General features: G+C 37.3%; 4 protein-coding genes, 3 long non-coding RNA genes and 1 pseudogene across 10 annotated transcripts; 2 read left to right on the plus strand and 6 right to left on the minus strand.

The window, feature by feature from the left end:
- Positions 1-8,604: 8,604 nt before the first annotated feature.
- Positions 8,605-12,006, minus strand: LOC110769323 (uncharacterized). Its single transcript, XM_088248401.1, has 2 exons — positions 9,225-12,006; positions 8,605-9,096 (listed from the first exon to the last, which is right to left on the minus strand). The coding sequence occupies exons 1-2, from the start codon at positions 11,902-11,904 to the stop codon at positions 8,699-8,701; spliced, it is 3,078 nt and encodes a 1,025-aa protein (XP_088104527.1). The 5' UTR covers positions 11,905-12,006; the 3' UTR covers positions 8,605-8,698.
- Positions 12,007-19,516: 7,510 nt separating this feature from the next.
- On the plus strand, positions 19,517-20,878 carry LOC110766163 (uncharacterized). The gene is made up of 3 exons (XR_015834125.1): positions 19,517-19,602; positions 19,743-19,893; positions 20,702-20,878. It is a non-coding gene; the product is annotated as an uncharacterized LOC110766163 (long non-coding RNA).
- A 461-nt stretch (positions 20,879-21,339) lies between these two features.
- Positions 21,340-24,865, minus strand: LOC110770660 (uncharacterized). 2 transcript variants are annotated; one of them, XM_088248072.1, is made up of 3 exons: positions 24,248-24,863; positions 21,989-24,163; positions 21,340-21,872 (listed from the first exon to the last, which is right to left on the minus strand). In XM_088248072.1, exons 1-3 carry the CDS (start codon positions 24,663-24,665, stop codon positions 21,481-21,483), a joined length of 2,985 nt encoding a protein of 994 aa, XP_088104198.1. In that variant the 5' UTR covers positions 24,666-24,863; the 3' UTR covers positions 21,340-21,480. The 2 variants fall into 2 exon arrangements, with proteins under 2 accessions (XP_088104198.1, XP_021830548.2); XM_021974856.2 differs by having other exon boundaries at positions 21,989-24,865.
- A 2,566-nt stretch (positions 24,866-27,431) lies between these two features.
- Positions 27,432-30,888, minus strand: LOC148296796 (uncharacterized). Of its 2 annotated transcripts, XM_088247744.1 has the most exons (3): positions 30,356-30,887; positions 28,118-30,091; positions 27,432-27,986 (listed from the first exon to the last, which is right to left on the minus strand). In XM_088247744.1, the coding sequence occupies exons 1-3, from the start codon at positions 30,795-30,797 to the stop codon at positions 27,595-27,597; spliced, it is 2,808 nt and encodes a 935-aa protein (XP_088103870.1). In that variant the 5' UTR covers positions 30,798-30,887; the 3' UTR covers positions 27,432-27,594. The 2 variants fall into 2 exon arrangements, with proteins under 2 accessions (XP_088103870.1, XP_088103869.1); XM_088247743.1 differs by having other exon boundaries at positions 28,118-30,888.
- Positions 30,889-41,777: 10,889 nt separating this feature from the next.
- LOC148296797 (uncharacterized) lies at positions 41,778-42,403 on the minus strand. Its single transcript, XR_015833773.1, has 2 exons — positions 42,257-42,403; positions 41,778-42,109 (listed from the first exon to the last, which is right to left on the minus strand). It is a non-coding gene; the product is annotated as an uncharacterized LOC148296797 (long non-coding RNA).
- A 354-nt stretch (positions 42,404-42,757) lies between these two features.
- Positions 42,758-46,077, minus strand: LOC110770664 (LRR receptor-like serine/threonine-protein kinase EFR; annotated as a pseudogene). Its single transcript, XR_015833772.1, has 2 exons — positions 43,367-46,077; positions 42,758-43,229 (listed from the first exon to the last, which is right to left on the minus strand). The product of XR_015833772.1 is annotated as an LRR receptor-like serine/threonine-protein kinase EFR (transcript).
- Positions 46,078-49,918: 3,841 nt separating this feature from the next.
- On the plus strand, positions 49,919-52,148 carry LOC148296798 (uncharacterized). Its single transcript, XR_015833403.1, has 2 exons — positions 49,919-50,288; positions 51,257-52,148. It is a non-coding gene; the product is annotated as an uncharacterized LOC148296798 (long non-coding RNA).
- Positions 52,149-56,750: 4,602 nt separating this feature from the next.
- LOC110770653 (uncharacterized) lies at positions 56,751-60,089 on the minus strand. Its single transcript, XM_021974850.2, has 2 exons — positions 57,401-60,089; positions 56,751-57,256 (listed from the first exon to the last, which is right to left on the minus strand). The coding sequence occupies exons 1-2, from the start codon at positions 60,087-60,089 to the stop codon at positions 56,853-56,855; spliced, it is 3,093 nt and encodes a 1,030-aa protein (XP_021830542.1). The 3' UTR covers positions 56,751-56,852.
- Positions 60,090-71,859: the final 11,770 nt, after the last annotated feature.

The raw sequence follows: 71,859 nt of genomic DNA on the forward strand, positions 1-71,859 counted from the left end.
ACTGTTTGTGGAAAACACAAATCAATAATTTGTGTGTGGTGGTTTTTTTGTTTGAATTTCGAACACAGACGGCCAATTGCTGGATGGATTTCATGGTTGAAGCTGTTGTTTCCAAGCAGAGCCAGGATTTTGCATTAGAGGGGACCCTTCACAAATTTTTATAAAATAATTCGAATAGGAGCACTCAAGCGCTAACCGGTTAATAAGTTAAGTTAAGACGGTACTAACTACTCTCCTTAGCCACTTCATAATATCATTTCATATTGATTAATAATTCATCCGCTCATTACAATCATAATTGTCCTTAATTTCATATTATAAAATAGTTGAATATTAATCTTGTTTGTACCATATCTGACCCTCCACTCCTTCAGTGACACGTGGATTAGTGAAACTCCCCAAGTGCCCAAGGCTCCGAACAATCGGTATCGGCTACCGATGATATTGCTTCAAAGCAGCGAACGGTCGATACCGCCTAGCAGGGTCCACAATCTGTACCCCCTACCGATTCTGTAGAATCAACCTCGAAGGGCCCGCCCGAAATATCTAAAGACTCGTGTCAACCTCATAGGGCCTTCTCACGAGTCCCACATCAAAATTGAGCACTAAGAGCATACCAAATGCCCTCTATAAAAAGGCCCCTTCACTACAATACAAGGGTAAGACTTTCCAGCTTGACTTTTATGCTAAATATATTGTCGGCAGCAAAAGCTCTTAGAAACAAACTTACTTTGGCATTGAAGGGTCTTAGGCTGGTTCCACACCGGTTCCATAGACCTTACGAATCTCGGCTTCTTTCCATTCGGGATCAGCATCCGAGGACAGGAAGAATCTGCGTCTAACACTCAATCGATCTCTAGATCGTCCACATCACTTGTAAGTTGCACTCATCTCTATCTGTTCAGTTTTAGTGCCAACAGATTGGCGCCGTCTGTGGGAATCGCTTATCGATTAACCCATATCTCAAAACTCTGAGACCAAAAAATGGATCCATCTTCGTTCCTCCTTGCCGATGACCCCATCCTCGGCATCGGCGGCGAGCCAGGTCCTGCTCCCCTGCTTCACACACCGCGGACAGAAACGCCTGCTCGGCCAAACACTCTGGAGGCTCGCGTGGAAACCCTGCAAAGGGAAATGGCGAGAATGCAAGAACACAACAACATCCTCTCCTCCAAACTTGATGACACCCAGAGGCAACTGCATGATCAGCAAACGCATTCAACCCAGCTGCCGAACGGCATCACTTACTTTGTCTTTTTTCTTCTTCATCTTCCTCCTTTACTCTTCGGTCGTGTTCCGCCTTGCCGATCAAGCCCGCCTTGTACAGATTCTGGAAGCCTAGCAGAGTCTTAAAAAAGCGATCTTCTTCAGAGATCTTCACTCGGACACGCTCGATCGCTTCCACTTCTCTGATCGGCGCAGCAGGTCGTTTCAAAGACACTGAAACAGATCCGCCAAAGGTCAGCCCAAAAAAAAAAAAAAAAAAAAACACACACACACACACACTCCTGCCGAACGACAGGTTTTAACCTACCGACTGTTTGAAAGGTCGTAGGGATCGGCCTCTCTACGATCACTCCTAGTGCCGATTCCCAAGCACCAGACACAATCACCCGACGCTTGCGCTAGGTCTTTTGGGAGCTCGGCACCCCCACTACAAAATGCCCACGCTGCCCTGCCGAAAGACAGTTGGACTGAACCCACCCCCCCTGGTCAGCACTCTTCGCCCTTGTCACAATATATAGTTGGGTGAACTACTCATATCTCGGCTCTCCCTCATCAGCTATGCCGAACGCAGCGATCGTCCCGAGCAATGTAATCCAAAAGTTCGGATTATATTGCCCCGGCGCATATCCAAGCGCCGCCAGGATCTTCTGCACTGAATGCCTCAATGGCAGCCGAAGCCCATGTTTGAAGGCATCGGTGAAGAAGACCACCCTTTTATCATTGTCACTCAGGGACTCCAACGGCCCTGGAATTCGCATGACTACCGAATCCAGAATGTGATACTCGACTGTTTGAAAGGTCGTAGGGATCGGCCTCTCTACGATCACTCCTAGTGCCGATTCCCAAGCACCAGACATAATCACCCGATGCTTGCGCTAGGTCTTTTGGGAGCTCGGCACCCCCACTACAAAATGCCCACGCTGCCCTGCCGAAAGACAGTTGGACTGAACCCACCCCCCCTGGTCAGCACTCTTCGCCCTTGTCACAATATATAGTTGGGTGAACTACTCATAGCTCGGCTCTCCCTCATCAGCTATGCCGAATGCAGCGATCGTCCCAAGCAATGTAATCCAAAAGTTTGGATTATATTGCCCCGGCGCATATCCAAGCGACGCCAGGATCTTCTGCATCGAATGCCTCAACGACAGCCGAAGCCCATGTTTGAAGGCATCGGTGAAGAAGACCACCCCTTTATCATTGTCACTCAGGGACTCCAACGGCCTTGGAATTCGCATGACTACCGAATCCAGAATGTGATACTCGGCCCGAATCTTGGCCAACTCAGCCTCGGTCAAGACGTTCGGCTCTATCAACCTCGAAGGGCCCGCCCGAAATATCTAAAGACTCGTGTCAATCTCATAGGGCCCTCTCACGAGTCCCACATCAAAATTGAGCACTAAGAGCATACCAAATGCCCTCTATAAAAAGGCACCTTCACTACAATACAAGGGTAAGACTTTCCAGCTTGACTTTTATGCTAAATATATTGTCGGCAGCAAAAGCTCTTAGAAACAAACTTACTTTGGCGTCGAAGGGTCTTAGGCTGGTTCCACACCGGTTCCATAGACCTTACGAATCTCAGCTTCTTTCCATTCAGGATCAGTATCCGAGGACAGGAAGAATCTGCATCTAACACTCAATCGATCTCTAGATCGTCCACATCACTTGTAAGTTGCACTCATCTCTATCTGTTCAGTTTTAGTGCCAACAAATCTTATCATCTACATTATTAAGGACTCATAAGTTAATATTTTATATTCCAACAGAGAAAAGAAATACAAAAAAGGCAAAATTGTAGTAATAGTCCCTCAATTAAGACTCAACTTTACTTTTCGTCCCTCACGTCGCAAAATTGTTACGTTGGTGTTACAATTAGATCTCGCATTGCACCACTAGTCCTTTCTGTCAATTCTTTTTGTTTTTCGGTCAAATTTGATCACATGTTAGGCACATTATAGATATTTTAGGGGTAAATAAGACTTTTACCTGGCTACCACCTCCGTCTACCATCCTTTCTCCCTATTTCTTTGTCTTTCCCGTCTCTGTTCAAATGAACCAGGCACACCCCAACCACCACTCTGACAAATAAAACCTAAGCAACCCCAAACCCATCATTCCCACCACCCCATACCTTGCTCCTTCTCCCTCGTTGCACACACCACCCCATCCCTAAAAATTCTCAGCACACCCAACCTCTTCTTTTCCTCTGCAAATACAACAATTTTTTCCAATCCAAGACAAATTCAACAATATTTTCCCAAATCCAACACAGTTCAAGGTCAAGGAGGAAGGACCCATCTAACAAACTGAGGATTGATCCAGTTTTTTGTAGTAATAAATTGGATTTCTTTTTTCTTCTTCTTTTCCATGGAAAGGTAGTTCAAGGCTGAAGATAAGAGGCTACTGGTTGAGAATCACTAGATCTTTCCTGCTCTCTCACCTCTGAACTTGGAGGGGCTAAGATCGAATTGGATTAATAGGAAAAGAGATAACCCTTTCCATTTTGTTGCCTTTGCTGGCATTTTCTTTTTGCCTTGAGATCAACAAAAATGATGGAATCTCAGGAAGTGGAATTTGGTCTGTCTCCTAGTGGTTTTTGGCGTTATGTTTTTTCTTCTCTCTTTTTTCTATTTTGAGAACTCTTTTTCTCTGCTTCTTCTTTTTCTACTTTGGCCAAGTTCTGTAGGAAGAATCAATTGAAGAAGAATCCCCTGAAAATGATGATGTTTGTTGGGTTAGCTTAATTAGGAATTTACAACTAACTTATTTTGGATTTTTGGGTTTAGGGTGTTAAATTTCAGAGAGATGGGTCAGCGGCCCACTACTTACAACACCGATATTGTCCCCAACTTAATTACCTACAAAGCCCAGTAGGTATGGGGTTTTATCACAAAAGGCCTTGGTGATATTAGTAGTGGAATATATTGTATTTTATTTAGTCAAGTTTCCGATGTGGGACTTATATTCTTCAACATGCCCCCTCACGTGGGATCACCACATATTGGGCCACACGTGGAGCCAAGTCCATATCGGAGTCAATCATTTAAGCCCAACACGTATTGGGTAAGGGGTAGGGGTAAAAATTCAAGCCCAATATATGAACACCACATATTAGGTAAGGGTATAGGCCCAATTCAGGCCCAGTCAATCAACCTGCTCTGATACCATGTTAAATTTCAGAGAGACGGGCCAGTGGCCCACTACTTACAACACCGATATTGTCCCCAACTTAACTACCTACAAAGCCCAGTAGGTATGGGGTTTTATCACAAAAGGCCACGGTGATATTAGTAGTGGAATATATTGTATTTTATTTAGTCAAGTTTCCGATGTGGGACTCATATTCTTCAACATAGGGATTTCTTCTCCTTCCTCTTTCTGGGTTTTGGGTTTAGGAATTTACAAACCATGGCTTGATGGTTGGCGACAACACCAGCTTGGTTATATGAATTTCCCAACTTGCCCTTAATTTTGACAGAAAATTTAACTCAATTGACGAAAAGACCAATGATGCAATATGAGATCTAATTGAAACACACTGTAACAATTTTGCGACATGAGGGACAAAAAGTAAAGTTGTTTCTTATTTGAGGGACCATTGCTACAATTTTGCCTACAAAAAAATTTCACAAATCCCAATATTAAAGCACCCTACTCAGACATGTAAAAAGGGAGAGAAAAAAAAACACAAAGCTTAAGCTTAAGTAAACAAAAGAGGAAGAGAAAGAGAAGGAAAAAAATTAGGAGTTTTTAGTGCAAATATCATAACATAACCTAGTAGACATAATTGAAAGTAGAAGAGTGATTATGAGCCAGTTTGGCATTGCTGTGGTGTGAAAATAATCGCTATCAGAGAAAGCAATTTGGCGTTTGGTAAAATTTTTGTTCAAAGTGCTGTTGGTATTGATTCCCGCATAATCAAAAAATGATTGCCACATAATCATTAAACACAGCGCATCTTCGAAATTGATTCCTGCATAATCAAAAAATCAAAAAATGAAAGCACCTCAGTAGTTGTTTTCCCTTATAACTTTATTTCTCAGAAACTTTTTACAATAAGTGATTTTCTCATAGTTTACCAAACGGGCTGGCTTCCTAAATTTTTTTTAAAATCACTTATCACCCCAAATAAGCAATGTCAAACAATCACTAAGAAGTTTAATGGTTAATTTGTAGACAAAAATAATATAATATATTGTTTATTTTACAATAAATTTCCCAAATATAATATAATATATTATAATATTTATATCATATATGATTTTAAGGCCAAAAGTCACTTTTAGTCCATGTAGTTTGCCTCTTTTTCACTTTTGGTCACTATAGTTTCAATTCGGTCACTTTTACCATTGTAGTTTCTTGATTGTAGCAATTTAAAGACAATTAAAGAATTCCGTCAATTTTATTCACGCCGTCAGGAGTATTTATGTCCAATTCTACCATTTCAACTATTTTATTCAAGTTGAAACTTCGGAAATGCTAGCAAAAACAATCACTTGGTGCATTTGCTCCTAAAGCCACATAACTATTGGCTATTATAGAAGGATTGCAGTTTGCTCTTGACGTGGGCTTCATGTCCCTTTTTGTTGCACTAATGTTCAGGTAGTGGTTAATCATCTTGCTAAGCTGGTAGTCATTTTGGTGCAGATGGGGTTCGTTTTCATGATTTGCAAGTTTTGGCACTCTGTTTTCATTCTATAATTTCTTTTAGGGTTATTGATCCCAATGGTCCCCCAACTATTGCTCCAATATCATTTTGGTCCACCAACTAAATTTTTCATTTCAATGGTCCTTCAACTCTTCATTTGGTATCAAAATGGTCCTACCGTCAAAGTCTGTCAAATATTCCGTTAAATTGAGGGGCAAAAAAGTAAAGGGTTAATTACTCAAATGGTCTCCAAACTTGTACGCGATTTACATTTTGGGGCCTCAATTAAATTATTCGTTCAAATGGTCCATCAACTCTATATTATTCGCTCCAATGGTCCTACCATTACATTCTGTCAATATTTTCGTTAAATATAAGGGCAAATTGGTCATTATTTACCCTAAAATTTGGTTAAATCTAATAGAAAATTAGACGGTAGGACTAATGGAGCGATTAATATAGAGTTGATGGACCATTTGAACGAATAATTTAATTGAGGCCCCAAAATGTAAATCGCGTACAAGTTTGGGGACCATTAGAGTAATTTACCCAAAAAGTAAAATATTATTTAGAAAAGGGTTAATGACTGAAATGGTCCCTCAACTATTGCTCCAGTATCATTTTGGTCCACCAATTAAAATTTTCATTTGAACCGACTTTCAACTCTTTTTTTTGTATCAAGATGGTCCTACCGTCAAAGTCTGTCGATTTTATTGTTATTTATTTTTGTATTTATCTAATTTTAAATTTTTTTAATTAATTTAAACAATAGAGAAAAAAATTATTACTTTTTAAGTCCATGTCAGCAAAAAAAGCCATGTTGGTGGTGAGATTCAATTTTTTCAATTTTAAAATTAGGTACATTTTCCTATAATAGTTTCCTTTAATTTTTTTAATTATTGTTTTCTCTTTTAAAAAAATTGTTATTTTATTTTTATATTTATGTGATTTTAATTTTTTTAATTAATTTAAACAATAGAGAATTTTTTTATATTAATTGTTAGGTCAATCTCACGAGAAAAAAAAGCCATGTCGTTGGTGAGATTCAATTTTTAAAAAAATTCTAAGTTTTATAATAGTTTCCTTTTAATTGGTGAATCAAAATGATATTAGAGCAATAGTTGAGGGACCATTTCAGTCATTAACTCTTTCTTTTAAGTTTGTCTCTAGATGGCGTAATAAAGTAGCTTACTCCCTGGCAACATATGCCATCCAATTCCAACTTACAAAAAATCGGAAAACTATAGTGCTTGACCAATGCAAAGTGTACTGGGTAAGTATATACTTTTCCAACTTTGTGAGTTGGAATTTGATACAAAACTAGTATTTTCCAAGACTAGCTGGCCATGACCTTTCGTCCCAAAAAAAAAAAAAAGCTGGCCATGACCAATATCGAAAGCTATCAGCGTGTATTTGGCATTTGCCGACACCAAAGAAAAGTTCTCTCCCATAGAGATAGTACAGTTATTTTCAACACTAAGATGCAAATAATCACCCTAGTCTAGTGGTATGTAATTCTTCAAGGACTTCACATTTTCAAAGATGAACATTATTTTCATCGTTGAAAATAGGATTCTTTTCTTTTTGGCTTAAATGTTAAAATGGTCCCTGTGTTTTATCTCATAGGCCAATTTAGTCCATGTGTTATCAATTTGGCCAATTTGATCCTTGTGTTTTTATATGTTAGTCAATGTGGTCCATTCCTTTAAAAATATAAAATATAAAATATTTAAAATTAATTAAAAAAACTGTAATTGATTATAAAATTTTAAATTCAATCTGAAAATGGAATATATTTTTTAAAAATTTCACCTTTCCCCAATTTCACACACGCATCTCAACCACCTCTCCCAAACCCAGCCACTCTCACCACCACCACTCCAACCCCAAACCCATAGCCACCCTCACCACCACTCCAACCCCACCTAAACCACAACAACTCCTCTCTCTCTCTCTCTCTCTCTCTCTCTCTCTCTCTCTCTCTCTGTGACAAATCACGAAGATCTTCATAGCAGGTCACCGTAACCTTAATGGCTCTACCGCCAATTGATCATCCTCACTGCAGCAAAAGTCGACGACATTCAGGCCAATGGATTGGAGATGAGAGAGAGATGAAGGGTAGAGTATGAGAAAATCTAAAACATAAGAGAGAAGAAAAATTGCAGCAAGAAAAGAGTAGGCATCAATTCGACTAAGAACCTTTTTTTTTTCCCTACAGGAATCGAGACCCTTTGAGGTTGAGGTTGTGTGGGTTTTAATCATTTTAGCATTATTATTATTTGAGTTTAAATCTTTATAATTAATTACAGATTTTTAAATTAATTTTAAATGTCCTTTTTTTTAGGTTTTAACATAATTTTGACTGAAAGGATCAAATTTATTAACAGATACAAACATATGGACTAAATTGGCCAAATTAATAGCACGGGGACTAAATTGGCCGATAAGGTAAAACACAGGGACCATTTCGACATTTAAGCCTTTCTTTTTTGTCCATAGTTGAGATATAGTTACCTCCACTAAATGTAGGGTCCATCGATTAAGATTAAAGTAGGAATGTAATTGGTCCAAAATATATCCAGACTATCTAAAGTGGCGTGTGAGTGACTCAGTGAGTGCGTATACCATATGTAATAAGATAATTGTGTCATGTGAATGACTAAGACGATAATGCATTTATAATTCAAGCCCAGGTCATTACAAACACCAATACCAATGGGGCCGGCGGCTGAGGGAAATTCTAGATGGAAAATAAATATGAGTAAGGAAACAATAACACTTTCGTCCAAAAAAAAAAAGGAGACAGTAACACTATATTACATGCTAATGCTGCACAGTGTGCTTCTTTCTGATCTGACTCATCTGTGCCACAACATCACTAATGTCCAACCTTTCTACAGGCAATTCTGCAGAGCAAGCAAGACCAATTTCTAAAATTGAAATCAAGCATTCTTCGGTTTTCATGCGAAGCCTTGCGTTATCCTCATTATGATGATGATGATTGATAGTGCTCATCTCCGCTTGCACCATTTCCTGAACAAGAACGGGATCCACAATCTCTACCAATTGCTCAGGCACAGCGGCCTCGACAAAGTTATGAAGGGTTAAAGTTCCTTGAAACAGATTTTCGGTCGGTTTTTTTCCTGTAAACATCTCGAGCAGCAGAATGCCATAACTGTACACATCTCCTTGCATCCACACGTTGTGTCCCATACCATACTCTGCGTTTGCTCAATTTAAAACCCCCCCAAAAAAAAAATCTAATTAAGTGTTCTCAGATTTAATGTTTCAAATATTAACATAAATACTGAAAAAATGTTAAGGAAATGAAACAGGAAAGATTATGTACCTGGAGGAGTATAACCAATTGTTCCTTTTATTCCGAGCGAGCTTGATTGATTACCAGAACTGGTTTGAGAAGTTATGGGGAGGAATTTTGCCAACCCAAAGTCACCTACATGTCCAATCATATCATCGTCCAGAAGCACGTTGCTGGGTTTAAGGTCACAGTGAACAATTGGCGTCTCACAATGATGATGGAGATACTCTAACGCCATAGCAACGTCAATCGCTATGTTCAATCTTTGACAAAAATTTAAGCTCCTTTGCCCATCATTTATCTCTCCATTTGTTCCAGCAGGATGCAACCATTCCTCTAAACTTCCATTAACCATGAACTCATAAATTAAGGCCTTGAAATCATTACCGCTATAGTCAGAACCTGAACACACTGAGAGTACTTTCACAAGATTACGGTGTCTTATATTTTTCAAAGCCTCACACTCAGCAGTGAAACTTTTGTAGGCTCCACGACGAACGAGATTGAAAACCTTGATGGCAATTGTTGTTCCACCGTCTTCAAGTACTCCTTTATAGACCGACCCAAAACTGCCCATGCCGATCAAGTTGGTAGAGGAGAATGCATCAGTAGCTTTTAGAAGGCTTTGATAAGACACCTTGAGAAATTTGTCTGAATCACTTGAAGCGCTTTCCTTTTTTCCCCTTCGTAAGCATTGAAGGTACAAGAATGTTAGTACCAAAATGACTCCCAGTATCCCAAAAACCAGAGAGATTATCAATTTCATGGTTGGACTCAGTCCTCTTTTGTGTGGAACTCTGCATTTTGGCAAATGAAATTCAGGAGTGCCGCCACAAAGTTTACTATTTCCTTCCACTGATGTGGCACTTGCATTCTTGAAAATTCCATTGATTGGTATGCTGCCCTCAAAATTGTTGAAAGATAGGTTCAAGGATTGCAAAACTTGCAACCGCTCCAAGAATTCTGGAATCACGCCTGAGAAGTTGTTTTGAGAGAGATATAAATCTGTAAGACCTCTTAGTGAAGCCAAGGATGATGGAATTTTCCCTTGGAAGAAGTTTTCAGCCATGTCTAGATACTCTAATCTAATACAGCTACCAAGGCTTGGCGGAATTTCACCAAATAACTTGTTTCCAGAGATCACTAAATACTGTAGATTTATTAACTTTCCTATATCCCGGGGAAGGGAACCAGTGAAATGATTTTGAGAAAAACTGAAATCATATAAGGACAAGAGACCACTGATTTCTTGGGGTATGATTCCGTTAAAATCGTTAGCGTCAAGAGATAAGACCATCAAATTTTGACACTCTGCCAAACTTGAAGGAACATTGCCTCGAAGTTTGTTGCCATATAGAGATAATATTGTTAATCGACTTAAATTTCCCAATGAGGATGGAACATTCCCGGAGAGAAAGTTGTTATTCATAGATAGTTCATATAACCTCTGAAGCTTGCCTACATGAGGGGGAATGTGACCTGAAAACCGGTTCGCGAACAGCTGAACGCTCTCCAAGTTAACCAGATTTCCAATGCCATTTGGGATGCTTCCGAATATTTTATTGTCACTTACATGGAAGAATTGAATAGAAGACGACAAGTTTGCTATGCATTGAGGTAGCATACCACCGAAAGTGTTATTACCAATTTGCAGTATTCTTAAACGGGTGGCATTAGTCAAATGGCAAAGAAAGGTCAAGTCATCAATTCCCTCACTTCCAAGCTGATTTCCAGGAAGAACAAACTCCTCAAGGCTAATCAAATTTTTCATAGAAGGGACTTTTCCATGCAGTTGGTTTACTCCCAGTCCAAGTGCAACTAGATTTGAGGCATTTGATATTGAAGCAGGGATGGGTCCAGTAACTTGGTTATAGCTGATACGAAAAAATTGGAGACTTTGGAAGGCAACGCGGAAGTTTGAGGGCAAAGTCCCTTGAATTTTGTTATAAGAAGCACCAAAATTAGTGATAGAAGAGAGATTGAAAAATGAGGGAGGGATCACACCTGATAAGCCATTTAGATCCAATACAAGAGTACTTAAATTGGTCAGTTGGCCAAAAATATCTGGAATACTCCCAGTTAAATTATTAGAAGATGCATAGAGAGCTTCAAGAGAAGATAAGTTGCCAAAAGAGTAAGGGACACTTCCCGTAAGGTGGTTATTCTGAATGACAATAAGTCTTAGCTTGGACAAGGTGCCAAGCTCCTCTGGAATTTTTCCAACCAGAAAATTGTAACCAAGAACGATCTCTATGAGTGGAGAGCAACCTGATATATTAGAGGGAATTTCACCGGTTAGTGAATTGTTGTCCAGTCGTAGATCTTCCAATCTGCGCAGATGGCCAATTGCTGGGGGAATTTCATGGCTGAAGCTGTTGTTTTGGAGATGAAGTGCTCTCAAAAAGCTCAAGTTTCCAACATGGGGTGATATAGAGCCTGCTAGTTTCAACGACTTGAGGGACAAACTAGTGACCCTCTGGTGACGACGACCACATGTAACGCCATGCCAACCGCAAAAGTGGTTGGTTTCGTTCCATGAAGCCAGGACTCCAAAGGGGTCGCTGGTTATTCTAGCCTTGACTTCAAGCAAGGCTAGTCGATCCGTCTCATTTCCGGGAAGGGCCAAGCAAAGACAGATTGAGTGAAGAATGAGAGCATGGATGCAAAAAGATGAGAAAAACACAAGAGAAATGGAGTTGGAAAGGCCCATGATATCAGTTTAGGATCTGTTTCTGTAGCAGCTTGAGGAGAGGAGACTCCAATTTATAATTGTAAGCAGGATGCAATGCAGCTTTTGAAATAGACTAACATGTAGCAGCTTTTGAAGTTATAGAAAAGTTGATATAGATCCAAATTCCTATTGAGGAGTTGGGTTTAATCGTCGGATTTTGTGACTTTGATCCAAGTCCTTTGATTTTTGTGCAACATAGAATTACATTTCTTTTTTTAATATTTTATGATGTAATCTTTTTATTATTTTATTTTTAAAATCATTTTTTGTTCCATTGTTACCCCTTATGACTTGAATCGAGTAATAGTCATTTATGTCATATTGCCTATTGTATAGGTATATATATGTTTTTTCATATTTTTAACAATGTGTAATAGTATTTTATGTACCTTTTTTTTTAATGGGTAACATACAATTTTATTTTGACTATTTTTGTATCTAACTTATAGGTAGTCTTCTAATTTATGTTCCTAACTTATAGGCAACATGATTTATTCTTTGTAATTTTCGTTGCTAATAATAACACTATTTACCTGTATGCGAGGTACATAATTTAATGTGGGTGCTTGTCTGATCGATTGGTATAATATGAGGGTCTTTACTTTTATTAATTAAATTGTATTTTATCCATATATTAGGAATATTATCAAAGAAAGAATTCAAAATTTAAATTATGGAATTCAATTACAAGGAAATAATGCATTAAATTTAGATTTTCAATGTATTTTGCTTATTTACCTCAAAGGGTAAAATCGACACAACAAAAAAAGTAATAAATATACAAAGGGCCTACATCTAAAACAAAAAACACGAGAATCTAAAAAGCCCTTCAAGTTATTACCTTTGTATGGATGTAGGTGTAGAGTATTTATGGGAGAAATAAGATATTTTGCCCTCCAACAAGATACTTGGGTCTGGATGGGTTCGACTTGCCATGCCCTGACATAAGAAAGCATTTGATACATCAAATGCCCTCTCCACCCATCCGTACGATGACACCTGCCCAAGTAGACTAACAGGTTTTGATATTTCACTGTAAATGTTACAATACCTAAGATATTTTATATAGGTAATGTTTTTGTTGTCATATATCAATAAGTTTTTCGTCGATATGTTGACTTTACAATATTAAAAATTAAAAAAATTAAGAAGACTTAAATTAAATTGAACTTAAACTCATAAAATTCATTTTTAATCACCTCCAACTCTTTCTTTTATTTTTCTATTTAAAATACCCACTTTTTTCAAATAAAACCCGATGACTAGGATCTAAGTAATCAAGTTAACTAATCTAGCTTAAAATCTGATTTATTATATTTTTTGAATTTCAAAACTACCCATATTTACAAGTTAACGTGTTATGTGGGGTGGTGTAATTAATGGCACACACGTGAAATTTGGAAAGATCTCCAAATAGTTGTAATGATGTAGGAATTAATTTAGAAACTTATTTGAAATTAAATATTAAATTCAACATTAACGTATTAGTAATCTATATGTGATTAACTTTTTGGTTTATTTAATAAAAAAATTATGTTTTTTTTTCCTTTTATGAATTATACCACTAGTAATCTATTTTATTATAGTTTTATGAATAATAGTGTACATTCTAATTATATTGAAAAATAATTTGATAATCTATTTATTGTTTGTTTTATGAAAAACAAATTTTGTTTAAATGAACCTATTTTTTCTCTATACAGTTTACCAATTTTTTTTCTCTAAATAATGTACCCCTTTTTACTTGTTTTATGAAAAATAATTTGATCATCTTTTTATTGTTTGTTTTATGAAAAACATTTTTTTAAATGAACCTATTTTTTCTCTCCAAATAATGTACCTAGTTTTTTTTTCTCTAAATAATGAACCTATTACTTGTTTTATGAAAAATAATTTGATAATCTATTTATTATTTGTTTTAGGAATTTTTTTTAAATGAACCTATTTTTTTCTCTAAATAATGTACCTATTTTTTTTCTCTAATAATGTACCTAGTAAAACAATTTACCTAGTATAATGAACCTATTTTTTTCTCTAAATTTTGTATCTATTTTTTTTTAGATATTTATAAAAATACCCAATCCTAGACATGTATTTATAAAAATACCCAAGCACTATTTAAACATAGAAACATACCCAAAATGGGTTTTGGGTATGTGTGTAATGATGGGTTTTGGGTATGTTTATAAATGGGTTTTGAGTGTGTGTAATGATGAGTTTTGGGTATGTTTATAAAGTGTTTTGGGTGTTGGGTATTTTTATAATTTCAGCCCCCATTTTGGGTATTTTAGTGAAACTCCCATTTTTTTTCTCTAAATAATGTACCTATTACTTGTTTTATGAAAAATAATTTGATAATCTATTTATTATTTGTTTTATGATTTTTTTTAAATGAACCTTTTTTTCTCTCTAAATAATGTACCTTTTTTTCTCTCTCTAATAATGTACCTAGTAAAACAATTTACCTAGTATAATGAACCTATTTTTAATTTATAAAAAATGTGCAGAAATTTCAATTATACAACATACCTATTTTTTAATAAATTATTGTGTACCTATTTTAATTTATGAAAATGTACGGATATTTCAATTACAAAGTAACTGACCTAGTTTTTTTTATAATTTTTTTGGTAAACAATATACCTCTATTTTATTTAAATAATATACCTATATTTTTATACATATATATATTTTCATACATACATATATATATATATATTTATATTTATATTTATATTTATATTTATATTTTTCATAGGTACATTATTGGATATGTAATTTAGAGATTTTTTTTTTTTTGCAATTTTAGGGGGCTATAATGTTAGAGAGAACGGCAACCAAAAGAAATGGGGTGATTAATATGCTATTAATAGGGGGTATTAATTACAATTATGGCTGTTAATGAAATGCTTGAAATAAATTATAAATAAAATATGAAGTCTAGTGACAACGATGTAAAAACATAGAAATACTATGACCTCTTATATCCTACTGGCCTTTTAAGTTTGAAATTGGATTTTACATAGATTTATATAATGATGGGTATACATTTAAAAAATAGAAAATGTAGGGACCTATATTGGACAAGCCCTTAAATTTAAGAAGATTTCTTATTGCATGATACTGGTCTATTTTCGTTTGAGTATGGTGGACTCCTAGCTACTCAAACCTTATCGCGGGGCGGCTAAGTAATGGAAGAAAAGAAGGAAACAAACAATTTGAGTAATGGAAAAACTGTATGTGATTGACATGGAATGGGTCCCTTGTTGGAGAATACCATACAAGTTTTGGAAAAAGTACATGCTGCAATTGTGAATAGTTACTGTATGAGTTCCAACTTACAAGTTAAAGTTGGAAAAAGTACATGCTGCAAGATTTTTCCTGGATTTCCAATATCTGTCACATGGCTTCGCATTTAGATTCCTACTTCTCACAATCTCAACCACAAAATTTCCAGATTTTTCGTCCAGTCTCATTCAAAAGAAAAAAAAGATCAGAGGCTTAAAATTATATTGAAATTAAAAGCAAAAGCTAAAACACCGTGTACAAGTGACGGAAGCTACACTGTTCGCAACTAGTCTCTCAACATTTATGCTTTGATCAAGAGTGAATTTAAATTTAACCAATGTCTCATACATCTGCTTGGAGATCTAAGTGTTGAGAATTGTTTGACACCAGCATAACAGTGTTTATTCCAAATTTACGCACGTTAATAGATTGATTGTCTCTGTACGTATCAAATATTTCTTTGAAGAAAAATAGTCTGCTAGATACTAATTGATTACAATGATATGGAGAAGTATGCTTTTATTCACATATTCTTTTCGCTCAAAGTTTCTTTCGTATACGACACATCTCTGCCAGAGCATCACGAATGGCAATCAAGCTACACAAACTTCTAAAATGGCAATCAAGCTTTCTCGAATCTTGATGCAAGCCCTTGTACTATCCACATTACGAGTATTTTCTGTGATCATGACCCCCTCCCCATTTTCTTGAACCAGAACAGGATCCACAATCTGTTCAACCTGATTAGTCGAAAAGCATGCTTGACAAATTTATGAAGGTTTACACTTCCTTGAAACATCCCATCTGTTGATCTTTGTGTCCAGACTTCATTTCCCATACCATACTCTGCATTTACACAATCTAAAATATGAAATAACCGTAATTTCTAAGTGCTCAAAACACAATATCCATGCCTTCAATTTAAACGAAGCTTGAGAGATTTAGGAAATCATTAATTAAAGAGTATTTCCCCCTAATATTTCCCAACCATATGTACGGTCGTATTGTAAAACCCACCAAATATTCCCCCCTTCCTTCCCTAGCGTTTGGCCCAAAAAAAAAAAAAAAGTCAAAAATGAAGTGGGAGGAGGAAAAAAATTGATGGCGGCAAAAGCATAAAATTACGGAAAGTCACCTAGACGGAGACAAAATCTCCGCCCAGCCAGCGAAAAAAATTGATGGCGACATCAAAACCTCTGCCCAAACAGCCTCTACAAAGTCACAATTTGTAAACAAAAGCCTCCACAAACTTGGGCCGGTAGCAGCCCAGTCTGCCCTCCATATAGGCCCACCCTGTTTTTTATGTTCATCTACGTAATTCAAATACTTAAGCCTGATTTGGTACACCTCCCAGGCCTGGATTGGATTAGATTAAAATTAGGCCCATGTTTGGTTCATCAAAATCTAGTTTGGATTACTAATGTGGGGCCCACCAGAAACACCTCTTTAGGCCATCTCCAACCCAATGGGTGGAAACCTAAATTATGAGTTTTGAGTCCAAAAATCTTCTTCAATCCATGTATTTTGGGGGGTGGAAATTTGAGAAATCTCAACTTTGGGGTGGAATTCCAGTCCAAGTATTGCATGGACTGGTAATTTATGTGGGCTCAAACTCTGTTTTTTATTTTATTTTTTGGCTTGGAAGCCCACGTGAAGACAAAAATCTACTGGGCCCCGAGTGACAGGTTTGTTGTCTGGCCAGCAAGTTGGCGACACTTTTCTTGCACTTGTGCTGTGCTCTTTTTTTTTTTTTTTTTTTAAAATAAAATAAAATAAAATAAAATATATTCCAACAGCTATATTTGTAATCACCGATCATGATAAATTTTAGGCAATCTGAACGGTAAAATTTCATATTCAACGGCTCAAATTTAAATCTAATGGTCAAAATAATATTTATAATTAATCTAAATCAGATCCAACCCCAAAACTTATTTCAAACTCTATAAATAGCCATCCATTTGGTAAATAATCCACAAATTTTTTTTTTTTTTTTTTTTAGGTTAAAATGTTTAGAAAGTTAAATCACAAATGTTGAAACAAAAATAATGTCAAGAAAAATTAACGAGAAAAAAAATTTAGGGATTAATCATTCTTAAACATTATAATAAAGTTGCAAACTCAAATTATGAGTATGTAAGGTTGAAGGAAAAAAAAAAATTTGAGTCCTAAAAATACATGAATAGTTGTATTTTGGAGGGTGGAAATTTGAGTTTAGTCCCAATATTGTTGGAGATGGCCTTAGAAGGTGTTAAGTGAATCCCGTGCGAAAGGAGGGGACTCAACAATCTCGTGAGTTTTCAGACACAAAAGAAACAAAAACTAAATCTTTTGCTTTATGTGCTCAACCTCCTGCTCCCATGTCCGTCAAATCAGCAGAGTTTTTTTTATCAACAATTTCTAAGAAAACCCTACTATCTTCCCAAACTACCTTTAAATAAACCCCAAACTGAAAAAATAAGAAATAAAAGAGATTTTCTATTTAAACCTCACAATTTTCTTTGTTCCCAGCAGAAAAAAACACAAACAAATGGAACCCCAAACCCGAAATTTAATACTTTCTAGAGAAAGAGAACAATTTTACCTCTCTCCAAGTAGAGGAGTTTGTCTGATCTGATCCAATTTTTACTTTACCTATGTCCTGATCCAATTTAAATAGGATGTAGAGGAGTTTGTATTTTTCTAAAACTTAATTAATATGAAGAGTGGTGGGGTGTGTGTATAAATGTACTAGGGTTAATTATTAAGTTGGATGACCTTTTTTTGTCTTTTTACACAATAATAAAACTTACAGCTTAATGATTTAAGTATTGGGGTGAACAAAGAGAAGTGTGAGGTTTAAATAGAAAATCTCTTCTTTTTTTGTTACAAACTACAAAGGTACAAAAACAAGAGTGTATTAATATTATGAATTTCAAGGTTGTTGGAATGTTGTCTAGCAGCTTCAGGGCCATTTCTCAATTCTTTTCAACGTTTGATTTTCTGAGGCCGGCTGCCAAAGAAGAAATCAATCACGAATATTAAAATAAAGCTAGGTAGCTAAAAAATATAGGCCTCTAACAATACTATCATAGATTTGCAAGTCAAAATTTCTGGACTGAATTTTTAGATTTTGTTCCAGTCGTACACGTTTGGTTAAAGTTCGAATCTCATTGGTAGGGGTGGGCATATGGACCGAAGAACTGGACAACCGAACCAAACCGGGCCGAAAAAAAACTGAAAAAAAATCATGTTGACCAAAAAGTCAACACCAGTGCAAAAAACCAAACCGGACCGGTGCTGTCCAGTTCCAGTTCCGGTTCTTCAACTCAAAAAATCGGACTGCGCCGAACCGGACCGGGCTTAATTAAATTTATATTAATTTATTTATATTATACACATGGTGCTATATAATTGGAGGTTGCAAAGAATTAAAATTGAACTTCTACACTTGATTTCAGCCCGTGTTAAACACTTAGGGCTTTCTTTCTCTATCAATACATTTTTTCTCCTCCCTTTCAAACTCTGTCTCAGCCATCGACGACAGTGCCTCCAATTCTTCCTCCACTCTCCCCAGTCACTGCTCCGCCTCTCAGTCGTCGACGTCACAGCCGTTCTTCTCGTCGTCAGCGCCTTTGTCTGGTGGTAAGTTAAATCTCATCTCATCTCATCTCATCTCAATTGGGGATTTTTTAAATTAGGGTTGCGTTGTTTTGTTTTGGGGGTCCAGATATTTGAAGTTAGAGAGCGACAGGGGAAATTATATGAAGATATTTCAGTACTCAGTAGCAAACTAGGGAACTAATTTTATGGTAAGCCCTCGTGGTTTGATGGTGTAGCCTTCCTGTAAACATTAATACAATTAAACTTATTATGGGTCCATATAAATATACATATATATACGCACTTGTGAAAATTTATTCAAGATATTTAGCAATGAATTAATCATCATGATCCACAAAGACATATTATAAGAAATTTATTGTGACATCTTATAACATGCTTAAATAATCACCCTGCCCAGCAAGATTGCTTCTTTCTCTGCTTGGAAATGAGGCTTAGTCATAGCCATATGTGAACGAAAGTCTGTTTTCTTCTCTGCTTCTTCTTCTTATTCTTCTTTTTCTTCAGCTGCCTCTATATTGTTTTGAAGATATAGCCTCAGTTAGCCTTTTATATATAAATTAATCCATGACATCAAGTAGCCTCCTTCCTCGCTTTTTCTATCATTTATAACAGTTGCAAATACATACATATTACACTTTTTGAATATTGATATACTTTTATGGCTGACTATATTGATTACATTTGGGAAATTTTTGCAGACGCTCTGCAATTGGTAATATCCGAATGCAAACTGAAAGCTAAGATTGTGGACCTTTGTCAGAAAGGTGATTCATACATCAGAGAGTAAGTATCCCATGAATTAATTTTTTCTCGTTGGCATTGAAAATTTGTTTATTTTCACAAGAATTTATTACTTATGGCTGTGTTGATTTGCCCCTTTAATGCGATGATTTATGGGTCGTGTTGTTTTTATATTTATTTAGGCAAACTGGTAATATGTTAAAAAAATGTGAAGAAGAAGATTGAACGAGGGGTAGCCTTTCCAACTTGCATTTCTGTGAACAACACTGTATGCCATTTCTCCCAGCTTGCAAGTGACGAAACAGTGTTGGAAGAAGGAGATATTCTGAAGATGTAAGTTTTCTCATGAGTTTCTTTTTGTTACTTCTGCTGTACATGAAAGATAGCTAAATGTTATATGAACTGAATATAATAAGCTTGTAAGTGGGAACATATTGATGCTTTTTTTGTTCTCATGCTGTGATTTGGGTTGTCATATTGACGAGTTCATTGCATACATATTGACAAGTGTTCAAACCTTGCCCTGTTGCTAAGTATACATATATAATTGGAGCTTTGAATCTGATTACTAGCTTGCCTACTTGTAGAGTTCAGCTATTTGACCTTGAACTTTCTGATAACTTTCAGATGCTTATAGGACTTTATTAGATTATCAATTGCTATTTTTTTTTAAAAATTCCACCAAATAATCATACTTTGCAATATAGGACTTTATTAGATTATCAGTTGCTGTTTATTTTTTAATTCCACCAAATAATCATACTTAGTAATATAGGACTTTATTAGATTATCAATTGCTGTTTTTTTTTTAAATTCCACCAAATAATCATACTTAGCAATATAGGCCTTTATTAGATTATCAATTGCTGTTTTATTTTTATTTTTATTTAGGTGGGCTGTTTTTTAATTTTTAGTTTATGTTGTTATTATGGATGATTTACTTATGGCTATTTGTATTTATTAGTTTCTGTTTTTGTTTATTAATGTCAGTTTTTAAGTGATAAATGGACGCGTTTGTTGATAATCCGACTTCTTCTTCCGCATCCGCTTCATCACCGTCACCTACTATATCAGCAACATCACCTACTATATCCGCTTCACCACCGTCACCCATTATCCGACTTTGTTTGAATGAATGCAGTTCATCCAACTAGAGCAAAGCTTGGTAAACCTTGTGATATGAGATTTGCTGCTCAAATTTTTGGCAACTTGATAATGGATGACATAATGGAGCCAATTGTGTATTTGTTTTGTGTAATTTAATTTGCTGCTCAACTTTGTGTAATTTAATTTGCTGTTCAACTTTGTGTAATTTAATTTGCTGCAAAACTTTGCCAACTTTGTGTAATTTAATTTGCTGCTGAACTTTGCTGTAGTTTAATTTGGCAGACTTGATTACTGCTGAACTTTGCTGTAATTTAATTTGGCAGACTTGATAACTGCTGAACTTATCATTTTATGTCTTTGTTTTGTTAAAAGTTTCATTATTTAGGCCAATTGTGGTGTAAAAATTGGGCCAATTATGATGTAAGCCCAACAATTTAAAAATTCAGGTTGTTTTAAAGTTTAAAAACCCAAAAAACTCAAATGGGCCTTCAAGCAGGCCCAAACCGTTCAGAACCGGGAACCGAATTGGACTGTAACCAGTCTGGTTTGGTTCGGTTCTACTATTAGTTTTGTACAAAAATCGGACTGGACCGGACTGTATGCACAGTACCAGTTCCAATTCCAGTTTGGACTCAAAATTGGGCCGAACCGGACCGTGCCCAGGCCTACTCATTGGTCAAGAAGAGTCAAATGACAGAAAATCTATTGAAACCAGTTTGGCAAAGTAGTCATCAGCTAGCCATACTGTCTTTATTAATCAAAGAAATATGAAAACTAGTTCAAAACAAGGAAACATTACAACTATATTGCATGCTAACGCTGCACAGTGTGCTTCTTTCTGATCTGACACATCTGTGCCACAGCATTACTCATGTCCAACCTTTCTCCAGGCAACTCTGCAGAGCAAGCAAGACCAATTTCTAAAATTGAAATCAAGCATTCTTCGGTTTTCATGCGAAGCCTTGCGTTATCCTCATTACGATGATTGCTAGTGCTCATCTCCGCTTGCACCATTTCCTGAACAAGAACGGGATCCACAATCTCTACCAATTGCTCAGGCACAGCGGCCTTGACAAAGTTATGAAGGGTTAAAGTTCCTTGAAACAGATTGTCGGTTGGTTTTTTTCCTGTAAACATCTCGAGCAGCAGAATGCCATAACTGTACACATCTCCTTGCATCCACACGTTGTGTCCCATACCATACTCTGCGTTTGCTCAATTTAAAACCCCCCCAAAAAAAAAATTATAATTAAGTGTTCTTCAAATATAAACATAAATACTGAAAAAATGTTAAGAAAATGAAACAGGAAAGATTATGTACCTGGAGGAGTATAACCAATTGTTCCTTTTATTCCGAGCGAGCTTGATTGATCACCAGAAATGGTTTGAGAAGTTATGGGAAGGAATTTTGCCAACCCAAAGTCACCTACATGTCCAATCATATCATCGTCGAGAAGAACGTTGCTGGGTTTCAGGTCACAGTGAACAATTGGCGTCTCACAATGATGATGGAGATACTCTAACGCCATAGCGACATCAATTGCTGTGTTCAATCTTTGACAAAAAGTTAAGCTCCTTTGTCGTTCATTTATCTCGCCATTTGTTCCAGCAGGATGCAACCATTCCTCTAAACTCCCATTAACCATGAACTCATAAATTAAGGCCTTGAAATCATTACCGCGATAGTCAGAACCTGAACACACCGAGAGTACTTTCACAAGATTACGGTGTCTTATATTTTTCAAAGCCTCACACTCAGCAGTGAAACTTTTGTAGGCACCACGACGAACGAGATTGAAAACCTTGATTGCAATTGTTGCTCCACCATCTTCAAGTACTCCTTTATAAACGGACCCAAAACTGCCCATGCCAATCAAGTTGGTAGAGGAGAATGCATCAGTAGCTTTTAGAAGGCTTTGATAAGACACCTTGAGAAATTTGTCTGAATCACTTGAAGCGCTTTCCTTTTTTCCCCTTCGTAAGCATTGAAGGTACAAGAATGTTAGTACCAAAATGACTCCCAGTATCCCAAAAACCAGAGAGATTATCAATTTCATGGTTGGACTTAGTCCTCTTTTGTGTGGAACTCTGCATTTTGGCAAATGAAATTCAGGAATGCCGCCACAAAGTTTACTATTTCCTTCCACTGATGTGGCAGTTGCATTCTTGAAAATTCCATTGATTGGTACACTGCCCTCAAAATTGTTGAAAGATAGGTTCAAGGATTGCAAAACTTGCAACCGCTCCAAGAATTCTGGAATCACGCCTGAGAAGTTGTTTTGAGAAAGATATAATTCTGTAAGACCTCTTAGTGAAGCCAAGGATGATGGAATTTTCCCTTGGAAGAAGTTTTCATGCATGTCTAGATACTGTAATTTAATACAACTACCAAGGCTTGGTGGAATTTCACCAAATAACTTGTTCCCAGAGATATCTAAAAACTCTAGATTTATTAACTTTCCTATATCCTGGGGAAGGGAACCTGTGAAATGATTTTGAGATAACCTCAATTCATATAAGGACCAGAGACCACTGATTTCTTGGGATATGATTCCGTTGAAATCGTTATCCTCAAGAACTAAGATAATCAAATTGTGACACTGTGCTAAAGTTGACAAGACATTCCCTTGAAGTTTGTTGCCTTCAAGAAATAATCTAGTTAATTGACTTAAATTTCCAAGAGAGGATGGAACATTCCCGGAGAGAAAGTTTGTACTCATATCTACATCATATAACTTCTGAAGCCTGCCTACATTGCGGGGTATGTGACCTGAAAATCGGTTCCCGTATAGCGAAACACTCTCCAAGTTAACCAGATTTCCAAAGCCATTTGGGATGCTTCCGAATATTTTATTTTCGTTTACATGGAAGTATCTAAGAGAAGACAAGTTTCCTATGCATTGAGGTAACATACCACCAAAAGTGTTCATTTGAATTTGCAGTGTTCCCAAACGGGTGGCATTAGTCAAATCACATAGAAAGGTCAAGTCACCAATTCCCCCACTTCCTAGATGATTGATAGCAAGAACTAACTCCTCAAGACTAATCAAACTTTTCAAAGAAGGGACCTTTCCATGCAGTTGGTTTTGTCCCATTTCAAGTTGAACTAGATTTGATGCATTTGATATTGAAGCAGGGATAGGTCCACTAAATTTGTTAGTGTTGATATCAAAGTATTGGACACTTCGGAAGACAGTGCCTAAGTTTGAGGGCAAAGTCCCTTGGATTTTGTTATTACTGGCATGAAAGGAAGTGATAGAAGACAGATTGAAAAATGAGGGAGGGATCACACCAGATAAGCCATTTAAATTCAATCCAAGAGAACTTAAATTGTTCAGTTGGCTAAAAATATCTGGAATACTCCCAGTCAAATTATTAGTACCTGCAGAGAGCACATTTAGAGATGACAAGTTGCCGAAAGAGTAAGGGACACTTCCCGTAAGGTGGTTGATCTGAATGGCAATAAGTCTTAGCTTGGACAAGGTGCCAAGCTCCTCTGGAATTTTTCCGACCAGAAAATTGTTAGCAAGAAAGATATCTATGAGTTGAGAGCAACCTGATATATTAGAGGGAATTTCACCTGTTAGTGAATTGTTGTGCAGTCGTAGATCTTCCAATCTGCGTAGACGGCCAATTGCTGGAGGAATTTCATGGTTGAAGCTGTTGTTTTGGAGATAAAGTGTTCTCAAAAAGCTCAAGTTTCCAACATGGGGTGATATAGAGCCTGCAAGTTTCAAGGACTGGAGGGACAAACTGGTGACTCTCTGGTGACGACGACCACACGTAACGCCATGCCAACCGCAGAAGTGGTTGGTTTGGTTCCATGAAGCCATGACTCCAAAGGGGTCGCTGGTTATTCTAGCCTTAACTTCAAGCAAGGCTAGTCGATCGGTCTCATTTCCGGGAAGGGCCAAACAAAGACATAGTGAGTGAAGAATCAGAGCATGAATGCAAAAAGATGAGAAAAACACCAGAGAAAAGGAGTTGTAAAGGCCCATGATATCAGTTTAAGCTCTGTTAAATTTGTATAGCAGCTTGAGGAGAGGACACTCCAATTTATAATTGTAAGCAACATGCACTGCAGACTAATAGGTGTTGAAATTTCCAACACCGAAGAAAGTTATCTATGCATATAATATTTTAACCCATAGAGAGACTATAGTTATTTTCCAACACTAGGATGCAAATAATCACCAAATCTAGTCTAGTGGTGTGTAGTTCTTCATAGTGCATAATATTTTAAGAAATTCTAATTAAGGACTTTTGTGATGTTTTCATTGATGAACATAATTTTCATATTATATTAGAACTTGTCAGTTGAATTAGGTTTCTTTTCTTTATTCTCCATAGTTGAAATATAATTACCTCCATTACAATGTAGGGTCCTTCATGTAAGTGCTATAAAAAAAATTTCATCCAGTGCGGATGTAATAATTTGTCCAAAAATACATACAGACTATCTAAGCCAGCTTTAAGATTAAAGTAGGACCCTAAAGCGGTGGAGAAAACGCCACTGGATTGGCCAACATATAATACGATAGTTGTGTCGTGTGAGTGATTGAGTGCGTCCAACACTAAATACGTCATAAGATGCTGCATTAGGACAAAATCAAATAAATAAGGGTTTGTAGGTCTAATGGTTTCCGAACTTTGACCCGATTAACATTTTGGTCCCTCAATTTCCAAAATCGTTCCTGTGGTCCTTCAACTTCAGTTTCATTAGGACAAATGTCTTACTTGGCGGCCATCATATGATGTACATCTTAAAGAACCTCATGCTGCAGAGTCTGGAATTTTTGGTAAGTTTACTACCTTACAAGTTAATCATACTATCAATGCATAATGTCTTACTTGTTTCATTAATGTATATTTTTTCTTTGTGGAAGTTTCATTACTAATACTCAGGTGCAATATCTTATAATTTTGAGCATATTAGTTTTATAAATTTGGCTCGTTGTTTTATACTCAGGTGTTAACCATGATTACATCTCTCATTGTCATTTGTATTTTATTTTATGGGAAGTTTTCTACTTTAGTATATTGAAGCCAATATGAGAGAGGGGTCATTTCATGCCACAATGTGTAGGAGGGAGGCCATTTCCACAATAATATGCAAGTATTATACACAAAAGTATAATTACTTAGCGTAGGCCCCATTAAATAATGAAGGGGAGATCTTGATTTGATTCTAACTTCAGCATTGTGGCATGATACTGTTAAGAAAGTTTATGAGTTAGTTGAAACTTATGCAATTGATAAAAGGCCGTACCCATTCACAAAGCGATTGGCAAAAGCTCTGTAAATGAATGCTAGGTTTTTGTAAATAACTTTTCTCTTATTCTGAAAATTTATTTCCATTATGGGACAAACCAAAAAAATTATGCGACAAACAAAAGTTATGTTGGTGAATGGTTGTTTAGAGCCAGAGTTATGTGAAAAACAGAAGTGGATTTATATGCTTGTGAAGCTCCATATATAAAAACAGAGGTAGATGCTACTAGTCAAGTATCGATTGGCTGACTTTTTCAACTCTGTTGAAAAGTATCTTAAAAGTATGTAGACTTTGAATGAGTCGAGTTTTAATCCCTAACTTTATTTTCTCACAAAAAAATTTCCATCTGAGCAACACTTTGGTAACAAAAAACACTTCTTTTTCATCACAAGGTATACCTAGTTTATTTGTCTTATGTTTTTCTCATAATATTCCTTTGTAAAATTTTATTCTTATTTGAGTATTTGTCAGAGCCAAGCTTTTAGTGCAGATATCCAATAAATCATTCACAGAAGGAAAAAACAATGAAAAAAATCAAATCCCAAGAAATACCCAGATTAATACTTAAAGCTTTGGACTGGGTTGTCCGAAGGTTTTGAAAAATCCAGATTGCAGACCTCTTCCTTAAAATCATGCCTTCTCCTCCCCTCACCTTTAGTCTCCTTCCAATTCTTTATCAATATCTCTAGCGTGTCTACATTCAAGATTAAATCATACAAAACCCATGCTATCAATGCAGAAAGAGTATGTACTTAACAAATTTAAACTGAATATATTGTTTTGGGAGTTGGAGACACTGCATGGAAAAACATCTTTACAACGAAAAGTTTCAAAAGCAGTGCCTACCATCTGTTCCCAAATCCACCCGATACATCCAAAATGCATTATCAGTAAAAGAAAACATGTACTTCAAAAGTGTTTTTCTATTACAACTTGAACTGGGGTGGAGGAGTGGGGAATTGGCAACAAACAATCATGCTAGCCAACTGGGATTAGAAATTTGATACTTTTGAGGTCAGAGCAAAGGAAACAAGATAATTGTTAAGTAAGACATTTCGCTCTATGAGGTCAGTGCGTTTCTATTATAAGCATCCAGAAGTTATAACGCGCAGTTTAACAATGTGATGGAATAAAACCACAGCAAAACCATGAGTAGAAAATACTCATATATGGAAGTCCCTCATCAATGTTTATTTTAGACTCTTAACATCAGGGCTGTGTTAATATTATGAATTTCAAGGTTGTTGGAATGTTGTCTAGCAGCTTCAGGGCCATTTCTCAATTCTTTTCAACGTTTGATTTGCTAAGGCTGGCTGCCAAAGAAGAAATCAATCACGAATATTAAAATAAAGGTAGGTAGCTAAAAAATGTAGGCCTCTAACAATACTATCATATATTTGCAAGTCAAAATTTCTGGACTGAATTTTTAGATTTTGTTCCAGTCGTACATGATTTGCAATTAGATGAAAACACTTCTCCAATTTCTGACACGTTTGCTTAAAGTTGGAATCCCATTGGTCAAGAAGAGTCAAATGACAGAAAATCTATTGAAGCCAGTTTGGCAAAGTAGTCATCAGCTAGCCATACTGTCTTTATTAATCAAAGAAATATGAAAACTAGTTTAAAACAAGGAAACATTACAACTGCATTGCATGCTAACGCTGCACGGTGTGCTTCTTTCTGATCTGACACATCTGTGCCACAGCATCACTCATGTCCAACCTTTCTCCAGGCAACTCTGCAGAGCAAGCAAGACCAATTTCTAAAATTGAAATCAAGCATTCTTCGGTTTTCATGCGAAGCCTTGCGTTATCCTCATTACGATGATCGCTAGTGCTCATCTCCGCTTGCACCATTTCCTGAACAAGAACGGGATCCACAATTTCTACCAATTGCTCAGGCACAGCGGCCTTGACAAAGTTATGAAGGGTTAAAGTTCCTTGAAACAGATTGTCGGTTGGTTTTTTTCCTGTAAACATCTCGAGCAGCAGAATGCCATAACTGTACACATCTCCTTGTATCCACACGTTGTGTCCCATGCCATACTCTGCGTTTGCTCAATTTAAAACCCCCCCAAAAAAAAAAAAATTCTAATAAGTGCTCTCAGATTTAATGTTTCAAATATTAACATAAATACTGAAAAAATGTTAAGAAAATGAAACAGGAAAGATTATGTACCTGGAGGAGTATAACCAATTGTTCCTTTTATTCCGAGCGAGCTTGATTGATTACCAGAACTGGTTTGAGAAGTTATGGGGAGGAATTTTGCCAACCCAAAGTCTCCTACATGTCCGATCATATCATCGTCGAGAAGAACGTTGCTGGGTTTAAGGTCACAGTGAACAATTGGCGTCTCACAATGATGATGGAGATACTCTAACGCCATAGCGACGTCAATTGCTATGTTCAGCCTTTGACAAAAAGTTAAGCTCCTTTGTCTTTCATTTATCTCGCCATTTGTTCCAGCAGGATGCAACCATTCCTCTAAACTCCCATTAACCATGAACTCATAAATTAAGGCCTTGAAATCATTACCGCGATAGTCAGAACCTGAACACACCGAGAATACTTTCACAAGATTACGGTGTCTTATATTTTTCAAAGCCTCACACTCAGCAGTGAAACTTTTGTAGGCACCACGACGAACAAGATTGAAAACCTTGATTGCAATTGTTGCTCCACCATCTTCAAGTACTCCTTTATAAACGGACCCAAAACTGCCCATGCCAATCAAGTTGGTAGAGGATAATGCGTCAGTAGCTTTTAGAAGGCTTTGATAAGACACCTTGAGAAATTTTTCTGAATCACTTGAAGCGCTTTCCTTTTTTCCCCTTCGTAAGCATTGAAGGTACAAGAATGTTAGTACCAAAATGACTCCCAGTATCCCAAAAACCAGAGAGATTATCAATTTCATGGTTGGACTCAGTCCTCTTTTGTGTGGAACTCTGCATTTTGGCAAATGAAATTCAGGAATGCCGCCACAAAGTTTACTATTTCCTTCCACTGATGTGGCAGTTGCATTCTTGAAAATTCCATTGCTTGGTACGCTGCCCTCAAAATTGTTGAAAGATAGGTTCAAGGATTGCAAAACTTGAAACCGCTCCAAGAATTCTGGAATCACGCCTGAGAAGTTGTTTTGAGAGAGATACAAATCTGCAAGACCTCTTAGTGAAGCCAAGGATGATGGAATTTTCCCTTGGAAGAAGTTTTGATCCATGTATAGATACTCTAATCTAATACAGCTACCAAGGCTTGGCGGAATTTCACCAAATAACTTGTTTCCAGAGATCACTAAATACTGTAGATTTATTAACTTTCCTATATCCCGGGGAAGGGAACCAGTGAAATGATTTTGAGATAAACTCAATTCATTTAATGAGGAGAGACCAGTGATCTCTTGGGGTATGATTCCGTTAAAATCGTTAGCGTCAAGAGATAAGACCATCAAATTTTGACACTCTGCTAAACTTGAAGGAACATTGCCTCGAAGTTTGTTGCCATATAGATTTAATTTTGTTAATCGACTTAAATTTCCAAAAGAGGATGGAACATTCCCGGAGAGAAAGTTGTTATCCATAGATAGTTCATATAACCTCTGAAGCTTGCCTACATGAGGGGGAATGTGACCTGAAAACCGGTTCGCGAACAGCTGAACACTCTCCAAACTAACCAGATTTCCAATGCCATTTGGGATGCTTCCGAATATTTTATTGTCACTTACATGGAAGAATCGAATAGAAGACGACAAGTTTGCTATGCATTCAGGTAGCATACCACCGAAAGTGTTATTGCCAATTTGCAGTATTCTTAAACGGGTGGCATTAGTCAAATGGCAAAGAAAGGTCAAGTCATCAATTCCCCCACTTCCAAGACGATTGTCAGGAAGAACAAACTCCTCAAGGCTAATCAAATTTTCCAAAGAAGGGACTTTTCCATGCAGTTGGTTTCCTCCCAGTCCAAGTGCAACTAGATTTGAGGCATTTGATATTGAAGCAGGGATAGGTCCAGTAAATTGGTTATAGTTGATACGAAAAAATTTGAGACTTTGGAAGGCAACTCCTAAGTTTGAGGGCAAAGTCCCTTGGATTTTGTTATAAGAAGCACCAAAAGTAGTGATCGAAGAGTGATTGAAAAATGAGGGAGGGATCACACCTGATAAGCCATTTAGATCCAATACAAGAGTACTTAAATTGGTCAGTTGGCCAAAAATATCTGGAATACTCCCAGTTAAATTATTAGAAGATGCATGAAGAGCTTTAAGAGAAGATAAGTTGCCAAAAGAGTATGGGACACTTCCCGTAAGGTGGTTGTTCTGAATGACTATAAGTCTTAGCTTGGACAAGGTGCCAAGCTCCTGTGGAATTTTTCCTACCAGAAAATTGTGACTAAGAACGATGTTTATGAGTGAAGACCAACCTGATATATTAGAGGGAATTTCACCGGTTAGTGAATTGTTGTAGAGTCGTAGATCTTCCAATCTGCGCAGATGGCCAATTGCTGGGGGAATTTCATGGCTGAAGCTGTTGTTTTGGAGATGAAGTGCTCTCAAAAAGCTCAAGTTTCCAACATGGGGTGATATAGAGCCTGCTAGTTTCAACGACTTGAGGGACAAACTGGTGACCCTCTGGTGACGACGACCGCATGTAACGCCATGCCAATCGCAAAAGTGGTTGGTTTCGTTCCATGAAGCCATGACTCCAAAGGGGTCGCTGGTTATTCTAGCCTTGACTTCAAGCAAGGCTAGTCGATCCGTCTCATTTCCGGAAAAGGCCAAGCAAATACATATTGAGTGAAGAATGAGAGCATGGATGCAAAAAGATGAGAAAAACAAATAAGAAATGGAGTTGGAAAGGCTCATGATATCAGTTTAAGCTCTGTTTCTGTAGCAGCTTGAGGAGAGGAGACTCCAATTTATAATTGTAAGCAGGATGCAATGCAGAATAACATGTAGCAGCTTGAAGTTATTACCTTTGTATGGATGTAGGTGTAGAGTATTTATGGGAGAAATAAGATATTTTTCCCTCCAACAAGATACTTGGGTCTGGATGGATTCGACTTGCCAAGCTCATTAAGAGAAGGTACATGCCCTGACATAAGAACGCGTTTAATACATCCAATGCCAGTGAGTTGGTAATACATCAAATGCCCTCTTCAAATGCCCTCTCCACCCGGTACGATGACACCTGCCCAAGTAGACTAACAGGTTTTGATATTTCACTGAAAATGTTACAATACCTAAGATAATGTGTTTTTCTTATTACCTCAAAGGTAAAATCGACAAAAAAAAAAAGGTAATAAATGTCAGAGGATCTACATCTAAAACCAAAAGTGCGAGGATTGAACCCAACAGTTAATCGTTTTGAATCTAGATCTAAGAAGCCCTTGAAGTTATTACCTTTGTGCGGATGTAAGTGTAGAGTATTTATGGGAGAAATAATATTTTGCCCTCCAACAAGATACTTGGGTCTGGATGGGTTCGACTTGCCATGCTCATTAAGGGCACTTCCAGCGGCCAGCCTTGGCCAGGGCAGGAGGGGACCCAAGTCTCATTTCCACGTTCCAGCGGGCTTCAGTAGCTCGAGCAGCTAGTGGACTCCACAAGCCTGGGCAAGCCCAAAGGCAAGAACAATCTGGGCTGTTGCCTGGGTTTGTTGATGTCAGAAACGCAAAAAATTTAAAAAAAATCGAAAAGAAATATGAAAAAAATACTAAAAATTTCAAATTTTTAAAAAATATATACTTAGTCATATTCTTCACTTTCCATACCAAAACTCAATACAAATTCCTCTTATCACATGTCATGTGAATAGTGGTTGCCCTTGGGTTGCCATGGCAATGGGTGGAAACACTGAAATTGGTACTTCGGTGACAAGGGGTAAATTTTACGACACTTAAACAAAACATAACAATCTTCACACACTTTAGACCTAGACCAAATACACTTATGACTAGTCAACTGCTAGTTATGAACAACCACAATCAAGAATACACACAGAGCATGCCACAATGTACCTGCAACCCTAGAAAATTACTAGTGACAACCTAGGCACTCAGAAGGACCCGTCAATCTAGGCATCCCCTGTGCTAGCAACAACTATAGTGGAAGTGTGTGAAATCATCATAATCAAGTAAACACCAAACAACAGATAATGATGACTAGTCAACTACAAGGACACAAACCCAGAATTCATACGATTACTAGTCAACCACCAAGAACACAAACCCATAAAAATTACAGAGATGCAAATTAGAAATTGTTCACCCAGAAACCCACCATTGGAAAAAACTGGGGGTCATCAACCGACCAGGCAATCCACTAAGTAGAAAAAGATTCTTACAAAGGAACACAAGCAAGCTCAAGAAAAAACCTAGATCTATTTAGGAAGATGAGCTATACCTCCTTTATGCAATCTTCTTCTCCAACTTAGCAAAGCGTGAAGCTCAGTTCTTCATGGAAATGGCAGCTCCTTCTCCAACTCTTTCATCTTATGGCACTAGCTTGCAAGCTCTTACTCAGACAGAAACCAAAATTTGGATTCAAAGGAGAATGACCAATTTCTTCAAGAAACCATACTCTTGAAGAAATCAGTCTTGAATCTGACCTAAATATAAATGAGAGAGTGTTTTAATTAGCTAGATGCAGATTTTCATTTTTCAAATGCAGTTTTCAAAAAGAAACAATTTTGAAAACTCAAGGATGAAAAATATGAAGGTTACTCTAGAGGAAGAAGCGAAAGTTTGCAAAGAAACTTTCCAAAACTTGCCTCCCAAAGTCACAGCTGCCAAAAGAAGAATGCAGAGGTTTTTACACAAAATTCCTTAGGTCAGAATCGACACATGGCATCAGAGAGGGAATGGAGAATATGACAAAAAAGATGGTTATCCAGCTGGAAATCCTACAGAGCAAGGATGACTAGTCATACGAGAAACAGATGACTAGTCATCATTTTATGAAATCAATTTAATGTAATGTGATGCAATGCACAATTTACCTTTGTCAATTTGCTTGAACCTCCATAGGATAGTTGTTAGTTAAGAACACCTAGAGAAGCTATTCTTAATCTAAACTTGAGCTTGATAAAAACAATAAAAATCCTATTACAAAATTGTCAAGGGAAGTCAAAAGAAATACTCAAAATTCATACATTAACAAACACCGCAAGCCTTTTGCAAGGGCTGCCACTATTCATGTGAATAGTAATAACCCTTACCCTTTGCCATGGCAAATGGGTGAAAGTGCTCTAAGAAAAGGTACACGCCCTGAGATAAGAACGCATTTAATACATCAAATGCCCTCTCCACCTAGATGTACGATGACACCTGCCCAAGCAGTACTAACAGGTTTTGATATTTCACTGAAAATGTTACAATACCCAATATATTTTATATAGGTAATGTTTTTGTTGTCATATATCAATAAGTTTTTCGTCAATATGTTGACTTTATAATATTAAAAATTAAAAAAAATTAAGAAGACATAAATTAAATTGAGCTTAGACCCATAAAATTCATTTTTAATCACTTACAACCCTTTCTTTTATTTTTCTATTTAAAATACCCAAAAATTTCAAATAAAACCTAATGACTAAGATCCAAGTAATCAAGCTACCTAATCTAGCTTAAAATCTGATTTATTATATTTTTTGGATTTCAAAACTACCCATATTTACAAATTAACGTGTTATATAGGGGATGTAATTAAGGGCACACACATTAAATTTAGCAGAAAGATAATGGATGTAGGAATTAATTTAGAAACTTATTTGAAATTAAATATTAAATTCAACATTAACGTATTAGTAATCTATATGTGATTAACTTTTTGGTTTATTTAATATAAAAAATTATGTTGTTTTCCTTTTATAAATTATACGACTAGTAATCTATTTTATTATAGGTTTATTCACATTCTAATTATGTTGAAAAATAATTTGGTAATCCATTTATTGTTTGTTTTATGAAAACCATTTTTTTAAATGAACCTATTTTTTCTCTATACAATTTACCTATTTTTTTCTCTCTAAATAATGTACCCTTTTTTCTTTCTTTTTTTTTTTTTTTTCTAAATAAAGCACCTATTACTTGTTTTACGAAAAATAATTTGATCATCTTTCTCTTGTTTGTTTTATGAAAAACATTTTTTTAAAGCCTATTTTTTCTCTCCAAATAATGTACCTAGTAAAACAATTTACCTAGTATAATGAACCTAATTTTTCTCTAAACTTTGTATCGATCTATTTTTTCTCTCTAAATAATGTACATATTACTTGTGTTATGAAAAAAAAAATTGATAATCTATTTATTATTTGCTTTATGATTTTTTTTTTTAAATGAACCTATTTTTTTCTCTAAATAATGTAACCTTTTTTTTCTCTAATAATGTACCTAGTAAAACAATTTACCTAGTATAATGAACCTTTTTTTTCTTCCAAATAATTTACCATTTTTTAATGGCTTTTTTTTATCACAAAACGTCCATGACGTTTGAGAAACTATCAGATTGCATCATTAAAGTTTTTTTGTATCATTCATGGTACCTAACGTTAATATGAGTTCTTAAATAGTCCCTCTGTCAAAAAAACTGTTAAATCCAGGGATATAATCGTCAAATCAATACACACTTGGGAACTCAGAGGATGTTACATAGGTTGGGAAGATCTTGCCACTTTCCAAATTATTTGGAGTGAACGATGAACAGATAGAATGAACTACGAACAGAAATAAAGCTATTGCAGATTCGAAGCAAAACATTTACCAAAAAGAAGCAAAAATAATCAGCCCCGGCTCTGCATCCTAGCTTTGGGTTTCAATCCTTCCATGCAGTTGGTTACCTATCTCTACACCAATCTGATTTCCACGAGTCAAAGACTAATCGGTTAAAGTTGCCCCATTGCAGCTTCGTTACAACAGCGAAAGCTGTACCTGGAAATTTGAGGCTCATGTTTACATCTGAGATATAGAAGGTTCAGAATCTTCCTTACCCCTGACTTCTTGTCTTCTCCTCTGTGAATGCTGATGCTCCGACCATTCAACCCCTCCCCCTCCTGATACTTCACATATGATCCAAACCACTCATACATCCAAAGCTACCTCCTGCCAGTTTCACCATAACTTAAAACTTCCACCATTTCTTCACTAAAAACAAACTGCAATCCTCCATTAGTTAACAAGGAAGGATCAACAGTAGCTACCAGCATATATCTGGATTTAGCTAATTCCTTTTTGCAATTATTTGAAACCAAACTTACCAAGCTTTTACAAGATCCAACTGTTGTGTAGATTTAGCTCCACCAAAATGGATTAAGCTGCATCCTCAACTTGTGATACTCGCAAGTGCACGAACCGTTGGTAGTATAGCGTATGTAAGTGCGAGGTCGATTCCACAGGGATTGGTGATTGAATGATCCAATTTAGTTTCCCTACACAAAATAGAAACAAAAACAAAGAACATAAAACAAGGAAGAAAGAAATAAGTAACTCAAGCAAATAAGTTCCCAAGTTCAATTTAGATTAATGGATTGATTCTAGCTAAAGTATGATTAAGCCATGGTGTGTGGTCATAACCTTGTGTTCCTAATTCCCTAATTTGATCATTTGTTGTCTAACCTAAAATTAAGCATTAGGAACCCATTAAGCATAGAAGAACAATTTAAACAACCAAGCATGTTTCGAATCCCTGTTGTCGAATGTCCATACATACTCTTCCTATTCATAGTTCAATTCGAATTAAAGCATGGTGTATACTCTTAATTCAAACCAAGATAACTAACATGCAAGCCTAAATGGTGATCAATCATTCAAACTAGCATATTAACTTATAAGCATAATGAATAAGAACAAAAACCATAATTGAAACTTGGAAACTAATTCAACTTGAAAACTTAAGAAAAGAATTTACATAACAAAGAAAAATAAATTACAACTAAGAAGCAAAAGGAAAGCTAGAATTGAGAACTAGAAAGCAAAATTAAGAGAATTTGAGGGAGAGAAGGGAAGGGAGCTCTAGAGAAGTGTTTGAGAGCTCCCCCCCCTTGGGGTGTGTTTACAAGCTTAGAGAACATCCCTATTTATAGGCCTAGGGGAAGTGAAAATCTGAATTCAATATGGCTAATGCATACAACACTTGTATTATAAAATCTTGAATTGGTTGATGCACTTGTATTAGAAAATTTGAATTGGTTGATGCACTTGTATTAGAAAATCAGAAGGTTGATGCACTTCACCAATAAATCCCACCAGCAGCCCTAGCTCATCTTCATGTCACCATGACCAAGCTTCCAACCAGAAACAATAGCTCATCCTGAGGTCAGCATGACCAGAAACTTCAAGGGCTTACAAATTGGGCTTCTCTTAAGCAAATGACGACTTTAAGCACTCCAAATTGAAGTTCAGAATGTGTCTGATCCAACCACACAAGTATTGGCCCAATCCAAGCTCGGATGAAGAAGTTAAGGCCAAAACAAATTGCTAACTCGTTTTTGCTCGCTGACAAAACCCATCCTGAGCATGGTTCTGTGTTTGCTAGGTAACAGACTCCATATTTATCCAATGGGGCTGAATTTTGGATATGTTATAGTATACACCCATTGGAACAACTTTCATGAAGAATGAGGCCTCATCCGAGTTGTGTAGGTTGCTGAAACAAAGCTTGCAATATGACCTACGGAACTGGACTGGCAGGGGGCTGTAGCCAAAATGAGTTTGTCTTTAAGCACTTCTTCCCTTTATCCAAATCAGGCTTTAACATGCATGGATTGCATCATTTCCTATCCAAAGCCATCATTGTTACCTAAAGCTGAAAGATAAACACAAAAAGGATTAAAAGCACAAGTTTAACTAAAAAACATAACCAAATCATAAGCTAGAATGGTACAAAATGATATACAATTATGAACCGATCACCAACAAACAAAAAATATCAATAACAAAAGCCGCTAATATTTCGATCTCTATTCCTCCTTGAAGTTGCTTATTGCAAACATGTCCAGAGTGCAACAGGTTGATGATGGATTACACTCGACATATATAATTAGAACTAACATTGAAGTCATTGTGCACAGGATGGTGAAGAGGTCAAAAGGGATTGATTTGACGATTATATCCTTGGATTTAACAGTTTTTTTGACAGATGGACTATTTAAGAGCACTCATATTAACGTTAGGGACCATGAGTAATACAAAAAAACTTTAAGGATGCAATCTGATAGTTTCGCAAACGTCAGGGACGTTTTGTGATAAAAAAAACCATTTTTAATTTATAAAAAATGTGCAGAAATTTCAATTATACAACGTACCTATTTTCTATAAATCATTGTGTACCTATTTTAATTTATGAAAAATGTAAGGAAATTTCAATCACAAAGTAACTGACCTAGTTTTTTTTTTTTTTTTAATTTTTTTGGTAAACAATATACCTCTATTTTATTAAAATAATATACCTATATTTTTATACGTATATATTTATATTTATATTTTTCATAGGTTCATTATTGGATATGTAATTTACAGAAATTTTTTTTGTTTGCAATTTTAGGGGGTGATATGTTAGAGGGAATGGCAACCAAAAGAAATGATGTGATTAATATACTATTAACAAGAAGTATTAATTACAATTATGGCAGTTAATGAAATGCTTGAAATAAATTATAAATAAAATATGAAGTCTGGTGGATGTAAAAATATAGAAATACTATGACCCCTCATATCCTACAAGTCATTTAAGTTTGAAATTGGGTTTTACACATAGATTTATATAATGATGGGTATATGTCTAAAAAATAAAAAATGTAGGGACCTATATTGGACTACCATACAAGTTTTGGAAAAAGTACGTGCTGCAATTGGAAAAAGTACACATGCTGCAAGACTTTGCCTGGATTTCCAATATCTGTTACATCGCTTCGCATTTAGAGTCCTACTTCTCACAATCTCAACCACAAAATTTCCAGATTTTTCATCCAGTCTCATTCGAAAGAAAAAAAGATCAGAGGCTTAGGCCCCGTTTGGGATTGCTTTTTTGGTCAAAAACCTGCTTCACTTTAAAGTTAAGCAGTTTAAGGTGTTTGGTAAATCTAAAATATCCCAATTATTTTAAAAGCAGTGGCCTTTTGACAGCAGCTTTTAAAAGCAAGCTATGAGTTGCTTTTCAAAGCTGCTTTCAAAAGAAGCAGAGATGAGCAGTTAATGAATTTTTTTAATTCCCAAAATGCCATCATTAAATTTTTTTAAAGACACCACCTCCACCTCCACATCCAACTCCACCATCTCCATCACCACCTTCACCACCACCTACCGCCACAGCCACCACTACCTCAACCTTCATCAGCACCACCACCACCACTGACCGCCACCGCCACCGCCACCACCACCACATCCCTTTCCTTCTTCGCCATCATCACCATCACCACCACAACCACCACCTTCTTCTCCACCACCACCACCTCCACCTCCACTACCAACACCACCACGCCACCACCACCACCTCCTCCTTCTCAACCTTCACCACCACTATCTCCACCTCTCCAACTGCATCCTCACTACAACAATTGTAAGACCCGTGTCTTGGGGAAACAAGAATGGTGAGCAATCCCACATCGCTCGGGGAGGGAAAGGTGAAGTACTTTAAATGTATGGGCACTTCTCTTCCTAGCACGAGGCCTTTTGGGAGCTCACTGACTTCAGAGTCATGGGAACTCCGAAGTTAAGCGAGTTGGGGGCTAGAGCAATCCCAGGATGGGTGACCCACTAGGAAGTTGCTCGTGAGCTCCCAGAAATAAAACCATGAGGGCAGAGAGGGGGGCCCAAAGTGGACAATATCGTGCTAGGGGAGTCAGGTCGTGACAAAATGGTATTAGAGCCGGACCCCGACCGGAAGTGTGCTAGCGAGGACGCTGACCGGAGTCAGGTCGTGACAACAACCACCACATCCACCTTCCTCACCACCTCCATCAGCTGTTGTGTAGATTCAGCTGCACCAAAATGGATTGAGCTGCATCCTCAACTTGTGATACTCGCAAGTGCACGAACCGTTGGTAGTTTAGCGTATGTAAGTGCGAGGTCGATTCCACAGGGATTGGTGATTGAATGATCCAATTTAGTTTCCCTACACAAAACAGAAATGAAAAAGAAAGGAAATAAATAAAACAAGGAAGAAAGAAATAACTAACTCAAGCAAATAAGTTCCCAAGTTCAATTAGATTAATGGATTGGTTCTAGCTAAAGTATGATTAAGCCATGGTGTGTGGTCATAACCTTGTGTTCCTAATTCCCTAATTTGATCATTTGTTGTCTAACCTAAAATTAAGCATTAGGAACCCATTAAGCATAGAAGAACAATTTAAACAACCAAGCATGTATCTAATCCCTGTTGTCGAATGTCCATACATACTCTTCCTATTCATAGTTCAATTCGAATTAAAGCATGGTGTATACTCTTAATTCAAACCAAGATAGCTAACATGCAAGCCTAAATGGTGATCAATCATTCAAACTAGCATATTAACTTATAAGCATAATGAATAAGAACAAAAACCATAATTGAAACTTGGAAACTAATTAAACTTGAATACTTAAGAAAGAATGTACATTACAAGAAAAATAAATTACAACTAAGAAAACATTAAAGAAAGCTAGAATTGAGAACTAGAAAGCAAAACTAAGAGAATTTGAGGGAGAGAAGGGAAGGGAGCTCTAGAGAAGTGTTTGAGAGCTCCCCCCCTTGGGGTGTGTTTACAAGCTTAGAGAACTTCCCTATTTATAGGCCTAGGGGAGGTGAAAATCTGAATTATACAATTGAATTTTCTAAACACACTAACTTCACCTAACATACAACACTTAATTCACCAACTTAACCTAACACACAATTGCATTTGAAAACAATTCTTCTTGTCATTAAGCTTAGTGTTGCATCATCCACTTCAACTTCAATTAATTCATTTGGCTGCTGCAAAATTCCATTCAAAAATAGGTATTGAATATGCTTCACCAAACTTTCCCACAATCAACAACACTTCATCATGCATATGTCATGCATGACAATGCATTGCAGCCAGCTTGTGGGCTCGTTTTGGGCTTGTGACTCCAATCTGAAAAATCTGGAAAAATATGGATCTTGAAGCTCTTTGAATTATCTTTCCAAGAATATGCAGCCCAACTCAAGGAAAAATCGGGAAGGCCTTCAAATGTGATATTTGGCCCAGTAACGCAGATGCTGCCGAATTTGACCTTAAGTTGCCAAAACATGTATAACTTTCTCTAGAAGACTCGGAATCATGAACCGTAAAATTATACAGAAACTAGACTTCCGTATATTTCCAATGATATATGGCTCATCATCTGGTTCTTCTTGATCAAGTACAGTCCAATCCGTGAAGTTGACTGATCTGCAGACACCGTTTTGAGCTAACTTGTCTCCAAAATGCAATTAGTGAGTCTCAAGCTTATAACACTGAAACAAACACAAAACTTATTAAAAGCACAATTTTAACTCAAAAACATAACCAAATCATAAGTTAGAAGGGTACAAAATGATATGTAAATATGCACCGATCATCAGCACCTTCACCTCCATCTCTTTCACCACCAATTCCACCATCACTACTACCACCACATAATTAGCGCATAGCACTTTCAACAGTCTATTTAGTCATTATTCACAGTTACAACATTTTTATATTAAAATTTACCGAACATTTTTATATTGTTTACCAAACATGTAGTTGTTTTACTTTACAACTAATTATTTTCAAAGCACAGCAGAAGCAACTTTTTTAAAAAGTGACAGCAATCCCAAACTGGCTCTTAAAATTATATTGAAATTAAAAGCAAAAGCTAAAACACCGCATGCAAGTAAAGGAAACAACACTAGTCGCCACCAGTCTCTCAACATTTATGCTTTGATCAAGAGTGAATTTAAATTTAACCAATGTCTCATACATCTGCTTGGTGATCTAAGTATTGAGAATTGTTTGACACCAGTTCCACATAATAGTGTTCATTCCAAATTTACGCACGTTAATAGATTGATTCTCTTTGTACGTATCAAATATTTCTTTGAAGAAAAATAGTCAGCTAGATACTAATTGATTATAGGACCATGTATTTCTGAACTCTTTAGGTAAGCAGTAGCATGATTATGAATTAGCAAGCCATACATTTTTCAGAGTAAATCAATTCAAGTCTGCTGGACAACACATTAACAACACTTAACTGATCAAACAAATATGAAAGCCTCTTCATTTCATTTCTGCACTCCTCTGAGACTCCCAAATTTGGATTAGATGCAAAGCAAGAATGTGATTTTTGAAATAAGGAACAATGTGCGTTACAGCATATAGAAATATGCTTTTATTCACATATTCTATTCGCTCAAAGTGTCTTTCGTATACGACACATCTCTGTAAAAGCATCACAAATGTCCAACCGTTCTCATGGCAACTTCGCAGAACAAGCTGCACAAACTTCTAAAATGGCAATCAAGCTTTCTCGAATCTTGATACAAGCCTTTGTAGGCCCTGTTTGGTTCATGGGAAAGAAGACTTGGGAATGGGAATTCAATTCCTTTCACATGTTTGGTAAGTCCGGCATGGGAAATGGATGCCTTGCACATGGGAAAGTAGGGGGGAAAGTGATGCCCTCCTCTTAACTTGGGTTTTGGTTTCCCTCCTCATGGGAAAGTTTGGGAAAATGAGCCAACATTCAATGCACAATTTTCATGACTATTTTGTCCCTATGAACAATTTATAATTACAACGTATCATTAAATGCATTCTTTTTTTTATTTGATTTAATATGGATATAATTGGAAAATTATACAAACTTTGTTTTCTATTCCTACTCAAAACAAACATGGGAAAGGAAACAAAGTGAAATCTCCCGGTTACTTTCCCAACATTACCAAACGTGGGAAAGGAATCTTTCATTCCCATTCCTTGGGAAATGACATGGGAATTGATTTCCCCTCAAATCCATTCCGTGAACCAAACGGGGCCGAGTATTTTCTGTGATCATGACCCCCTCCCCATTTTCTTGAACCAGAATAGGATCCACAATCTGTTCAACCTGATTAGTCAAAAAGCATTCTTGACAAATTTATGAAGGTTTACACTTCCTTTAAACATCCCATCTGTTGATCTTTGTGTCCAGTCCAGACTTCATTTCCCATACCATACTCTGCATTTACACAATCTAAAATATGAAATCACCTTAATTTCTAAGTGCTCAAAACACAATATTCATGCCTTCAATTTAAACGAAGCTTAAGAGATTTAGGAAATCATTAATTGATGGCGACAAAAGCAAAAAATTACGGAAAGTCACCTAGATGGAGACAAAACCTCTGCCTAGCCAACCAAAACATTGATGGCGACAATAAAACCTCTGCCCAACCAGCCTCCACAAAGGCGCAATGAGTAAACAAAGCCTCCACAAACATGGGCCGGCAACAGCCCAGTCTGCCCTCCATGTAGGCTCGCCCTGTTTCTAATGTTTATATACGTAATTCAAACACTTGGGCATATATAGCAGGTTTTGAAGCCTAAGGACAAAATTAGAAACACTTAGAAAGCCCAGTGTGCGATACGTGCCCTAAGTGCTGGTTTTTACGCTTTCGAAAAGGAAGTATGGGAAAAGGGCTGATTTTGAATTCTATTATAGCAGCTACATGCCACAAAATAAAAGAAAAATCCCCATTTCTTAAGGTGAAATGGTGTCAAAAAAAATATTTTTTCATTGAAAAATATATAAAAAGCAGAGTGCTGTTATTATTAACTTATTGCATTGAAAAATAAGAGTAATAACAGTAATACAACAATCATAGTTAATAATTTTACTATAATATTCCATACATGTCCCATACAACATTTGCACATTTCTATGGCATTTAACATGCTTTATTCAAACATTCTATTTTGTTAAAGATTGTTCCTTATGCGACACATTTCAGCTATAGCATCACTAACGTCCAACCGTTCACCAGGAAACTCTGCAGAACAAGCAACACCAATCTCTAAAATTGAAATCAAGATTTTCTCAAACTTGATGCGAATCCTAACGCTATCCTCATTAGGAAGATTTTTCGCGCTCATTTCACCTTCCAATATTTCCTGAACAAGAACGGGATCCACAATCTCTACCACCTGTTCAGGTAAGGCTGCCTTGACAAAGTTATGAAGGTTTGAACTTCCATGAAACATGTCATCTGTCGGCCTTTTTCCTGTAAACATTTCCAACAGTAGGATGCCGTAACTATACACATCACCTTGTGTCCAGACTTCATGTCCCATACCATACTCTGCATTACAACAATTCGAAACACAACAAATTGTAATTTATTATTAAATTCTCAAAAAGGCCTGTTTTTCGTGATTTAAACTTTTAAAATCAATATGAGAAACTTTATAAGGAATGTTGAAAGAAAGGATTGGTCACCTGGAGGAGCATAGCCAACTGTTCCTTTTACTCCCATGGAGCTCGAATGATTTCCATAAGTAGTTTTGTGAAGGAATCTTACTAACCCAAAGTCACCTATGGTCCGGACAGAACCGGTCTTCCTACATGTCCAACCATATCATCATTAAGAAGAACATTGCTAGGTTTCAAGTCGCAGTGAACTATTGGTGTTTGGCAATGGTGGTGGAGATAATCCAACGCCATAGCTACGTCAATAGCAATGTTCAGCCTTTGAGAAAAAGTTAAACTCCTTGGTTTCTCATTTGTGTCACCCGTATTGTGAGTCGGGTGCAACCATTCCTCTAAGCTCCCATTAACCATGAACGCATAAATTAACGCCTTGAAATCGTCACCACGATGATCATATCCCGAACATGCAGAGAGTACCTTCACAAGATTACGGTGTCTAATATTTTTCAAGGCCTCACACTCAGCAAAGAAACTTTTGGAAGCTGCAGGATGAAGGAGGTTGAGTACCTTGATGGCAATTGTTGTTTCACTGTTCTCAATAACTCCTTTATAAACTGACCCGAAACTGCCCTTACCAATCAAGTTGGCAGGGGAGAATCCCTCACTAGCTTTTAGAAGACTTTGGTAAGACACCTTGAGAAATTGGTCTGAATCACTTGAAGTGTGCTCCTTTTTTTCTCTCCGTGAGCTACGCAGGTACAAAAAAGTTAGTGCAAAAGTGACTCCAAGTATCCCACAAACCAAAGAGATTACCAATTTCATGCTTAGGCTCAATCTTCTCTTGTTGGCATGTTGAAGTTTGCAGTTTGGCAATCGAAACTCAGGGATGCCGCCGCAAAGTTTACTGTTTCCTTTGACCGATGTGGCAGTGACATTTCTGAAAACTCCTTTGATTGGTACCATGCCCTCAAAATTGTTATATGATAAATCCAAAGATTCTAAAAATTTAAAATCCCCCAAGAACTCTGGAATCCTGCCTGAGAAATTGTTGCGAGAGAGATTTAAATCTTCAATACCTCTTAGTGAACGTAGAGATGATGGAATTGTCCCTTGGAAGAAGTTTGCTTGCATGTTTAGATGTTCTGTTTTTATACAGCTACCTAGACTTGCCGGAATTTCACCAAATAGCATGTTTTGAGACACATCTAAATACTCCAGATTTAGTAAACTTCCTACTTCTTTGGGAAGCAAACCGGTCAATTGATTTTGAGATAAGTCCAACTCAGATAATGAAGAGAGGCCAAAGACTCCCTGGGGAATGGTACCGGTGAAATTATTCTCACGCAGAATTAAGGCCACCAAACTGTGACACTCAGATAAAGTTGTAGGGATATGGCCTTGAATGCTATTGCGAACAAATAGTAATTTAAACAATTGACTTAAATTTCCAAAAGTGGATGGAATATTCCCTGAGAAGGAGTTAAAAGAAAAATCTAACTCATATAGCTTCTGAAGCTTTCCAACATCAGGGGGGATTTGTCCTGAAAATTGGTTCATATAGAAGGACAGGCTTTGCAAGTTAACCAGATTTCCAATTCCATTTGGGATACTTCCTTTAATTTTATTTGCAGCAACTATGAACTGTCTAAGAGAAGAAGATAAGTTAGCTATGCAGTGAGGAAACACACCTCCAAAACTGTTCATATTGATGTTCAGAACTTGCAAACGAGTAGCATTAGCCAAATCGCAGAGAAAGCCCAAGTCGCCAATTTCTCCGCTCCCAAGATGGTTATTAGTAAGAACTAAACGCTCAAGCAGGTGCAATTTTTTCAGAGAAGGGACTTCTCCATGTAGTTGATTTGCTAACAGTCCCAGATGATATAGGTTTGAGGCATTAGATACTGAAGCAGGAATAGGTCCACTAAACTTGTTGTTATCAATACCAAAATATATGAGATTTGGCAAGGTATTACCTAAGTTTAAAGGCAAAGTCCCTTGGATGTTGTTGTTTGCAATTGCAAGCTGTAGGATAGAAGAAAGATTGAAGAATGAGGAAGGGATAATACCAGACAGCCTATTTCCATCCGCAACAAAATACTTGAACTTGGTCAGTTGACCAAAAATATCTGGAATACTCCCCGTCAAATTATTTATAGATAATTCAAGAGTAACAAGAGATGATAAGTTGCTAAAAGAGTATGGGATACTTCCTGTAAGGCTGTTCTTGTAAAATGAAAGCACTCTTAGCTTTGATAAGGTGCCAAGCTCCTCTGGAATGCTTCCTACTAACAAGTTGAAGCCACAAGAAATCCTAAGGAGTTGGGAGCAAGCTGATAAGTTGGTGGGAATTTCTCCACCAAGTGAATTATTCGCCAAGACTAAATCTTTCAATCTGCGCAGACGGCTGATTTCTGGAGGGATTTCATGCCTAAAGCTGTTGTTATAGAAATGAATCACTCTCAAGAAACTCAAATTCCCAACATAAGGTGAGATTGAGCCTGCAAGTTTCGAGGAATTCAGGTACAAACTCGTGACCCTCTGGTGGCGCCGACCGCATGTGACACCATGCCACTGGCAAAAGTGGTTGGTCTCATTCCATGAAGTCAAGACTCCAAAAGGGTCATCAGTTATCCTGGACTTGATTTCAAGCAAGGCCAGCTTATCTGTCTCATTTTCACTCCGTCTCAAAGCAAGGCATGAGTGAAGAATGAGGACATGAATGCAAAAATTGTATGAGAAAAACAGAACTGATATGAGCTTGTTAAAGCCCATGATATTTAATTTTCTGAAACTTAGGGTACAAAATGGTTGCTATACTTGTTATTATATATTAAGCAGCATGGTGCATTAGACAACTTTTGACCCATAGCCACCAACAACCCACTTCATACGTTGAGGCATGCTCAATAAGTCATGTTGCATTACATGAGTGGTTGAAATTGAAGACATTTAGGTCTTCATTTGGGGTTGCTGACATTGGTGTAGAGTATGAGAAAAGTCTTGCTTTTCACATTGTGCAAATGGCCTCTAAATTTTAACTAAAAAATAAAGAGCATAATTGTAGATGCTTTTAGGCATATCTACATGTATTGAAGCCTAAGGCCATCCCCAATGGTTGGGGCTCTAAAGGAATCTCTCCCACAATGGGAGGCCCTATATTCATGGCGGGCTCTATATTTTTTATGATGTAATTTGATTTACGTGGTTTTTTTTTTGTTAACTATTTTACTTTAATGTTATGTTAGTTTTTTTGTTGTTGAACATTTCAACCAAAAAATATCAAAATTTGGACAAGATTTGGAAATCAACATTTTATTTTATATATTTGTTGGCTTTGAAAAAGTGGTTTAACAATATAGTCGTTTACACAGCTTTTGAAAAATTGGTTTAGCATTCTGTTGACAAAACAAAAAAATGGCAAGTATGGCCTTGTACAATCGCGAGGCAAGTGAGAGACCCAAAAAGGTAGGCTGCAGCTTTTTTCCTTGCGGGACCCACTTGGTTTCAAGGGCTTCAACCAAGCACATGCATTTAGCTACTACTTCGGTTGGGCTTCAGGTTTTAGAGCCCCAAATTTGCACCATTGGGATGCCTTTTTAAGGAGAGTTTGTATTTATGGGAGCCTTGTGGTGGTTGAGCCCCAAATAGAGCCCCTATTGGGGATGGCCTAAGAGCAACTCCAGCGGCATGACCAAGCCTTGGGCTGGGGGGGAAAAAAAAAAGAGAAAATCTGTTTCCAGCGAGGAGCCCAAGCCCAGGCACAAGGTGGAACCCAGCAACCTGGGCTGGCCCGAGGGCAAGGTTGGCCCGAGCTCCAGCCCTCGTTTTGGTGCTGATATCAGCGCTACATTACTGCTACAGTGCTCACGCGCTACAGTGTCGCTAAAGTCCACGTGTCGCGCTCTGGGCTCTCTGATCAGATTTTTTTCTCCAATCCAACGGCAGCCAATTTTTGTGCAATAAAAAAATGAAAAAAAATCAATTTTTTTATAAAAAAATTACTGATTATTTTATCCGATTGAGATATGAATTTTATAATAAATATTGACACATACGAACCCAAAAATCTTATCCGAAAATATTATCCAAATTAATTGTTTAGGTAAACAATTTGTGAAAAAAAACAAAAAAATGAATAGTAATTACCCTTTGTCATGGCAATGGGTGGAAACACACAATACTATTTGCAAGGGCAACCACTATTCATGTGAATAGTGACTGCCCTAGCTCCCCCTTGTCATGGCAAGGGGACAAAATTAGAATGACCGAGGGTGGTTCTTATCTGCTTCGCACAAGGGGACAAAATTAGAACGATCGAGAGTGGTTCTTATCTGCTTCCTGTGTGCAATACGTGCCATAAGTGCTGGTTTTTCCGCTTTCGAAAAGGTAGTATTGGGAAAAAGGCTGATTTTGAATTGTATCATAGCAGCTCCATACCACAAAATAAAATAAAAATTCCCATTTCTTAGGGTGTGGTGTCGAAAAAAATCATTTTTCATTTGAAAAATATATAAAAAGCAAAGTGCTGTTATTTTTAACTTATTGCATTGAAAAATAACAGTAATACAACAATCATAGTTAATGTTTTTACTCTAATATTCCATACATGTCCCACACGACATTTGCACATTTCTATGGCATTATAACATGCTTTATTCAAACAGTCTATTTTGTTAAAGATTGTTCCTTATGCGACACATTTCAGCCATAGCATCAGTAACGTCCAACCGTTCACCAGGAAATTCTGTAGAACAAGCAACACCAATTTCTAAAATTGAAATCAAGATTTTCTCAAATTTGACGCGAATCCTAACGCTATCCTCATTAGGAAGATTGTTTTTGCTCATTTCACCTTCCAATATTTCTAGAACAAGAACGGGATCCACAATCTCTACCACCTGTTCAGGTAAGGCTACCTTGACAAAGTTATGAAGATTTGAACTTTGTTCTATTCATTTTTACACATGATTTATCATGTTATTCACCTAACATTTTGAGTTAGTTCTTGACATTTTGTAGCTTTTTACTTTCTTTTTGTGTTTTCATAGATTTTATGTAACACCCCGACCCTAATTTTTATATCCAATTAATTAGATTAAGAAATTATAATTTTACCCTTGGGGATAGGGGTATTTTGGTCACTTTTTAATCCGGAAGGATTTTGGGAAAATGAGTGGTACCGTTGCGTAGAGCTCGTCAATACGAGTTCGTAGACATGTGGCATGCCCAATTCCGACTTGTAACAAAGGAGGAAAAGTCTGAAAACGAAAGGGACGTATTTGGAATTTTAGGCTTATTATCACAAAAAGTCCCTGACATTTGTGAAACTATCAGATTGCATCCTTAAAGTTTTTTTGTATCACTCGTGGTCCCTAACGTTAATATGAGTGTTCTTAAATAGTCCCTCTGTTAAAAAAACTGTTAAATTCAGGGGTATAATCGTCAAATCAATCCTTTTGACCTCTTCAATGACCTAGACCCATTTGCCACCAATTTGGAACCATTTCCCTCCATTTCTTGTTGGAATTGGTAAAGGTAAGGGGTGAAAATAGAAGGGAATAACGTAAACAAATTGAACTGTAAACAACACACGTTGAACAAATTGAATAAACTAACACATTCAACTACATTCAATTATATCATCAACAACGTTCAGTTCCATCACATTAACCCCTACATGACTTCCATCAAAAATCACTTCTAGACACTTTTGCCGAGAAGCTTTGCCGCGACAGTCATCGCTCCAAGCCCAAATCAACGGCTGCGATCTGCCCGATGGAGGCCGACAACGAATCTTCTGCGATCTGCCGGCATTTCGTCATCGTGGCTAGAAGCATACTACGATCACACTTGCCGACGACTTGTCGTTTCAGTCTGAGCTCTGAAGCTTCTCTTCTACTCTGATTTGTACTCTGCAACACCAAAAAACAACAAAAAAGAAACAAAAATTAACTAAGAATTAATGCATTAGACGTTAGAAGTAAAACCCAATTCCCAGAACTACTAATGCCACAAAAATCCATGTGTTATTTTATTACACTCGACCAATAAAGCCCAAAAGCACAAAACAGAGAAAAAAGAAGAATCTGAGGACTCTGAAGCTTTTCAGGTGCTCTGGCGATTGGGACAAGCTTCTCCATGTGATAGCAGAGCAAGTCACCTCCATGGTTGAGATCCATCTAGAAAAGCTTCAGGTCAGTGACGTAGGCCTTGCTGCCATCTCCAATTGCTTGGATCTGGAGATTCTACACTGGTCAAGACCCCTGAGTGCAAAAATGTAGGTTTGGTCTCGGTCTCCCAACGCTCATTTGCCTCATCCATCTTCTCTCAGACACTTTTGCAGAAGCTTTACCGCCCAATTTCACACGACTGAAAAACCCTATTTCTCAGAACAAGCATAGAAATGAGTCTGATGATGTTGACGATGACCACGAGGAAATATATTTGAAGGGTGAGAGGTAAAAGGGAGTTGACGATTATATCCCTCATAAAATTGGAGATTTAACGATTTTTTTAACAGAGGGACTATTTAAGAGCATCTATATTAACGTTAGGGACCGTCAGTGATACAAAAAAACTTTAAGGATGCAATCTGATAGTTTCACAAACGTCAGGGACGTTTTGTGATAATAAGCCGGAATTTTATTTGAAATTGTACTGTAGCAACAGTGCTGCTACAGTAACCGGGCAGTTTTATTCTTTTTTCTTTTTTCTTTTTTTCTTCTTCTTCTTCCTCCCTTCTCCCTCTGCGCGCGACCCCCCCCCTGCACTGTTCATCCGAGCGGATTTTGGGCCGCCACCACCACATCCGGCCACCAAAGTTGACGGGGCCGGTACCAAAATGACCGGGCCGCCGTCCTCTTCCAACCCCAGCCAGGCCCCGCCGCCAACCGCTGTGATTTCGCCGGAAAATCGAGAAATGTCGCCGGTTTTACCCAAAACTTCACGGAGCTCGTTCGGGTGATTCCGGCAACCAAATCTGGCGATCCAGGTATGGAAATTCATCTATTCCTTGAGCTCTAGCTGATGGTTGGGTAGGATTACTTTAATTTTTAGCGTAGGCAAGTCGAATTTCGAGTTGAAAAATCTGCCAGTTTCGACCTCAGTTTTCAGCCACTTTCGGTCACTTTTTGGGGTATGTCCAAGAACAAAAGTGACTCCAAATTAGGTGTATTACCTAGGACAGGAGTCTTGGCCCGAGATTCTAAGATTTTCCGGCGATGCGATATCGCTTTGGACACCCACGCGCTGCCAGCGCGTGTGGCGGCACGTGGGCACTGTATCAGAGGGGAATTTTATTCAAATGCGATCCCCTAGTCGTCACGAGCGCGTAGGATTTTACGGACCTCAATTTGGATACCGTTTGAGTCTCGAACGGATATCGCCTATTACGCGTTATCCGGGTTCGATAGGTTTGGACCGTTGGATGGTCTTGAATTTATTATATGTTAACCTGGGCATCCTTAGGATCGTGTAGGATTCAACGGATCGTGAAACGGATTCCCGGATACTCCGGAAATGCCAACCCTAGGGCTAGGATTTCAGTAACTGTCCGATCGTGCGATCGTGAGCGATCCGGCCGTCCGATCTGGACCAAACTTACAGGACGTGTATCCTAGACCTTGTGGAACCCATAGGAACTTTCGGATCGTAAAATGGATGTCGTGGGCCCGCGGGCCCAGTTGACCAAGTGTGGAAAGTTTGTGTATATTGTTTTAATGATTCATTTGAAATATATTATATATTTGATTAATGGATTTGATATATTATGAAGTATTTGTGTTGTATGTTTGGGTTTGGATATATTTGAATATCTTGAGTGTAGATTTACAATAATTGAGAAAGTGCTATCTTTGTTGATTTGTATGGGGTACTTAGAATGTTAATTTGAATGCTATTAGCACTACCTTAGGTACCTCCCCGGTTTTGGGTTTTATGTTTGAGATTTATTTTGCCCAGGCCCGTCGGAGTTTGTCCAGGTCCTTCGGAGATTTATTTTGCCCAGGCCCGTCGGAGTTTGCCCAGGCCCTTCGGAGATAGATTTATTTTGCCCAGGCCCGTTGGAGTTTGTCCAGGCCCTTCGGAGATTTATTTTGCCCAGGCCCGTCGGAGTTTGCCTAGGCCCTTCGGAGATTGATTTATTTTGCCCAGGCCCGTCGGAGTTTGTCCAGGCCCTTCGGAGATTGATTATTTTGCCCAGGCCCGTCGGAGTTTGTCCAGGCCCTTTGGAGATTGATTTATTTTGCCCAGGCCCGTCGGAGTTTGTCCAGGCCCTTCGGAGATTTATTTTGGAGATTTATTTTGCCCAGGCCCGTCGGAGTTTGTCCAGGCCCTTCGGAGATTTATTTTGGAGATTTATTTTGCCCAGGCCCTTCGGAGATTGATTTATTTTGCCCAGGCCCGTCGGAGTTTGTCCAAGCCTGTGATGTCTTCTTAATACGATGCAGTGGGAAGAAAGTAATAATGTTTCAATGTGTTTTTATCGGATTTAGAATTGTAATAGATCTGAAATGTATAGTTGGTTCGGTTGTAAATAATTGTCTATTAGCGGAATTGTGACTATTGATGATGAGAACTACGTGTGGCTTGATCCCTCGGCGAGGGTACGTAGGCAGCCTAGGGTAAGGCCTAGGTGCAGTCACGGGTTAAAGAATACTTTTGTGTGTTTTGAGTGTGGTGCGGACCGTGTCGTTGGTCCCGAGATTCAGGTGAGAACGAGATGTGTTCATGTTAGGAGGCTAAAGCCTCATATGTTGAATTTGGGATAGTTAGATGTTGTAAACTTTGCTTTCGGCTGTCATATTTATGTTTAAGTTATAAATTGCCTCATGTGAAGTAATTTTTGATTCAAGAGCTTGTTGGTAGTTTGGTTTCAGAATATTTGAAGGCCGGAGGCCGTTTATGTGAATTGCATGAGATTGTATTGTGCGTGCTGCCTGTTGGGATATTAAAATGTGAATTTTGTGCAGGTTGAAATTTGGGGAATGTTCAATTTACAGGGTAGACTCTGCCGAATTTTCGGTGGACAGTCTCGTGCCCTTATCTCTTTTTGGGAAAAGAGGATATAGTTTCAGTGAGTGGGCCTGACATCGGTTTGATGTCGGAATTTCCACAGGATTCGTCTCGGGTTTCGAGGAATTCGGGGCGGGTCCTGTCATTTTACCTTGGTTAGAATGAAAATGAAATAAAAGTGCTTTATTGGTTATAAGAGCTCCATTGGACAAGCATAGCCTTTCCATCTGATCCAGCATGTTACCACAGCTCTGAAATCTGTCTTGGGCCAGCTTTCACCTCCACTTGATGGCATCTTATTTCTACTTGTTACCATGCCATTTGGTAACAATAAATTACTTTAGTTAAGTGGGATTTTCTGAGACAAGGAGCATATTTGTGAAGACAAAGATACATCATGGCAAAGGGGATAAGGAAGAGACAAAGGTTAAAGTGCCATGGTGGAAAGGAGAGAGAGAAGAATGAGGAATGATGAGAGGCATTTTGCTTCAGCCTTTGAACGTGGGAATTGAATTGGCAGATCACTTTGGAGCTGGAGATCAGGTTTTGAGTTAGAGAGAGAGCTTGACAAGGCAAAAGGCTTTGGAAAAAGCATGTTCATGCATGTGAAGTAAAAGGAAAGAAAAGAAATGAAACTGCCCCGTGGCCTCCACCGCCGTGCAATTGCAAGGCCTAGGCGCCGGCGCCGCCACCCATGACGGTACCCACCATTCACTGCCACCTCAATACCTTCTCGAGCCATTCCCCGGTCTTGGAGCAAATCCATTCACTCCCTCCTTTGCAACCACACTTGACGTATGCACCCGTGTACGCGTCTAATGGAGCCCTAGCCCACATGCCATTAGGCTCGATCCACACTTCTCTTCTTGACCTATGCAGTCAAGTGGGCCTTAACTCACGAGTCGATCAACTCACATAGAGGCTCGACGACCAAAACAATCTAATTGGCCAGCTACTCATGCAGATCAACTTCAATCAAGGCCCTGACCTTGGAGCCTGTGATGAGGAGAGAAGGATCCACAAGTATACTGACAAGCATTTCGAGATATCCCAGACTAGTTGGACAGAGACAAACGGGCAGGGGAGAGAACGAGATCGTGTTGAAGAGGTGCAGACATCTGCAAACCGTACTCTAAGCTGGTTGACAATCCGTTCAAGGTTAGGCCTAAGGACCAATGTGCACTTGAGGTTGGGCCCACAGTCCAATGTCCACGCTCGCTTAAGCCCGCAAAGAAGTATCCTTTCTAGGTTGGACAAGGAGCACGAGTTCATGAACAATTGCGTGGCGAACGCAACGACCGACGCTCACCAACCTACTGGAGAACCAACTCACGTCGACAAGCTGTGGAAGAATCCTTGCAAGCTCAATCTACTAATCTGCCCCACGGGCAGAACAACCAAGGAGGTCGACCCATATAAGATAACCAGGCAGTCAATCAGAGTCTCCCAAATCGTGAAGCTCACCCACGTGACCCTCAAGCCATGCACGCAGAGGATGTCGAGAAGCTTGTGAACAACCGACTCGAGATTTGAAGATTGGAGAAGGTTTCGAATATGCTCTGTGCAAGGAAGTGGATCAAGCAAACTCCACACCGTTCACCGCCGAAATCGAGTAGGCTGCTCCCCCGAAGCGATTCTCAATGCCTTCGTTCACACACTTCAAAAGGGATTCTGATCTCGAGAGGCATTTGAAACACTTCAAGTGTTATGATCCTCTACAAAGCTGACGACGCCCTAATGTGCAAAGTGTTTGTCATGACTTTACGAGGAGCAGACGAGGATTGGTTCCACACCCTACCATTCGGGTTGATCAGCATCTTCAATGAGTTAGCTTACGTCTTCACCAAAGAATACACATCTTACTGGACGATCAAAAAGAACCCAAGCCACCTGTTCAACCTGCACAAGAAGTCCAATGAATCCCTCCAAGATTACATCAGGAGGTTCAAAGTAGAAAAAGCAAACATTGTAGGATGTAATGACCAAATTGCATCCTCAGCCTTCAAGAAGGGCCTTAACTTTGGCCGGGTTCTGTAGGAAGAATTAATTGAAGAAAAATCCCCTAAAAATGATGATGATTGTTGGGTTAGCTTAATTAGGAATTTACAATTAACTAATTTTGGATTTTTGGGTTTAGGGATTTCTTCTCCTTCCTCTCTCTGGGTTTTGGGTTTTGGAATTTACAAACCATGGCTTGATGGTTGGCGACAACATCAGCTTGGTTATATGAGTTTCCCAATTTGCCCTTAATTTTGACATAAAATTTAACTCAATTGACGGAAAGAAAAATGATGCAACATGAGATATAATTGAAACACCAGTGTAACAAATTTGAGACATGAGGGACGAAAAGTAAAGTTGGGTCTTATTTGAGGGACCATTGCTACAATTTTTCCTACAAAAAAAGTTCATAAATCCCAATATTAAAGTACCCTACTCAAACATGTAAAAAGGGAGGGAAAAAAAATTTCCAACTTAAGCTTAAGTTAAACAAAAGAGGAAGAGAAAGAGAAGGAAAAAAAATTAGGAGTTTTTAGTGCAAATATCATAACATAACCTAGTAGATTTAATTGAAAGTAGAAGAGTGATTAAGAAGTTTAATGGTTAATTTGTAGACAAAAAAACCTAATATATTGTTTATTTTAGAGTAAATATCCCTAATATAATATAATATAATATAATATTTATATCATATATAATTTTAAGGCCAAAAGTCGCTTTTAGTCCATGCAGTTTGCCTCTTTTTCACTTTTGGTCACTGTAGTTTCAATTTGGTCACTTTTGCCATTGTAGTCTCATGATTGTAGCAATTTAAGGACAATTAAAAAATTTCGTTAATTTTATTCACGCCGCCGTCAGGAGTATTTATGTCCAATTCTGCCATTTAAACTATTTTATTCAAGCTGAAACTTAGGAAATGCTAGCAAAAACAATCAATATTGGGTGCATTGCTCCTAAAGCCATATAACTATTGGCTATTATAGAAGGACTGCAGTTTGCTCTTGACGCTAGCTTCATGTCCCTTGTTGTTGCACTAATGTTCCAGTAGTGGTTAATCATCTTGGCCAGGCTGCAATCATTTTGGTGCAGGGGGTTCTTTTTCATGATATGCAAGTTTTTGCACTCTTCATCCTATTTCTTTTAAGTTTGTCTCTAGATGGCGTAATAAAGTAGCTTACTCCCTAGCAACATATGCCATCCAATTCCAACTTACAAAAAGTCGGAAAACTATCGTGCTTGACCAATGCAAAGTCTACTGGGCAGTATATACTTATCCAACTTAGTGAGTTGGAATTTGATACAAAACAGTATTTTCCAAAACTAGCTGGCCATAACCAGTATCAAAAGCTATCAGCATGTATTTGGCATTTGCCAACACCAAAGAAAAGTCCTCTACCAGCTTGATTTCAATTCTAAGGACTTCTGTGACATTTTTCAATGATGAACATTATTTTCATCATTGAAAATAGGATTCTTTTCTTCATTGAAAATAGGATTCTTTTCTTTTTTGTCCATAGTTGAGATATAGTTACCTCCACTAAATGTAGGGTCCATTGATTAAGATTAAAGTAGTAACGTTATTGGTCCAAAATATATCCAGACTATCTAAAGTGGCGTGTTAGTGACTGAGTGAGTGCGTCCACCATATGTTATAAGATATTTGTGTCGTGTGAATGACTAAGATGATAATGCATTTATAATTCAAGCCCAGGATCATTACAAAAACCAATACCAATGGGGCCGGCGGCTGAGGGAAATATTAGGGTTTTTCTTGAGTGAGAGAGAGGATATTCTGGATGGAAAATAAATATGAGTAAGGAAACAGTAACACTTTCGTCCAAAAAAAGGAAACAGTAACACTATATTACATGCTAATGCTGCACAATGTGCTTCTTTCTGATCTGACACATCTGTGCCACAACATTACCAATGTCCAACCTTTCTCCAGGCAACTCTGCAGCAAGCAAGACCAATTTCTAAAATTGAAATAAAGCATTCTTCGGTTTTCATGCGAAGCCTTGCGTTATCCTCATTACGATGATTGCTAGTGCTCATCTCCGCTTGCACCATTTCCTGAACAAGAACGGGATCCACAATCTCTACCAATTGCTCAGGCACAGCGGCCTTGACAAAGTTATGAAGGGTTAAAGTTCCTTGAAACAGATTGTCGGTCGGTTTTTTTCCTGTTAACATCTCGAGCAGCAGAATGCCATAACTGTACTCTGCGTTCGCTCAATTTAAAACCCCCCCCCCCAAAAAAAAATTCTAATTAAGTGCTCTTATTTTAATATAGAAGTGAAAATCCATAACTTATGATCGGCTTACGATCGGCCTGCCCAACACAAATTATAGAAATCAAAGCAAAAGGCCCAAATGAAGCCAACAATTACAAGACAGTCCACTAGCATGGCCCCCAAATAATGTAGGGAACATTCATCAAAAAAGAAAGAAAAACTCTTTTATTTAATCAAACAGACCTCTCAGATCTTACTTTAGACAGTAATGAAATTCTGGATACAAAGGAAACAGTATTACATATGCTCTATTGGCATATTCTATTTGCTCGAAGTTTGTTTCTTATTCGGCACATTTCAGCCATAGCGTCAGTAATATCCAACCGCTCTCTAGGCAACTCTGCAGAGCAAGCAACACCAATTTCTAAAACTGAAATCCAGCTCTCTTCAATTTTGATGTGAGCCCTTGTGCTATCCTCATTAAGACGATTGTTTGCACTGCTCATCTCCCTGTCCACTTTTTCTTGAACAAGAACCGGATCCACAATTTCTATCACTTGCTCAGGCAGAGCTTCCTTGACAAAGCCATGAAGGTTTGAAGTTCCTTGAAACATGTCGTCGGTTGGTCTTTTCCCTGTAAACATTTCCAACAGGAGGATGCCGTAACTGTAGACATCACCTTGTGTCCACACTTCATGTCCCATACCATACTCTGCATTTGCACAATTCAAAACACAATATTCTAATTTATATTTAATTAAGTGCCCACAGCTCTACTTCCATGTTTCAAACTACTAAAAAATATATAGTATAGAAGAAAAAAATTCAAAACTGAAAAGGGGAAGTATTTATTTACCTGGAGGAGTATAACCAATTGTTCCCTTTACACCAATGGAGCTTGATTGATAACCAGAAGAGTTTTCAAACGGCTTGATTAGGAATCTTGCCAATCCGAAGTCCCCTACATGTCCAACCATATCCTCATCGAGAAGAATATTGCTAGGTTTGAGGTCGCAGTGAACTATTGGCGTCTCACAATGATGATGGAGATAATCCAATGCCATCGCAACGTCGATAACAATGTTCAACCTCTCACAAAATGTTAAGCTCTTTGGTCTCTCATTTATCTCACCAATTTTTTGCGTTGGATGCAGCCATTCATCTAAGCTCCCATTAACCATGAACTCATAAATTAAAGCCTTGAAATCATTACCCTGATAATCGGAACCCGAACATGCCGAGAGTACCTTCACAAGATTACGGTGTCTAATATTTTTCAAGGCCTCACACTCAGCAGTGAAACTTTTATAAGCTCCGCGGTGGACCAGGTTGAGTACCTTGATGGCAATTGTTGTTTCAGCTCTCTCAAGTACTCCTTTATAAACAGACCCAAAACCGCCCGTACCAATCAAGTTGGCAGAGGAAAATCCATCAGTAGCTTTCAGAAGACTTTGGTAAGACACGGTGAGAAATTTTTCTGAATCACTTGAAGTGGGATCCTTTTTCGCCCTCCGAGAGTAACGGAAGTACAAAAAGGTTAGTGTGAAAGTGACTCCAAGAACCACACAAACTAGAGAGATTATCAATTTCATGGTTGGGCTCAATCCTCTCTTGTTAGAGTGTTGCAGTTTGCATTTTGGCAATTGAAACTCCGGTATGCCCCCGCAAAGTTTACTATTTCCTCTAACTGAAGTGGCAGTTGCATTCTTGAAAACTCCTTTGATAGGCACCATGCCCTCAAAATTGTTATCAGATAGATTCAAAAGTTGCAGAACTTTGAAACGCTCCAAGAATTCCGGAATCATGCCTGACAAGTTGTTGCCAGATAGGTCTAATGCTCTAATACCTCTCAGTGAACCGAAAGATGATGGAATTGTGCCTTGGAAAAAGTTTCCTTGGAGGTCTAGAGAATCTATTTTGATGCAACTACCAAGGCTTGCAGGAATTTCATCAGATAACATGTTTTGAGAAACATTTAAATACACCAGATTTATCAAATTTCCTAGTTCTCTGGGAAGAGAACCAGTCAAACGATTTTGAGATAAATCCAAAGCAAGATAAGAGGAGTGAGTAATAATTTGTGGGGGAATGATACCGCTGAGATTGTTGTCCTGAAGAAATAAGAGTTTTAAATTGCGACAACCAACAAAACTTGAAGGGATATTGGCTTGGAGGTTGTTGCTAAATAAACGTAATTCGCCTAATTGACTTAAATTTCCAAAAGTTGATGGAATATTTCCAGAGAGAGAGTTGGAAGCAATATTTATTTCATACAAGTTCTGAAGCTTTCCTATATCAAGGGGTATGTGACCTGAAAATCGGTTCTCAGACATCCATACGCTCTTCAAGTTACGCAGATTTCCAATCGCATTTGGGATGCTTCCAGTTATTTTATTTGTACTGACATGGAAGAGAAAAAGAGAAGAAGACAAGTTTGCTATGCATTGAGGTAGCATTCCCCCAAAATTGTTTCCACCAATTAGCAGTCGTTGAAAACGGGTAGCATTAGTCAAATCACATAGAAAGCCCAAGTCGCCACCAATTTCCCCACTTCCAAGATTGTTGTCAGCAAGATATAAGGTCTCAAGATGTTTAAAATTTTTCAAAGAAGGGACCTGTCCTACGAAATTGCTTCCTTGCAGCCCAAGATAATTTAAATTTGAGGCATTAGATAATGAAACTGGAATTGGTCCACTAAATTGGTTATTGCCAACATTAAGATGCTCAAGACTTGGGAAGACAATACCTAAGTTTTGAGGTAAAGTTCCTTGGATTTTGTTTCCTGCAACAGCAAGGACACTAATAGAAGAGAGATTGAGGAGTGAGGGAGGGATCACACCAGACAAATTATTGAAATCCAAACCAAGTTGTTTAAAATTGGTGAGTCGACCAAAAATATCTGGAATACTACCATAGAAATTATTAGATGATGCTGAGACCAATTCAAGAGATGATAAGTTGGCAAAGGTGTAGGGAATACTTCCTGTGAGTTTGTTTAAGTGAACTGAAATTTCTCTTAGCTTTGACAAAGTGCCAAGCTCTGCAGGAAGCCTCCCTTCCAGAAAATTCCCACCAAAAGCAATTCTGAAGAGTCTAGAGCAACGCGATAAGTTAGAGGGAATTTCACCGCTCAGTGAATTGTTCTGCCACAATATATCTTGCAACCTGGACAGGCGACCGATTTCTGGAGGAATTCCGTGGCTCAAGTTATTGTTGTCAAGACAAATTCCTCTCAGAAAACTCATATTCCCAACATGTGGTGATAGAGAGCCTGAAAGTTTCAAGAACTTCAGGTTCAAAACCGTGACCCTCTTGTGACGACGACCACACGTGACACCACGCCAATTGCAAAAATGGTTGGTTTCATTCCATGAAGTCAAGGCTCCAAGAGGATCATTGGTGATACTTGCCTTGATTTCAAGCAAGGCCAGTCGATCTGTCTCATTTCCACTCAGCCTCAAAGCAAGGCATGAGTGAAGAATGAGGACATGCAGAATGCAAAAATATGAGACAAACAGAACTGATATGAGCTTCTCAAACCCCATAATATTTAATTTTCTGAAACTTCGGCTACAAAATGGTTGCTTGCTACCTGTTATTATTAAGGAGGTTGATGCATATATAATACAACTTTGGACTCATTCACACGACCCACGATTTACGTCGATAGTCATCAGTGAGAATACGGCATGCACTGCAAGAAAAGAAGTCAATAGTCACGTTTTTTAGTCAACAAATTGATTTTGGTGACAATAGGTGGCTGGTCAATGGTTTTGCTTGCTTGTCACCATTATTTGCGTTTAACTCTCTCACATTTCAATTTATTGATTACATATGATTTAAATATAATAAATATAAAACCACTTTATTGTCCTTGACAGCTAAAAGTAACTTTCTAATTTTCCTGAGTAAATAAACCCAATAAAATATTTAAGAAATGTATTTTACTTTCCAATACACATTTAAACTGTCTTTTTTCTCTCTCCCTCTGGAATGTCCCACGTATGTTTTCATCTTCCAAAGCGTATGATATGACCAGTATGGCCATGACCGACACTCAACATTTTTTTTTTCTTCCTTTTTCTTTCCTTTCCTTCTCTCCTCTCTTCTCTCTCTGTTTCCTTTAAATTTTGTTTTTCTTGCGTCTATCCCTTCTCTCTCTCTCTCTCTCTCTCTCTCTCCTCTTTTTTTTTTTTCTTCTTCCTCTTTAATTATTTCCTTATCTCCTCTCTATTTATATTTTTATCTGCGTTCATCCCTTCTCTCTCTCTCTCTCTCTCTCTCTTCTTTATTTTTTTTTCGTCTTCCCATTTACTTGATTAAATTACTTATGTCTTTTCTTTCTTCTTATTGTTAGGTTTTGGATTTGGAATGGGCTGCATGGATTTTCCGAAGCTTTTATCTCAGATCTACTTTTATCTCACAACTGAACTTAGATATGAATTTCTAAGACTTTCTAACTCACATGTATCTCAGATCTACTTTTTGTTTGGGAAATGATTTATTTTTTGTTTGGTTACTGAGAAAATGAAGAAAAATGTTTAGTTTTAAATTCAATGTTTTGTTGTTATATATTATTGGCTAATTATCTCAAAACGTCCCTAAGGCTTACGAAACTATCAGATTGCATCCTTAATATTTTTTTGTGTCATTCATGGTCCTCAAGGTTAGTATGTGTGATCACAAATTGTCCCTGCAGTTAGATTTCGTCAAAAACTTCATTAGTTTGCTGATGTGGCATATATATATATATATATATATATATATATATATATATATATATATATATATATATATCACAAAACATCCCTGAGGTTCACACATCTATCACAAATGGTCCTTGCGAAATTTTTTTATTTTTTAATTTAAAATTCATAAAATTTTGGTTTTCTTTTTTATATTATTTAAAAATATATATTGTATTTTAAATACATATGGCACTATATTTTTGAAGATGTGGGCTCCACATATATGCCACATCAACAAACTAATGAAGTTTTTTAAAAATTATTTAAAATTCATAAAATTTAAAAATGAAAAAATCATTTATAGATGGATTTTAACATTGAGGACCATTTATGAACCTTAAACCCTTGGTTTTTTTCATTTTTAAATTTTATGAATTTTAAATTATTTTTTAAAAACTCAATTAGTTTGTTGATGTGGCATATATGCTCCACAATAATATAGTGTCATGTATATTTAAAATACAATATATATATTTGAATAATTTAAAACTCATAAGATTTAAAAAAGAAAACCAAAATTTTATGAATTTTAAATTTAAAAAAATAAAAAAATAAAAAAATTTGCAGGGACCATTTGTGATAAGTAGGTGAACCTTAGGGATGTTTTGTGATACATATATATGTTACGTCAGTAAACTAACGGAGTTTTTGTCGGAACCTAACGGCAGGAATCATTTGTGATCACACATACTAATCTTGAGGACCACGAATGACACAAAAAAACATTAAGGATGCAATTTGATAGTTTCGTAAACCTTAGAGACGTTTTCTGATAATAAGCCTATATTATTTGCTATTGTCTGATGCAAGAAGACATTAGATGAGACTGGAGAGAAAAATAATATGGATGTACAGACATGTTGCTATTGCTGGATTCAAAGGTTAAGTTATTTTTGTTCTTGATTTTGTTTTTCCTAGCCTTCATTATATATCAAACTGAAAATACTGATATCAGTAGCCGGTGAATAAAATCTCTTTCAGGATCTATTAAGTATTCAGTTGTGGGAAGGAAGGATGGAATTGCTCGCAGTTAAGGACTTAAAATTACCTTTGCAAGGCCTTGCCATATGTATTTACACAGAGACAGAGCTTGGATTTGGATTTAGGAATGGAAATACGGTTGACTTTGAACAATATGTTGTTAAATTGGCTAATATAATCTTTTAAATGGCTTTTTGGAAAATGAAAGGAAATTAGAAATTGTTATTTTTTTTTTAAGGAATATAATACACAAGCTATACACTCACTTATTATACAAATACAAATATAAATACAAGAATTAATATCTGTCAGTCAAATCAAACAAAATAATAAAATATTATGATATGACATGATGTTCAGCTCTTAATTGCAGCTATAGAAAGTCAATAATTTGTGTCACCAAACTCTCTCATTCGTAACAAAGAGCAAAAGTAACGGAGCCATATGTAACACACACTCTAAATTGGCTTTTGTCACTAAAAATCGTGACTAATAGGAACAATAGTCACGAAAAATATAGTAACTACTGCCCTTTTTTTTTGTAGTGATGGTTTGTACTGGCCATTAGAGGATTTTTCAGTCATTGTCCGAAAGAGATGCCCATGTGTTGATTGGACCCCATATTTGTATACAGATACATATGCATCAGTGTATTACGTTTCTAGAAAATTATAGTTTTTGAATTCATCTTTTCAAACAAAAAAGAACGATAATTAGTTTTGTAGCAAAGTTCTCTTTATAAGCAATATTATGTTACAAACCCTAGAGATAATTAACTATGTGGGCTCTTGCTTGATGAATGTGTAGCTAGCTCGTATTAAAATTTAATATTTGATATTTGATGTCTCGCTTTTAAGATGCTCTTAAATGACAAAAGTTAAAGGTTGAGGTTTTGCTTTAGGCAACAACAATTTTTTTTTTTTTTTTTTTTTTGGGTCAACAAAGATATCATAAAAGCCAAACGGCAAAAGCCCAAAGAGGAGCCAAACCCAACCAAACAAACAGGACAGACACACCAAACCAAAGAACTAAAAGCAAGAATAGGAAGCAAAAACACCAAAAGAACAAAACAAACGAAAAAACCACAACAATTTACTTAAATTTTAGGAAGACTTCTTATTGAATGAAACCGGTCTATTTTCGTTTGGAATATATAATGGCTTAAGACTGTTTAAGCCTGCAGTTTGCGTGGAGAAGGGGGTCGGAGAATTGATTTGGAAACTGACTGACAGGTCTTGGTACACATATTTCTGGGGTTTGGCCAGCTGGCAAAAGGAGAGACTTTACTAGGATATTGGCCCCTTGTTGGCCTTTTAAATTCTTGCTGCAGATGTTAATGTTTTGGTTCGTATTTGAATTGGTCGTTCTCTTATAGACTGTTAGTTAAGGATTCATTCCCCTAAACTTTGTATACAGTATACTGGATACTGCTTCACTTTTTCACTACAAGGAGATATTCTTCCTTTTTGCGAATCACAGTTTGACACATATGCAAAAATAATTCTTCAAAATCATACAAAAAGAAAAACTTACGCACACATATCACATTACTATTGACAGGAATGTAGGAGCTCCTACTTACATAGAAAGGAGGGAAGTATTTTCCTTGTATACTACTCTATAATTTGACAGCTTTGAATTGGTCAAATTCTACTGGCCCCACTAGTGCTGGAAAATTTGTACAAAAGATGTTATTCAAGTGTTAAGGAATGGGTGACTCAAAAAACAACCAAAAAAAAATGTTAAGGAATGGAAAAAGTTTATGTCATTGACTTGGACTGAGTCAACTATATTTGTCCCTTGTTGGAGAATACCAGACATATATGGATAGAAAGATAGCTCCGCAATTGTCAATAATTACTGTATGAGTTCCAACTTACAAGTTAAGTCGGTAAAAGTACATGCTGCAAGACATTGCCTTAGTAATTTGGATTTCCAATATCTGTTACATTGCTTTGCATTTAGGGTTGTACTCAATTAGGATTTTAAAAGACTATTTTGAGATAAATAAGTCTTGTGGTATTCAATTAAGACTTTTAAATAATCTAAACAAGTCTTGTGGTATTCAATCAGGACTATTAGGATTTTTTAAAGAGGGTGTCCAAATCTAGTGGTATTCAATCAAGACTTTAAACAAGTAACAAAAAGTCTTTTGGTATTCAAAAACTTGCTAATTTGGAATGATTTTTTTTAAATATGGAATTGGTGTGACTTTTTAGTGGGAGGTATAAATACCAAACCCTATCAAAAATCTCACCCTAACCCATCAGACTTTTCACGTGAGATTTTTTTTTTGTCTAAGAGAAGATGAACAGCACTTCGTGAAGATAAACAGCTCTTCGTGAACAAGGTATTGCTTCCTTCTCGTGCTATGTCTTCTTGTGTTTATTGTCTGTTGATAAACACATAATTATTACAATTTCTATCCCTAATCTATATTTGTTAATACTTTGTTTCACTGAATTTTGAACCAATTAGAATGTTACCTTGCATTTTACAAATCTAATTGCACTTCATTGAAATAAATGCTAATTCAATTTATTTCTCTAATTGGTAGCTCTTTCTTGTGCAACAGCCCAATGAGATAAAAGAAATGAAGCCCAAACTCCAGTCCATTTTCGGCAGTCAGCTTGCAATGCCCAAAACGTACATTTGCACTGCTCATATGGGAATACATTCTTCATGAAAGTTGTTCCAATGGGTGTCTATTATAACATATCCAAATTTGAGCCCCATTGGATACATATTGAAACCTCAGGCCTTCCTACACCAAGCCTGGTACAAAATAATTCGTTTTTCCAGCAACACATGTGCAGCAGCAAAAGAACTTTAGCAGTCAGCAACTTTGGACAGCAGCACATGGGTTGGCAGCAAATAAAGAGCCAGACCTCCATGCTAAAAGAAGAATGGGCAGCACCATGTGTGCAGCTGCCAACATGTGAAGATGATGATTATGTTGATGCTTTAGTTGCTTTCCTTCCTCTATAAATAGAAGGTAATGCAAAGAGAATGGGAGGAGAATTGTAGAGCAGATTTTAGCAGAATAAAGTGCAGATTTTGTGCAATTCTTAGGCACCAAAGGGAGAGGAAAAATGGCAATATAATTGGAGAGAACCTTGGGAAGCCATGAGGCAAGGAACCAAGGGGTTGATGATGCAATTTTTCCTTCTCCTCTTTGTTCTTCATTTTTATCTTGTATTGTTATTTTATTTATGTCTAGTTAAACTTTTTTAATGATGAAATACCATTATGAAATAAAGTTCTAGTTCTTAACTTTCAATTTCCAACTATTATATTCTTCAATGTTTATAATTTCACCTTCACATGATTAATAGGTTAATTTTCTTTTCACCACTTCTATCATGTATTTGTGGTAGTTAGGAATACAAGTTAATCTATTAATGCATCCTTGGTTTTGTATTACTAATATACAATTTTCTTTGATCCTTTGTAATTAAACAATATTTTTCACATAGGATGGCTTAGAATTTGTAATTATGAAGGGAAGGGGAATTTACATAAGATTCATAAAAATGCATGCTTAATTGATATATCTTGAGAAAGTAGTAGATTGATTTCTAGATTGCTACTCTGTGGGAATTGTTAGACTTTATGGAATAATGGTATGGAATCTAAAACCTTAGTTTTTCCCTATTTTAGTTTATTTGCATTTTCAATTCTTTGCTTTATTTCTTTTTCTTTTTTTCAACTTTGAATTAACTTGGGTTGGGTTAGTTTTCCATCTTTTTCATGCACTCCATGTGGGTACTGTTGTTAATATTATGTTAACTCGCAATTGTACGGGGCAATTAGTAGTATAGCAAGACAAGTACGAGGTCGTACCCACGAAGACTGAGAAGTTAAAATTAGTTATGTACTTAGATTACCAAATTCAAGAAAGTAGGAGGTTATGTCTAAAACAGAATTTAAAACAAGAGTGGTTGTGATTGTTGAACAAAAGAAGCAAAATGAAATTGCAAACAAAAAACAAGTAAACAAATGTAACAAAGAGTGGTTTTAAGAGTTGGAAAACAGATTTGGAGACTAGGGCATTCGAATCACCATAACAATTCAATTCTGGGTTATATGGAGTCAAGTAACAAGTCTAATTCAGATTCAAAGATTGATTCTAGCTAAAGTATGATTAGGCCATGGTGTTTGGTCCTAACCTTGTGTTCCTAATTCCCTAATTTGATCATTTGTTGTCTAACCTAAAATTAAGCATTAGGAACCCATTAAGCATAGAAGAACAATTTAAACAACCAAGCATGTATCTAATCCCTGTTGTCGAATGTCCATACATACTCTTCCTATTCATAGTTCAATTCGAATTAAAGCATGGTGTCTACTCTTAATTCAAACCAAGATAGTTAACAAACAAGTTCTAATGGTGATCAATCATTCAAACAAGCATGTTAACTTATAAGCATAATGAATAAGAACATGAATCATGAATCAAACTTGAAACTCCAAACTTATAAACCCAGAATATTCATGTTAGGTTACATCGAAGCCCTAGTTATGGATTTAGCTACTCATAATGGAAAAGAGACTTGAACAGAAATGAGAAAACATAATGAATGCAATAAGAGTAGAAGAACCCTTTTTCTGAAGTTCTTGTGGTGTCCAAGGCTTCTCCAAGTGCTTCTCCACTTCTAATGCTTCTCCAAGAGCTTCCCCACTTCTAGAAAGATGTATGAAGGATATGGAGGTGATTTGGGATGAGTTTGAGTGAGTGGTGATGGCTAAGGAAGATGAAATTCGTAGGGAAATGGAAGAGAAGAAAGCTGGAGTTGTTTTGGTGATTGTTGGAGTGTTTGGGATTGTGAGAGTGTTTGAGGATGGTTGGAGTGAATTGTGGGGTTGTGAATCCCAGGATTTGTTGTGTCTTGAATGTGGAATGGATGTGGTATTTATAGGGAGAGGGGAGTGATAAATCTGAATTCAATATGGCTAATGCATACAACACTTGCATTATAAAAGATGAATTGGTTGATGCACTTCACTAATGCATACAACACTTGCATTATAAAATCTGAATTGGTTGATGCACTTCAGCAATAAATCCCACCAGCAGCCCTAGCTCATCTTCATGTCACCATGACCAAGCTTCCAACAAGCTCAATAGCTCATGCCTAGCTCACCATGACCAAGCTTCCAACCAGAAACAATAGCTCATCCTGAGGTCAGCATGACCAGCAACTTCAAGGGCTTACGAATTGGGCTTCCCTTAAGCAAATTAAGACTTTAAGCACTCAAAATTGAAGTTCAGAATGTCTTCTTTCCAGCCATATATCATTTGGGCCAATCCAAGGTCGGAGGAGGAAGTTAAGGCCAAAACAAATTGCTAACTCAGTTTTCTCGCTGACAAAATCCATCCTGAGCATGGATCTGTGTTTGCTAGGTGACGGACTCCAGATTTATCCAATGGGGCTGAATTTTGGATATGTTATAGTACACACCCATTGGAACAACTTTCATGAAGAATGTTGCCTCATCCGAGCTATGTAGATTGCTGAAACAAAGCTTGCAATATGACCTACGGAACTGGACTGGCAGGGGGCTGTAGCCAAAATGAGTTTGTCTTTAAGCTCTTCTTCTCTTCATCCAAATTAGGCCTTAACATGCATGAATTGCATGAATTATGCTCTCTTGCTCTTTTGGCCTACAAAACACACAAAGGGAGGCAAATAACTCAAAATTATAAGAAACTAAGCAAAAGAAGTAAGTAAATTGGGCATGTATATGTATGAAATTATGAGCTTAACACACCCCCAAACTTAGATTTTGCTAGTCCTCGAGCAAAACAAAAGAGAAACAAAGATAAAAACAAAACAAGAAGTTAACTAGACCACTTTCGTAGGTAACTCGATTGCATTGAGCGTATGCAACAAGCCTTTAAACCTCTAGGCATCCCTAGTAGGAGGAGTTGTGTCTCCTGAGGGTTTAACAGATACGATACCCACAAACGTTTTTCTAACTCTACAAAACAAAATGGTTAGAAAAACAACTTTGAAATCAACTAATGAAAATGAAAGAAAGTTTTAGTCATACCTTCAACACCATAGAGTTGCCAAGATAGGTCATCAATCAGTGTGTACAAGTGGAAGCTATAGCTCAAAGGCACACAGTTTCAAAGCAAGCACACTCAAACCTTGAATAGAGAACATGCTTCGACTCTAATTCTCACAGATAACACTCAATCACTCAGAACCTATGTTTTAATTCTCTCAAGAAAGCATAAGTGAGTGTATGAAATAGAAGCACAAATTTGGTCAGATCTCATGAAAGGAATTAAATACTAAGAATAGAGATACACACATACTTACCAGCACCCATGAATACATCCTCAAAGATCAGCTAGGTCTTTCACAATGTTGTAATGAAAGGCTAAGGTTTAGGGGAAATGGAAGAATTGGAAGGAAAAACAAATAACTTAAGAACATACCAAGGTTGCATGCTTCATTAATCTGCAAGGCATCATTGATTTAGATTGGCATGGCAGCAAACTTCATGGTATCACCTGGCATGGACTTTATTTTTCACACTTAGATCAAATCGAAACACTTTCATCTTCGTTGATTTGATCTGCATCTTCATTAACTTCATTGCACAGATTCACACCAAATTTCATTTAGGTACACGGCAGCAACTTCCTTGCATCAAACTTTATCTTGGCACACCTTGGTATATTTCTAAGTTATAGGGTATGGCTACAAGAGGTTAAGTATCTCAGATTGAGATACAAAGGTAGGGAAAATGATGAGGGTGATAAAAGAAAAGGCTTTGAGTGTTTGGCTTCAAGAGGGCTAATGGAACACACATATGGGTAGGGTGAAAAGAAAGCATATAGAATGGTTATACACACATAGCCTAGCATCACTTCAATGAGTTCATTCATGAATGAGAGCAAGCATATGATATCTGCAAAAGAGAATCATCCTTAGTATTCGATCAAAATGAAATGATGAGATCAATTAGAGTGAATTGAAGAAAATAAGTATGGATGAGAAATAGAACACTTTAAACCCTCTCAAGAAAGCAATTAGGCTCGATATAGCTCACTAGGGTAGTCTCCACTATTTTCCTTCAAGAATTTGAGCATGGTACTTTAGCCACCAGAATTCTAAGAGCCAAAGCTTTGTGAAGTGCAAAATTCTGATATGAAAACCTCAATGGCAGCTCCATAGCATCGATTGTATGACATTTAGAAAAAAAATTAGTGACAAATGAACGAAAATTGAAACACAAATGAAAAACCTTCCCCCCAGACCTGAATTAAACATTGTCCTCAATGTGAAAGCATACAAAAGATGATTGAGAACAAACAAATGATAAAGGGAAAAGTTTAGAAGAAGGTTTAGGAAAAAAAAAAAAAAAAAAAATGAATATATAAGCAACTCATGGATGACCAGTTAAGGGCCTCAGAAAACACAGCCAGGGGATCCGGGAAGGTTGGAGGGGTCACAATGGTCCCGCTTAAAACCCAAACTTCTTAGACACCGAAGGTGTCGCCTAAAGAACTCCTAGACACTGTATTGACGGAGGTGCTCACTGGGGTTACCAAAAGTTAGCTTATATGAAATTTTTATTATTATTATTTTTTTTAAATTTTTATATTTATTTATTTATTTATAAAAAGGAACAGAAACTTAAAAATAAAAACAAAACAAGTAAAGAGAAAGGATTGAAATGCTTCCCCTTGATGCGATTAGGTCGATTGCTACCAAGCACCTTCTTCTTGAACACATGGGTTGCCTCCCAAGAAGCGCCTTAGTTACTGTCTTGGCAAGACATTGTGCAATCAGCTAAGTTGATGGTACGAAGGGAAGTTGATCTACCACATGGCCAGTTTGGATGCCAGCTGAAACTCCCTCATAGAATGGCTTTAAACGTTGTCCATTTACTTTGAAAGTCGAGCCATCTTTAGGGTTTTGAATCTCCACAGCTCCATAGGGAGAAACATTGACCACGGTGAATGGGCCTTGCCATCTAGACTTCAATTTTCCTGGAAAGAGACGCAAACGTGAGTTAAACAAAAGAACTGACATACCTTTGGAGAACTCTTTCCGTTGAATGTTTCTGTCATGGTAAGTCTTGGTTCGTTCTTTGTAAAGCTTTGCATTCTCATAAGACTCATGTCTAATTTCTTCCAATTCATTGAGCTGAAACTTTCTTGCATGGCCTGCCTTGTCTAGATCAAAATTTAACTTCTTGATGGCCCAAAAAGCATTGTGTTCAAGCTCCATTGGCAGGTGACAAGCTTTCCCAAACACAAGACGATAAGGGCTCATTCCAATGGGAGTCTTATATGCAGTCCTATAAGCCCATAATGCATCATTGAGCTTGGCTGCCCAATCTTTCCTTGTATTGTTCACCACCTTCTCCAGGATGTGCTTAACTTCTCTATTGCTTATTTCCACTTGACCAGAAGTTTGCGGATGATATGGTGTAGAGACTCGATGGGTGATGTTGTACTTCTTCATGAGTGCTTCGAATGGCTTGTTACAGAAGTGGCTGCCTCCATCACTAATGACAGCCCTTGGAGTACCAAACCTTGTGAAAATATTATCCTTCAAGAACTTCAGCACCACCTTATAATCATTGGTTTTGGTGGCTATGGCTTCCACCCATTTAGACACATAATCAACAGCAACAAGTATGTAAGTATAACCAAAGGAAGATGGGAATGGTCCCATGAAATCAATACCCCACACATCGAAGAGCTCCACAACAAGTATGTTATTCAATGGCATTTCATTCCTGAGACTTATGTTCCCCATCCTTTGGCACCTATCACACTTAACACAAAAATTAAACGCATCTTTGAATAGAGTGGGCCAAAAGAAACCAGATTGCAGAATTTTAAGTGCTGTTTTCTTAGCTCCAAAGTGACCTCCACAAGCCAATTCGTGGCTATGCCTAAGTATGCTTTCTTTCTCTTCTTCTGGAACACATCTTCTGATGAGTTGATCCGGGCAATGCTTGAATAAGAAAGGTTCATCCCAGACATAATGTTTCACCATGGAAAAGAACTTCTTCTTGTCCTGAGAAGTTAGATCATTTCTAAGAACACCACAAGTAAGATAATTAACAAAATCAGCATACCATGGCTCTTTGACTTGGGCAGCATATAGTTGTTCATCAGGGAAAGTCTCATTCAAGGGTAGCACTACTCCTCCTTTTTCTTCAACCACAATTCTGCTCAAATGATCAGCTACCACATTCTCACATCCCTTCTTATCTCGAATCTCCAAATCGAATTCTTGCAGCAAGAGAATCCATCTAATCAAGCGTGGTTTGGCATCCTTCTTAGTGAGCAAGTATCTAAGAGCTGCATGGTCAGAATAAACAATTACTTTAGAACCAACAAGGTAAGAACGAAATTTTTCTAAAGCAAAAACCACAGCAAGCAACTCCTTCTCTGTTGTGGAGTAGTTGATTTGAGCATCATTCAAGGTCCGGCTAGCATAATGAATCACATGGGGCAGCTTGTTCTTCTTTTGACCTAAAACTGCACCAATAGCAAAGTCAGAGGCATCACACATTATTTCAAATGGTAAAGACCAATCCGGAGCTATGATAA

Source organism: Prunus avium, chromosome 2 (assembly GCF_965620075.1).
Source record: "Prunus avium chromosome 2, drPruAviu1.hap1.1, whole genome shotgun sequence".
Lineage (NCBI taxonomy): Eukaryota > Viridiplantae > Streptophyta > Magnoliopsida > Rosales > Rosaceae > Prunus > Prunus avium.

Excerpts from the sequence above, each read along its gene's own strand:
- LOC110769323 (XM_088248401.1), bottom strand. The coding sequence starts at position 11,904 with ATGGGCCTTTCCAACTCCATTTCTCTTGTGTTTTTCTCATCTTTTTGC. Across the intron at positions 9,097-9,224 it reads AATTGGTTATACTCCTCCAG|AGTATGGTATGGGACACAAC; the intron begins GTACATAATCTT and ends GAGCAAACGCAG.
- LOC110770653 (XM_021974850.2), bottom strand. The coding sequence starts at position 60,089 with ATGGGGTTTGAGAAGCTCATATCAGTTCTGTTTGTCTCATATTTTTGC. Across the intron at positions 57,257-57,400 it reads AATTGGTTATACTCCTCCAG|AGTATGGTATGGGACATGAA; the intron begins GTAAATAAATAC and ends GTGCAAATGCAG.
- LOC110770660 (XM_021974856.2), bottom strand. The coding sequence starts at position 24,665 with ATGGGCCTTTACAACTCCTTTTCTCTGGTGTTTTTCTCATCTTTTTGC. Across the intron at positions 21,873-21,988 it reads AATTGGTTATACTCCTCCAG|AGTATGGTATGGGACACAAC; the intron begins GTACATAATCTT and ends GAGCAAACGCAG.
- LOC148296796 (XM_088247743.1), bottom strand. The coding sequence starts at position 30,797 with ATGAGCCTTTCCAACTCCATTTCTTATTTGTTTTTCTCATCTTTTTGC. Across the intron at positions 27,987-28,117 it reads AATTGGTTATACTCCTCCAG|AGTATGGCATGGGACACAAC; the intron begins GTACATAATCTT and ends GAGCAAACGCAG.